The sequence below is a fragment of the Lolium perenne genome, chromosome 1, assembly GCF_019359855.2.
Source record: "Lolium perenne isolate Kyuss_39 chromosome 1, Kyuss_2.0, whole genome shotgun sequence".
Taxonomy (NCBI): Eukaryota; Viridiplantae; Streptophyta; class Magnoliopsida; order Poales; family Poaceae; genus Lolium; species Lolium perenne.
In genome coordinates this window covers 233,112,770-233,184,858 of record NC_067244.2, presented here as the reverse complement: position 1 = coordinate 233,184,858, position 72,089 = coordinate 233,112,770, and positions in this window count along the sequence as shown.

Here is a 72,089-nt window from a genome sequence, read left to right as displayed (position 1 = left end):
CCACGATACGGAAAACCTTCCAGAGACGCCGCCGCCGCCAATCCCATCTCGGGGGATTCAGGAGATCGCCTCCGGCACCCTGCCGGAGAGGGGAATCATCTCCCGGAGGACTCTACACCGCCATGGTCGCCTCCGGAGTGATGTGTGAGTAGTCTACCCCTGGACTATGGGTCCATAGCATTAGGTAGATGGTTCTCTTCTCCTCATTGTGCTTAATTGTCGGGTCTTGTGAGCTGCCGAACATGATCAAGATCATCTATCTGTAATTCTATATGTTGTGTTTGTTGGGATCCGATGAATAGAGAATACTTGTTATGTTGATTATCAATTTATATCTATGTGTTGTTTATGATCTTGCATGCTCTCCGTTGTTAGTAGAGGCTCTGGCCAAGTTTTTGCTAGTAACTCCAAGAGGGGGTATTTATGCTCGATAGTGGGTTCATGTCTCCGTGAATCTGGGGAAGTGACAGAAATCTCTAAGATTATGGATGTGCTGTTGCCACTAGGGATAAAACATTGGTGCTATGTTCGAGGATGTAGTTACCGATTACATTACGCGCAATACTTAATACAATTGTCTGTTGTTAGCAACTTAATACTGGAAGGGGTTCGGATGATAACCTGTAGGTGGACTTTTTAGGCATAGATGCATGCTGGATAGCGGTCTATGTACTTTGTCGTAATGTCCAATTAAATCTCACTATACTCATCATAATATGTATGTGCATGGGCATGCCCTCTTTATTTGTCAATTGCCCAACTGTAATTTGTTCACCCAACATGTTGTTTATCTTATGGGAGAGACACCTCTAGTGAACTGTGGACCCCGGTCCAATTCTCTATACTGAAATACAATCTACTGCAATACTTGTTCTACTGTTTTCTGCAAACAATCATCATCCACACTATACATCTAATCCTTTGTTACAGCAAGCCGGTGAGATTGACAACCTCGCTGTTTCGTTGGGGCAAAGTACTTGGTTTGTGTTGTGCAGGTTCCACGTTGGCGCCGGAATCCCTGGTGTTGCGCCGCACTACATCTCGCCGCCATCAACCTTCAACGTGCTTCTTGACTCCTACTGGTTCGATAAACCTTGGTTTCTAACTGAGGGAAACTTACTGCTGTACGCATCACACCTTCCACTTGGGGTTCCCAACGGTCGCGTGCTGTACGCGTGTCAAGCTAAATTTCTGGCGCTGTTGCCGGGGACCTGAAGAAAAGTTACACCACAAAGATTTCTAACTCCCACGTCAACTACACGCCAGCAGAAACCCAAAACCACTTCTCTTCATGTTGTTGACTTCATAAGATAGAGTTTAGGGGTTAGGGGTATATATAGATACATGATTTGTCTTGTTTGAATATGTGTCTAGACGTTGTTTATCAACTTTAATGCTTACTATATGACATAAGAAAACTATGTGCTTTAATTTGGTTTTTAATTTTCTATTTTTTTTGAATTTTGATGCACATTTTGAATCTTGGTGAAATCCTAGGTTTGACCAAGATTTAAACAAGTATAAAACATGAAAATGAAAAGGGAAGCATGTATCCTTGTTTAGACCGTGTTTATCAACTTTAATGCTTACTATATGACATAAGAATACTATGTGCTTTGGTTTTCATTTTTTTGACCAAGATTTGAACATGTTTCAAACATGAAAATAAAAGGTAAGCATGGATCCTTCTTAGTCACTCTAAAATGAAGCTTTTGGGAGGTTCTTGAAATTTCCATGTTTGAAACCCAAAACCACTTCTCTTCATACTTGACTTCGTAATATAGAGTTTAGGGTTATGGGTAGATACGCGTACATAATTTTTTAAGTATTTTTATGCCCATTTGAATCTTGGTAAAATCCTAGGTTAATTTGACCGAGATTTGAACAAGTTTAAAACATCAAAAGAAAAGGTAAGCCCGCCAGACTGAATCCTTCTTAGTCACTCTATAATGAAGCTTTTGGGGGGTTGTTCAAAATGTAAGCATGTATCCTTCTTAGTACGTCACACCACAATGAAGCTTTTGGGAGGGTTTTTGAAATGTCCATGTTTGAAACCCGAAACGACTTCTCTTCGTGCTTGACTTCATAATTAAGACAAATTTTAGGGTTAGGGGTAGATACATGATTTTTCTGGTTTGAATATGTCTAGACTTTGTTTATCAACTTGAGTTCTTACTATATGACATATATAAGAAGGCTATATGCTTTGTTTTTTCATTTTTTTTGAATTTTTATGCCCATTTGAATCTTGGTCAAATCCTAGGAATGTACGGTTTCACCAAGATTTGAACATGTTTAAAACATGAAAATAAAAGGTAAGCATGGATCCTTCTTAGTCACTCTAAAATGAAGCTTTTGGGAGGTTTTTGAAATTTCCATGTTTAAAACCCAAAACCACTTTTCTTCATGCTTGGCTTCGTAAGATAGAGTTTAGGGTTAGGGGTAGATACGTACATGATTTTTCTAATTATTTTTACGCCCATTTGAATCTTGATCAAATCCTAATATAAGTTTGACCAAGATTTGAACAAGTTTAAAACATGAAAATGAAAAGGGTAAGCCTGGATCCTTCTTAGGGGGTAGATACATGATTTGTCTGGTTTAAATATGTCTAGACCTTGTTTATCAACTAGAATGCCTTACTATATGACATAAGAAGACCATGCGCTTTGGTTTTTCATTTTTTCAATTTTTATGCCCATTTGAATCTCTTGGTCAAATCCTAGCTAGGTTTGACCAAGATTTAAACAAGTTTAACACATGAAAATGAAAAGGTAAGCTTGTATCCTTCTTAGTCACTCCAAAATGAAGCTTCTGGGAGGGTTTTTGAAATGTCAATGTTTGAAACCCAAAACCACTTCTCTTCGTGCTTGACTTCATAAGACAAAGTTTAGGGTTAGGTGGTAGCTAGATACATGATTTTTCTGGTTTGAATATGTCTAGACCTTGTTTATCAACTTCAATTCTTACTATATGACATAAGAAGACCATGTGCTTTGGTTTTTCATTTTTTTGATTTTTTATGAATGTTTATGCCCATTTGAATCTAATGGTGACAGAACACGTTAAAGGTTATTCTAACAAAGGTCATGCTTGGAATCTTACCTATTTATTATTGTACATCACAAATGTGAAATGAAAAATATGTGCATCTCTATAAACCATGAACCCTAACCCTAACTATATAGAAAAAGATGAACAATCCATGCTTTTCGATTGCCTTTTTTGATCCACCTTTGGCTGGATTTCAAATTGGGAGGGGGGTGGTAGGGGAAGAGTGTGCTTCTTTGGATGCCTCTCTCGTATATATTTGCTAGTTTTTGGGGGTCATGAAAATTCAGGGTAGCATCATGCCCACCACCCTCCCTTCACACGCGGGAAAAGTGTTAGGCGAGTAGTAAAATGGCATGAACAACAAGTTTCAAGTAAAATTTCGAATATAACCAGAATGTACCAATTGATAGACGAGTTAACTTGGCTTCATGGAAAAAATAATGTCATGTAAATGAGTTAACTTGGCTTTCCTACCCTTGAATCCATAGGAAACTTTGTACTAATACGGTATAATGATCACCCGGGTTATTACACCAACAGGTCTGTCACTTACGTGTGGTTCCCATGCGTGAGGTCCCACACTGCAGTGAGCACAAGTCATGTGCAGTCGGTAGGCAAACTCCCATCTTCTTTGTCAAGAGAAGACACATCAAAACTCCCTCTCTCTCTCTCTCCAGTTATCCACCTCCGCTGGCTGCTGGTTTTGGCATTGCGTTTCTACCCCAGCTCGGAGGCCATGGTGTGCACGCACTGTAGCCATGGCGATTTGGTCGCGCTAAGTGGTTCGTCCCCGGCTACGACGAGGATCAATCTGGGCGATGGCTGTTAAGGACCCGATCGCATTTCTTGCTTTCAGCGTGGGGTCTTCCATGTAAAAGTTAGGGATTTAGATGAAATTTCCTGTTTATTCTGTGTCTTGTTGTAAACTGTGCTCTGATGCGTATTGGAAGTCTGAGTCCTTCAGGATCCTTCGGTTGTCCCTCTCTCTCAAAAAAAAGAAAAACCATATCTCTCATTATCGGCCTCGCTCGCTCGCTCGCACCTCCTGCGCACTGACAAACCCTGAAAAAGGTCAAACACCATAAATAAGAGGGCCCCCCTCACTTCTCTCCCTTCGTCTCCTTCTGTGTGATCCCTCTTCCTCCGAGTTTCACTGGACGGGCAAACACATGTGCTGCCTACAAATATTCGACCCCTTTGCATGGATAATCATGTCGACCATTTTTACCTGGTTTTGAAATAAATAAATGAAAATGAAGAAAACCTCAAAAATGAAACCCTTCCGCATTGATTGCTTATAGGTGTACTAGTTGACAGGGAAAATAAGAAACCTGTGATAGGGTAGTAAAAAACAAAATGTCTTCACAAAACGGACTATCATGTATGAAGATTCATGGGTTTCAAGCCAACAGATGGCATAGTTATGGCCATATTTGTGGCATAGTTTGTTATAATGTGCCCAAATTGGGCATGGTGGTGCATCTTGCCATTCCCAACAATGTTGCTGACTAGACTTTTCAACTTTTCGGTATAAAAAACTCATTTTTCATTTTCTAGATGACAAAATAGGTTTATTTTGTGAATGGGGTACATAAGATGATACGGCTTAAAATGGCGCCTCTACATTCTTAAGATAAATTAGGCCACATATTAGTGAAAATTCCCAACTCTTTACATTTTTTAGTGCTTTCTAGCTAGTTTCACACATTTAAATGCCTTTATGCTGATTTATTGAAAGTAATTCCAATTTGAAATGTAGGTGTGTTATAACTTCGTCCTATAAATCCCCAAAAATCATTTTTAGATACATATTACTTACTGTATGTCTAGACCGGCCATGTTCATCAAGTTGAATGTTGCTTACTATATATGACATAAGAAGGCTATGTGCTTTGGTTTTTGATTTTTTTTTGATTTTTTTGAATTTTTAAGCCCATTTGAGTCTTATTCAAATCCTTGGTTTGGCCAAGATTTGAGCAAGTTTAAAACATGAAAATGAAAAGGTAAGCATGGATCCTTCTTAGTCACTCTAAAATGAAGCTTTTGGGAGGTTTTTGATATTTCCATGTTTGAAACCCGGAACCACTTCTCTTCATGCTTGACTTCATAAGATAGAGTTTAGGGGTTAGGGGTAGATACATGATTTGTTTGGTTTGAATATGTCTAGACATCGTTTATCAGCTTGAAAGCTTACTATATGACATAAGAAGACTATGTACTTTGGTTTTTCATTTTTTTTGTTTTTTTAATTTTATGCCCATTTGAATCTTGGTCAAATACTAGTGATGACCAAGATGTAAACAAGTTTAAAACATGAAAATGAAAAGGTAAGCATGGATCCTTCTTAGACACTCTAAAATGAATATTTTGGGAGGTTCTTGAAATTTCCAAGATTGAAACCCAAAACCACTTCTCTTCATGCTTGACTACATAAGACAGAGTTTAGGGTTAGGGGTAGATACATGATTTTTCTTGTTTGAATATATCTAGACCTTGTTTATCAACTTTAATGCTTACTATATGACATAAGAAAACTATGTGCTTTCGTTTTTAATTTTTCTGATTTTTTTTAATTTTGATGCACATTTGAATCTTTGTAAAATCCTAGGTTTGACCAAGATTTAAACAAGTATAAAACATGAAAATGAGAAGGGTAAGCCTGTATCCTTCTTAGTCACTCTAAAATGAAGTTTTTGGGATGTTCTTGAAATTTTCAAGTTTGAAACCCAAAACCACTTCTCTTCATGCTTGACTTCATAAGATAGAGTTTAGGGGCTAGGGGGTAGATACATGATTTGCCTAGGTTTGAATATGTCCAAACCTTGTTTATCAACTTGAATGCTTACTATGTGACATAATAAGACTATATTCTTTTGTTTTTAATTTTTCTGATTTTTTTTAATTTTATGCCCATTTGAATCTTTTGGTCAAATCCTAGGTTTAATTTGACACAGGTTTAAACAAGTTTAAAATATGAAAATGAAAAGGTGGTAAGCATGGATCCTTCTTATATATATTAGTCACTCTAAAATGAAGCTTTTGGGAGGTTTTTGAAATTTCCATGTTTGAAACCCAAAACCACTTTTCTTCATGCTGTTGACTTCATAAGATAGAGTTTAGGGGTTAGGGGTATATATAGATACATGATTTGTCTTGTTTGAATATGTGTCTAGACCTTGTTTATCAACTTTAATGCTTACTATATGACATAAGAAAACTATGTGCTTTAATTTGGTTTTTAATTTTTCTTTTTTTTTGAATTTTGATGCACATTTTGAATCTTGGTGAAATCCTAGGTTTGACCAAGATTTAAACAAGTATAAACATGAAAAGGGAAGCATGTATCCTTGTTTAGACTGTGTTTATCAACTTGAATGCTTACTATATGACATAAGAATACTATGTGCTTTGGTTTTCATTTTTTTGACCAAGATTTGAACATGTTTCAAACATGAAAATAAAAGGTAAGCATGGATCCTTCTTAGTCACTCTAAAATGAAGCTTTGGGGGGTTCTTGAAATTTCCATGTTTGAAACCCAAAACCACTTCTCTTCATGCTTGACTTCATAAGACATAGTTAAGGGTTAGGCGTAGATACATGCTTTTTTCTGTTTTGAATATGTCTAGACCTTGTTGATCAACTTGAATGCTTACTATATATGACATAAGAAGGCTTTGTGCTTTGGTATTTCATTTTTCTATTTTTTTTATTTTATGCCCATTTGAATCTAGGTCAAATACAAGCTAGGTTTGACCAAGATTTAAACAATTTTAAAACATGAAAATGAAAAGGCAAGCCTGGATCTTTTTTAGTCACTCTAAAATGAAGCTTTTGGGAGGTTCTTGAAATTACGATGCATGCATGTTTGAAACCAATAAGACTTCTCTCTTCATGCTAGACTACATAAGATCGACCGACTTTATGGTTAGTGGGTAGATACATGCTTTTTCTGTTTTGAATATGCCTAGACCTTGTTCATCAATTTGAAATTTCCATGTTTGAAACCCAAAACCACTTCTCTTCACATGCTTGACTCCATAATACAGAGTTTAAGGTTAGGGCCAGGGTAGATACATGATTTTTCTATTTTGAATATGTCTAGACCATGTTTATCAACTTGAATGCTCATGCATTATAATATGGCATAAAAAGGCTATGTGCATTTTTTATTTTTTTATACCCATTTGAATCTTGGTCAAATCCTAGTTTTGACCAGGATTTAAACAAGTTTAAAACATGAAAATGAAAAGGTAAGCCTGTATCCTTCTTGGTCACTCTAAAATGAAGCTTTTGGGAGGTTTTTAAATTTCCATGTTTGAAACCCAAAACCATTTTTCTTCATGCTAGACTTCTAAGTATTTTTACGCCCATTTGAATCTTGGTCAAATCGTAAGTTTGACCAATATTGAACAAGTTTAAAACATGAAAATGAAAAGGGTAAGCCTGGATCCTTCTCAGTCACTCTAAAATGAAGCTTTTGGGAGGTTTTTGAAATTTCCATGTTTGAAACCCAAACCACTTCTCTTCATGCTTGACTTTACAAGACTAAGTTTATGGTTAGGGGGTAGATACATGATTCGTCTGTTTTAAATATTTCTAGACCTTGTTTATCAACTTGAATGCCTTACTAAATGACATAAGAAGACCATGCGCTTTGGTTTTTTTTGAATTCTTATGCCCATTGAATCTCTTGGTCAAATCCTAGCTAGGTTTGACCAAGATTTAAACAAGTTTAACACATGAAAATGAAAAGGTAAGCTCGTATCATTCTTAGTAACTCCAAAATGAAGCTTTTGGGATTGTTTTTGAAATGTCCATGTTTGAAACCCAAAACAACTTCTCATCGTGCTTGACTTCATAAGACAGAGTTTAGGGTTAGGGGTAGATACATGATTTTTGTGGTTTGAATATGTCAGACCTTGTTTATCACCTTGAATGCTTACTATATGACATAAGAAGACGGCGTGCTTTTGTTTTCCATTTTTTTAATTTTTTTAATTTTTATGCCCATTTGAATCTTGGTCAAGTCATAGGTTTGACCAAGATTTAGTCACTCCAAAATGTACCAATTGATAGATGAGTTAACTTGGATTCATGGAAAAATAATGTCATGTAAATGAGTTAACTTGGCTTTCGTACCCTTGAATCCATAGGAAACTTTGTACAAATGTAGTAGTATAATAATCAATCGAGTTTTTACACCAACAGGTCTGTCACTTACGTGTGGTGCCCATGCGTGAGGTCCCACACTTCAGTGAGCACAAGTCAAGTGCGGTAGGTACGCAAACTCCAAGCCATCTTCTTTGTCAAGAGAAGACGCATCAGGATGCGTATTGGAAGTCTCTGGGCCCTTCAGGATCCTTCGGTTGTCCCTCTCACAAAAAAAATTCTCTCATTCTTGGCCTCGCTCGACTCGCTCGCTCGCTCGCTCGCACCTCCTGCTCACTGACAAAACCTGCAGAACAGTCAACATCATCACCCGAAAAAGGGGAGACACCATAATTCTCTCCCTTCTTCTCTCCTCCCGAGTGATCCCTCTTCCTCCGAGTTTCACTCGACGGGCAAACACACGTGTGCTGCATAGTAATAAAAAAAAGTAGAAAAATCGACCTACGAATCTATGATTAAATAGGTTAATCTAGGGTTTTGCCCACTACTACCGATCAAGTTCAAAAATATCCAACTACTGGTTCGATTTTGGGCTACTAATATAAAATTAAATAAGTTGAACTAGTATTCCTCTAAAAAAATCATTTTGGTATGCATTGTTTTATACTTTTCATAGCTATAGTGCATCACAAATTCATGATTTCATGCTTTGCTTTGCCAATTGCGATTTTTTCTAACCACCTTCTCTTTGATTTCAAATTTAGGTCAAACTATTGGTGCCTGGTATGTGTTCTACTTGAATTGGATGCTGCGTGCGCACATGTTTTGCCATTGTTTTGGGCTTCCACACATCTTTGGGGCATCCAAGTATTTAAGTTACCTTGTGTTTTCTTGAATTGTAATTCATGTACCATTCCTCCCAATTTTTATGCCCATTTGAATCTTGGTCAAATCATAAGTTTGACCAAGATTTGAACAAGTTTAAAACATGAAAATGAAAATGTAAGCCTGGATCCTTCTTAGTCACTCTAAAATGAAGCTTTTGGGAGGTTCTTGAAATTTCCATGCATGCATGTTTGAAACCAATAAGACTTCTCTCTTCATGCTAGACTTCATAAGATCGACCGACTTTATGGTTAGTGGGTAGATACATGCTTTTTCTGTTTTGAATATGCCTAGACCTTGTTCATCAATTTGAAATTTCCATGTTTGAAACCCAAAACCACTTCTCTTCACATGCTTGACTCCATAATACAGAGTTTAAGGTTAGGGCCAGGGTAGATACATGATTTTTCTATTTTGAATATGTCTAGACCATGTTTATCAACTTGAATGCTCATGCATTATAATATGGCGTAAAAAGGCTATGTGCGTTTTTATTTTTTATACCCATTTGAATCTTGGTCAAATCCTAGTTTTGACCAGGATTTAAACAAGTTTAAAACATGAAAATGAAATGGTAAGCCTGTATCCTTCTTGGTCACTCTAAAATGAAGCTTTTGGGAGGTTTTTAAATGTCCATGTTTGAAACCCAAAACCATTTTTCTTCATGCTAGACTTCTAAGTATTTTTACGCCCATTTTAATCTTGGTCAAATCCTAAGTTTGACCAAGATTTGAACAAGTTTAAAACATGAAAATGAAAAGGGTAAGCCTGGATCCTTCTCAGTCACTCTAAAATGAAGCTTTTGGGAGGTTTTTGAAATTTCCATGTTTGAAATCCAAACCACTTCTCTTCATGCTTGACTTTACAAGACAAAGTTTATGGTTAGGGGGTAGATACATGATTCGTCTGTTTTAACTATTTGTAGACCTTGTTTATCAACGTGAATGCCTTACTAAATGACATAAGAAGACCATGCGCTTTGTTTTTTTTTTTGAATTCTTATGCCCATTTGAATCTCTTGGTCAAATCCTAGCTAGGTTTGACCAAGATTTAAACAAGTTTAACACATGAAAATGAAAAGGTAAGCTTGTATCATTCTTAGAAACTCCAAAATGAAGCTTTTGGGATGGTTTTTGAAATGTCCATGTTTGAAACCCAAAACAACTTCTCATCGTGCTTGAATTCATAAGACAGAGTTTAGGGTTAGGGGGTAGATACATGATTTTTGTGGTTTGAATATGTCAGACCTTGTTTATCACCTTGAATGCTTACTATATGACATAAGAAGACGCGTGCTTTTGTTTTTCATTTTTTTGATTTTTTTGAATTTTTATGCCCATTTGAATCTTGGTCAAGTCATAGGTTTGACAGAGATTTAAACATGTTTAAAACATGAAAATGAAAACGTAAGCCTGGATCCTTCTTAGTCACTCCAAAATGTACCAATTGATAGATGAGTTAACTTGGCTTCATGGAAAAATAATGTCATGTAAATGAGTTAACTTGGCTTTCGTACCCTTGAATCCATAGGAAACTTTGTGCCCATTTGAATCTTGGTCAAATCCTAAGTTTGACAAAGATCGATTTGAACAAGTTTAAAACATGAAAATGAAAATGTAAGCCTAGATCCTTCTTAGTCACTCTAAAATGAAGCTTTTGGGGGGTTCTTGAAATCTCAATGTTTGAAACCCAAAACCACTTCTCTTCATGCTTGACTTCATAAGACACAGTTAAGGGTTAGGGGTCGATACATGCTTTTTTTGTTTTGAATATGTCTAGACCTTGTTGATCAACTTGAATGATTACTATATATGACATAAGAAGGCTATGTGCTTTGGTTTTTCATTTTTCTGGTTTTTTTGAATTTTATGCCCATTTGAATCTTGGTCAAATACTAGCCAGGTTTGACCAAGATTTAAACAATTTTAAAACATGAAAATGAAAAGGCAGGCATGGATCTTTTTTAGTCACTCTAAAATGAAGCTTTTGGGAGGTTCTTGAAATTTCCATGCATGTTTGAAATCAATAGGACTTCTCTCTTCATGCTAGACATCATAAGATCGACCGACTTTATGGTTAGGGGTAGATACATGCTTTTTCTGTTTTGAATATGCCTAGACCTTGTTCATCAATTTGAAATTTCCATGTTTGAAACCCAAAACCACTTCTCTTCATGCTTGACTCCATAATACAGAGTTTGAAACAATTTTAAAACATGAAAATGAAAAGGCAAGCATGGATCTTTTTTAGTCACTCTAAAATGAAGCTTTTGGGAGGTTCTTGAAATTTCCATGCATGTTTGAAATCAATAGGACTTCTCTCTTCATGCTAGACTTCATAAGATCGACCGACTTTATGGTTAGGGGGTAGATACATGCTTTTTTCTGTTTTGAATATGCCTAGACCTTGTTCATCAATTTGAAATTTCCATGTTTGAAACCCGAAACCACTTCTCTTCATGCTTGACTCCATAATACGGAGTTTAAGGTTAGGGCCAGGGTAGATACATGATTTTTCTAGTTTGAATATGTCTAGACCATGTTTATCAACTTGAATGCTCATGCATTATAATATGGCATAAAAAGGCAATGTGCGTTTTTTGTACCCATTTGAATCTTGGTCAAATCCTAGTTTTGACCAGGATTTAAACAAGTTTAAAACTTGAAAATGAAAAGGTAAGCCTGTATCCTTCTTGGTCACTCTAAAATGAAGCTTTTGGGAGGATTAACCTAGGGTTTTGCCCACTACTACAGATCAAGTTCAAAAATATCCAACTAGTGGTTTTAAACTTAACCTACATACGCGACCACCCAGTACGCATGCCGCACACCGAATATTTGAAGCAAATTTGGAACCAACCAAATAAGATTTTAAAAAATGTAAAATTGTGAAACAAGCTCATGGAGCCATCACATGCCATCTTGCTAGTATATTGTAAAAACACCAAAGCTTACATATACTCCTGGAATACTGTTTTGGGTGATTTGTCATTCAAAAATTTGGTACTATCATTCGGATCGGAGGAAGTGTAGTTGGAGATGAATGGCCCACCAAGTCTCTGCCTTGAAGTTTGCTCTTTGACCAGATAAGTATTACTACTACTCGCGAGGAGCCGAGGAGACGGGGAGGCCAAATTTAAGGACTAACCTTTGCTCTAGCCGTCTTCCTCAGTTCACCACTTCGTTTACCTCTTGGAATACTACTTCGCCACCATGACCGGGAGCAAGTCTCGCCACAGAAGGGCTCGTGCGGCTGCGGCGAAGCTGAGGGAATCCTAGCAATGGCGTCCCTATGCTGCTGTCGAGGTGCCTTCTGCGCAAGAGTCTTCAAGGGCGTCGCAGCCCGCGACTGCTACCTTCAGGCGATCCTCCGTTCTTGTGCATCTTTCTATGTCTTTCACAACTTATCATCCCCTCCTTTTCTTACCTTCTCTCAATCGTATTTTCAGGTCGGGCGGCCTTAGTTTTCCCGCAGCCCTCCTGCCTGCGGAAACATCTTCAACGGAGCCAACTTCTCAAAGCAGCAAGGTATAGACATTCGTGCAAATTGGGATTCCCATTCTCTCTTTCTTGGTAGTTCTCTGGGTACACTTCTGATTTTGTGCTCCATCTCCATCTGATAGAAGCCCCGCTACGAGATCGGGACCATTTTAGAAATGGTTATGGGCGATTTCTGCGTCGAGACGGCGGACAGAAGCGCCCTCACCGATGAGTACATGAGACTTTATTCTGAGCTCACCACTGAGAAGATCCGGATTCGCATTCTCGACGATATCGCCATGAAATCGTTCACTGAGAGTAACGAGATCCAGCGGCGGAGCCTCGGCCAGGCGAAGACCATGGACAAACTCGCCGGAATGATCCTGAACCTCACGGTTAGGACGGACAAACTAGAGGCCGAGCTGTCACAGGAGAAGGCTCTCAACTCCGAGCTGAAGCGTCAAGCAGGCTTGATACGTCTCCGACGTATCGATAATTTCTTATGTTCCATGCCACATTATTGATGATATCTACATGTTTTATGCATACTTTATGTCATAATTATGCATTTTCCGGCACTAACCTATTAACGAGATGCCGAAGAGCCAGTTGCTGTTTTCTGCTGTTTTTGGTTTCAGAAATCCTAGTAAGGAAATATTCTCGGAATTGGACGAAATCAACGCCCAGGGGCCTATTTTGCCACGAAGCTTCCAAAAGACCGAAGAGGAGACGAAGTGGGGCCACGGGGCGCCGCCACAGTAGGGCGGCGCGGCCCAAGGGGGGCCCGCGCTGCCCTGTTGTGTGGGGCCCCCGTGACGCCTCCTGACCTGCACTTCCACCTACATATAGTCTTCGTCGCGAAACCCCCAGTACCGAGCGCCACGATACGGAAAACCTTCCAGAGACGCCGCCGCCAATCCCATCTCAGGGGATTCAGGAGATCGCCTCCGGCACCCTACCGGAGAGGGGAATCATCTACCGGAGGACTCTTCACCGCCATGGTCGCCTCCGGAGTGATGAGTGAGTAGTTTACCCCTGCACTATGGGTCCATAGCAGTAGCTAGATGGTCGTCTTCTCCTTATGTGCTTCATTGTCGGGTCTTGTGAGCTGCCTAACATGATCAAGATCATCTATCTGTAATGCTATATGTTGTGTTTGTTGGGATCTGATGGATAGAGAATACTATGTTATGTTGATTATCAATCTATTACCTATGTGTTGTTTATGATATTGCATGCTCTCCGTTATTAGTAGAGGCTCTGGCCAAGTTTTTACTCTTAACTCCAAGAGGGAGTATTTATGCTCGATAGTGGGTTCATGCCTCCATTAAATCTGGGACACTGACAGAAAGTTCTAAGGTTGTGGATGTGATGTTGCCACTAGGGATAAAACATTGATGCTATGTCCGAGGATGTAGTTATTGATTACATTACGCACCATACTTAATGCAATTGTCTGTTGTTTGCAACTTAATACTGGAAGGGGTTCGGATGATAACCTGAAGGTGGACTTTTTAGGCATAGATGCATGCTGGATAGCGGTCTATGTACTTGTTCGTAGTGCGCAATTAAATCTCACTATACTCATCATATCATGTATGTGCATGGTCATGCCCTCTCTATTTGTCAATTGCCCAACTGTAATTTGTTCACCCAACATGCTATTTATCTTATGGGAGAGACACCTCTAGTGAACTGTGGACCCCGGTCCATTCTTTACATCGAATACAATCTACTGCAATACTTGTTCTACTGTTTTCTGCAAACAATCATCATCCACACTATACATCTAATCCTTTGTTATAGCAAGCCGGTGAGATTGACAACCTCACTGTTTCGTTGGGGCAAAGTACTTTGGTTGTGTTGTGCAGGTTCCACGTTGGCGCCGGAATCCCTGGTGTTGCGCCGCACTACATCTCGCCGCTATCAACCTTCAACGTGCTTCTTGGCTCCTACTGGTTCGATAAACCTTGGTTTCTTACTGAGGGAAACTTGCTACTGTATGCATCACACCTTCCTCTTGGGGTTCCCAACGGACGCGTGTTGAACGGAAAGACATACGTCAACTACACGCCATCAAAAAAATTCGGGCGCCGTTGCCGGGGATCTGAAGAAAAGTTACATCACAAAGATCTCTGACTCCCACGTCAACTACACGCCATCAAAAAAATTCTGGCGCCGTTGCCGGGGAGATCAAGACAAGCTGCAAGGGGAGTCTCCACAATCCAATCTCTTTACTTTGTTTTTGTCTTGCTTTTATTTTATTTACTACTTTGTTTGCTGCACTAAATCAAAACACAAAATAATTAGTTGCTAGTTTTACTTTATTTACTGTCTTGTTTGCATTCTCTATATCAAAAACACAAAAAAAATAGTTACTTGTATTTACTTTATCTAGTTTGCTTTATTTACTACTGCTAAAATGAGTAATCCTGAAGTTGAAGTTCGTTCGTTTAAGCAACAAGGGGGAGAATGTTTAAGAGATGCTTGGTATAGAATTAGTGATGCCCATAATAGGTGCACTAAGAAACACTCCACCACTATCTTACTCAGGAATTTTTATGTTGGTATCTCTAGCTGGAATAGGTATGTTCTTGATTGTCTCGCGGGAGGTAACTTCCTAGGGACTCCTGCTTTAGAAGCTAGTTGCATTATTGAGAGTCTATTTGGAATACCACCTATTAATGAAGTTAAAATTGAAACCTCTCTTGAAGATGTCATGAAAAAGTTGGAAACCATAGAGCAAAACCTTCCAAGTATTGATACTACTTTGGGAGCATTACTTGATAGCACTGATAAACTTGATAAATCTCTAGGAGGAATTAATGAGAGAGTTGCCATATTAGAATCTTGTGCTATTCATGATAATCAAACCCAAAGGATTAGCGAACTTGAAGAGGCTATGGAAACATTGGGTTCAACCTTTTCATCTATAAAGTTTAGAGAGAAAGCTTATGTGGGTAAGGAGCAAAAGTTCATGTATGTCTCTAAGGGGCCTAAACCAAAAAGCTATTATAGGCCTAAAATTGATAAAGCTCTTAAAACCACTATAGATAAGGGAGCATCTAAGATACCCAATGGGACAAATTGTGAAAATTATGATGTTGACACTTCGTCTCTTGATAATACTTGATATACACTTTCTGCGCCTAGCTGAAAGGCGTTAAAGAAAAGCGCTTATGGGAGACAACCCATGTTTTTACTACAGTAATTTTATTTTATATTTGAGTCTTGGAAGTTGTTACTATTGTAGCAACCTCTCCTTATCTTAGTTTTGTGCATTGTTGTGCCAAGTAAAGTCGTTGATAGTAAGGTTCATACTAGATTTGGATTACTGCGCAGAAACAGATTTCTTTGCTGTCACGAATCTGGGCCTAATTCTCTGTAGGTAACTCAGAAAATTATGCCAAGTGATCCTCAGATATGTACGCAACTTTCATTAAATTTGAGAATTTTCATTTGAGCAAGTCTGGTGCCTCTTAGAAATTCGTCAATACTAACTGTTCTGTTTTGACAGATTCTGCCTTTTATTTCGCATTGCCTATTTTGCTATGCTTGATGGATTTTTCGATTCCATTGACTTTCAGTAGCTTTGTGCAATGTCCAGAAGTGTTAAGAATGATTATGTCACCTCTGAACATGTAAATTTTTATTGTGCACTAACCCTCTAATGAGTTGTTTTGAGTTTGGTGTGGAGGAAGTTTTCAAGGATCAAGAGAGGAGGATGATACAGTATGATCAACGAGAGTGAAAGCTCTAAGCTTGGGGATGCCCCGGTGGTTCACCCCTGCATATTTCAAGAAGACTCAAGCGTCTAATCTTGGGGATGCCCAAGGCATCCCCTTCTTCATCGACAACATTATCAGGTTCCTCCAGTGAAACTATATTTTTATTCCATCACATCTTATGCACTTTGCTTGGAGCGTCGGTTTGTTTTTGTTTTTGTTTTGTTTGAATAAAGTTGGATCCTAGCATTCATTGTGTGGGAGAGAGACACGCTCCGCTGTTGCATATGGACAAATATGTCCTGAGGCTTTACTCATAATGTTCATGGCGAAGGTTGAATCTTCTTCGTTAATTTGTTATATGGTTGGAATCGGGAAATGCTACATGTAGTAATTCTAAAATGTCTTGGATAATGTGATAATGGGCAATTGTTGTGCTCATGTTTAAGCTCCTGCATCATGTACTTTGCACCTATTAATGAAGAAATACATAGAGCTTGCTAAAATTTTGTTTGCATAATTGGTCTCTCTAAGGTCTAGATAATTTCTAGTATTGGGTTGAACAACAAGGAAGACGGTGTAGAGTCTTATAATGTTTACAATATGTCTTTTATGTGAGTTTTGCTGCACCGGTTCATCCTTGTGTTTGTTTCAAATAACCTTGCTAGCCTAAACCTTGTATCGAGAGGGAATACTTCTCATGCATCCAAAATCCTTGAGCCAACCACTATGCCATTTGTGTCCACCATACCTACCTACTACATGGTATTTCTCTGCCATTCTAAAGTAAATTGCTTGAGTGCTACCTTTAAAATTTCTATTCTTCGCCTTTACAATATATAGCTCATGGACAAATAGCCTAAAAACTATTGTGGTATTGAATATGTACTTATGCACTTTATCTCTTATTAAGTTGCTTGTTGTGCGATAACCATGTTCCTGGGGATGCCATCAACTACTCTTTGTTGAATATCATGTGAGTTGCTATGCATGTCCGTCTTGTCTGAAGTAAGGGAGATTTACCACTAAAATGGTTAGAGCATGCATAAGGTTAGAGAAGAACATTGGGCCGCTAACTAAAGCCATGATCCATGGTGGAAGTTTCAGTTTTGGACAAATATCCTCAATCTCATATGAGAAAATCAATTGTTGCTACATGCTTATGCATTAAAGAGGAGTCCATTATCTGTTGTCTATGTTGTCCCGGTATGGATGTCTAAGTTGAGAATAATCAATAGCGAGAAATCCAATGCGAGCTTTCTCCTTAGACCTTTGTACAGGCGGCATAGAGGTACCCCTTTGTGACACTTGGTTAAAACATGTGTATTGCGATGATAATCCAGGTAATCCGAGCTAATTAGGACAAGGTGCTGGCACTATTAGTATACTATGCATGATACTTGCAACTTGTAAGATATAATTTACATGATACATATGCTTTATTACTACCGTTGACAAAATTGTTTCTTGTTTTCAAAACCAAAGCTCTAGCACAAATATAGCAATCAATGCTTCCCTCCGTGAAGGGCCTTTCTTTTACTTTTTTATGTTGAGTCAGTTCACCTATTTCTCTCCACCTCAAGAAGCAAACACTTGTGTGAACTGTGCATTGATTCCTACATACTTGCATATTGCACTTGTTATATTACTTTGCATTGACAATATCCATGAGATATACATGTTATAAGTTGAAAGCAACCGCTGAAACTTAATCTTCCTTTATGTTGCTTCAATACCTTTACTTTGATTTATTGCTTTATGAGTTAACTCTTATGCAAGACTTATTGATGCTTGTCCTTAAGTACTATTCATGAAAAGTCTTTGCTACATGATTCATTTGTTTACTCATGTCATTACCATTGTTTTGATCGCTGCATTCATTACATATGCTTACAATAGTATGATCAAGGTTATGATGGCATGTCACTCCAGAAATTATCTTTGTTATTGTTTACCTGCTCGGGACGAGCAGAAACTAAGCTTGGGGATGCTGATACGTCTCCGACGTATCGATAATTTCTTATGTTCCATGCCACATTATTGATGATATCTACATGTTTTATGCATACTTTATGTCATATTTATGCATTTTCGGGCACTAACCTATTAACGAGATGCCGAAGAGCCAGTTGCTGTTTTCTGCTGTTTTTGGTTTCAGAAATCCTAGTAAGGAAATATTCTCGGAATTGGACGAAATCAACGCCCAGGGCCCTATTTTTGCCACGAAGCTTCTAGAAGACCGAAGAGGAGACGAAGTGGGGACACGGGGCGCCGCCAAAGTAGGGCGGCGTGGCCCAAGGGGGGCCCGCGCGGCCCTGTTGTGTGGGGCCCCCATGACGCCTACTGACCTGCCCTTCCGCCTACATATAGTCTTCGCCGCGAAACCCCCAGTACCGAGAGCCACGATACAGAAAACCTTCCAGAGACGCCACCGCCAATCCCATCTCGGGGGATTCAGGAGATCGCCTCCGGCACCCTGCCGGAGAGGGGAATCATCTCCCGGAGGACTCTTCACCGCCATGGTCGCCTCCGGAGTGATGAGTGAGTAGTTCACCCCTGCACTATGGGTCCATAGCAGTAGCTAGATGGTCGTCTTCTCCTTATGTGCTTCATTGTCGGGTCTTGTGAGCTGCCTAACATGATCAAGATCATCTATCTCTAATGCTATATGTTGTGTTTGTTGGGATCCAATGGATAGAGAATACTATGTTATGTTGATTATCAATCTATTACCTATGTGTTGTTTATGATCTTGCATGCTCTCTGTTATTAGTAGAGGCTCAGGCCAAGTTTTTACTCTTAACTCCAAGAGGGAGTATTTATGCTCGATAGTGGGTTCATGCCTCCATTAAATCTGGGACAGTGACAGAAAGTTCTAAGGTTGTGGATGTGCTGTTGCCACTAGGGATAAAACATTGATGCTATGTCCGACGATGTAGTTATTGATTACATTACGCACCATACTTAATGCAATTGTCTGTTGTTTGCAACTTAATACTGGAAGGGGTTCGGATGATAACCTGAAGGTGGACTTTTTAGGCATAGATGCATGCTGGATAGCGGTCTACGTACTTGTTTGTAATGCCCAATTAAATCTCACTATACTCATCATATCATGTATGTGCATGGCCATGCCCTCTCTATTTGTCAATTGCCCAACTGTAATTTGTTCACCCAACATGCTATTTATCTTATGGGGGAGACACCTCTAGTGAACTGTGGACCCCGGTCCATTCTTTACATCGAATACAATCTACTGCAATACTTGTTCTACTGTTTTCTGCAAACAATCATCATCCACACTATACATCTAATCCTTTGTTACAGCAAGCCCGTGAGATTGACAACCTCACTGTTTCGTTGGGGCAAAGTACTTTGGTTATGTTGTGCAGGTTCCACGTTGGCGCCGGAATCCCTGGTGTTGCGCCGCACTACATCTCGCCGCCATCAACCTTCAACGTGCTTCTTGGCTCCTACTGGTTCGATAAACCTTGGTTTCTTACTGAGAGAAACTTGCTGTTGTACGCATCACACCTTCCTCTTGGGGTTCCCAACGGACGCGTGTTGAACGGAAAGACATACGTCAACTACGCGCATCAAGGCTCAAGGTAGATCTTGACCAGGTCACTGTGTACCGCTAGCTGCATTCCTTGATGACTGCTGTGTCACATGGCTTCCGAATTTCTGAAGGTTAATTTTCGAAATTTTGTTCGTAAAATTGGCCTGTGGAAATTTAAACAAACTAGTACTCTTACTTTATTATATTAGTACTTGTGTCCATGTAGTATTATTATTATTATGGTGGTGTACTTGTGTTCATGTACTTGTTTCAGACAGGTATTGCTGTTTTGGTGAAGGAGACATGCGTCACCCTTTTTTGGTTGGGTTAATTGGTTCTATGTCACTCCCCAATTCACAAGTTGTGTTTATGCCATTAAAAAACTGAAGTTGTGTCTATGCCACTCTCAATTCTCAATACCCCTTTCTATGCCATTTTCAGCAATACAACATCATATACAGCCTATGTATCCAGTATTTGTACCCTATACTACAGTTTGTACATACTCTCAGATAATCTGGACCGTACTTTGCACATATGTTTAATGGATCATATGTGCCCAGAAATGGCTCATATTAGAATAGTAGACTCATATTAGTGTTCTTGACATTCTGTAAATTTTTCATATTTTTCGAAAAAGTTTGATTTTTTGGACAAAATTTTACCAATTTCTAGACAGAACATAAAATGTCAGTTTTTTTATGCAAATCCGCACATAAATGGCTCAACTTAAAACAGTATACTCGTTTAAGTGTTTTTGATTTCCTCTAATCTTTTTTAAGATTTTTCTGAGAAGTTATATTTTTTCCAGAATTTGAAAATTTTGGATTTTTTGTGTGCCCGAAACACCCAAAGGTCGCTCCAAATCTGAACACAGGATTGTTTTGGTCAATACGAAAGTATAAACTGAAAATGGCATAGAAGGGGTTATTGAGAATTGAGAGTGGTATAAACACAACTTCAGTTTTTGTAATGGCATAAACACAACTTGTGAATTGAGTAGTGGCATAGAACCAATTAACCCTTTTTGGTGATGTCGTCCTGTAGCCCTTGTCAAATTAAATTCCTCTGATACTGATGGGAGGGCTTGCTCACCCCACATGCCAGGAAGAAGTGGAGAGAAACTACTCGTCCCTTGTTGGACACGGGACCATTGGAAACTTATTTTTATGCCCTTTTGAATCTTGGTCAAATCCTTGGTCTAACCAAGATTTAAACAAGTTTAAAACATGAAAATGAAAAGGTAAGCCTGCATCCTTCTTAGTCACTCCAAAATGAGGCTTTTGGGAAGGTTTTTGAAATTTCCATGTTTGAAACCCAAAATGACTTCTCGTCGTGCTTGACTTCATAAGACAAAGTTTAGGGTTAGAGGTAGATACATGATTTTTCTGGTTTGAATATGTCTAGACCCTGTTTATCAACTTGAGTGCTTACTATATGACATAGGAAGGCTATGTGCTTTGATTTTTCATTTTTTTTGAATTTTTATGCCCATTTGAATCTTGGTCAAATCCTAGGTACGATTTGACCAAGATTTGAACATGTTTAAAACATCAAAATAAAATGTAAGCATGGATCCTTCTTAGTCACTCTAAACTGAAGCTTTTGGGAGGTTTTTGAAATTTCCATGTTTGAAACCCAAAACCACTTCTCTTCATCTTGACTTCGTAAGATAGAGTTTAGGGTTAGGGGTAGATACGTACATGATTTTTCTAAGTATTTTTATGCCCATTTGAATCTTGGTAAAATCCAAGGTTTGACCAAGATTTGAAAAAGTTTAAAACATGAAAATAAAAGGTAATCCTGGATCCTGCTTAGTCACTCCAAAATGAAGCATTTGGTTGCTGAGGTTTTTGAAATTTCCATGTTTGAAACACAAAACCACTTCTCTTCGTGCTTGACTTCATAAGACAGAATTTAGCGTTAGGGGTAGATACGTACATGATTTTTCTAAGTATTTTTATGCCCTTTTGAATCCTGGTCAAATCCTAAGTTTGACCAAGATTTGAACAAGTTTAAAACATGAAAATGAAAAGGTAAGCCTGGATCCTTCTTAGTCACTCTAAAATGAAGCATTTGGGAGGTTTTTAAAATTTCCATGTTTGAAACCCAAAACAACTTCTCTTCATGCTTGATTGACTTCATAAGACAGAGTTTAGGTTTAGTGGGTAGATACATGATTTGTCTGGTTTGAATATGTTTAGACCTTGTTTATCAACTTGAATGATTACTATATGACATAAGAATACTACGTGCTTTGGTTTTCATTTTTTTTTATTTGTTCTGAATTTTTATGCCCATTTGATCTTGGTCAAATCCTAGGTTTAACCAAGATTTACACAAGTTTAAAATATGAAAATGAAAAGGTAAGCCTGTATCCTTCTTAGTCACTCCAAAATGAGGCTTCTGGGAAGGTTTTTGAAATTTCCATGTTTGAAACCCAAAAGGACTTCTCATCGTGCTTGACTTGATAAGACAAAGTTTAGGGTTAGGGGTAGATACATGATTTTTCTGGTTTGAATATGTCTAGACCTTGTTTATCAACTTGAGTGCTTACTATATGACATAAGAAGGCTATGTGCTATGGTTTTTCATTTTTTTTGAATATTTATGCCCATTTGATTCTTGGTCAAATCCTAGGTACACGGTTTGACCAAGATTTGAACATGTTTAAAACATCAAAATAAAATGTAAGCATGGATCCTTCTTAGTCACTCTAAAATGAAGCTTTTGGGGTTTTTTTAAATCTCCATGTTTGAAACCCAAAACCACTTCTCTTCATGCTTGACTTCGTAAGATAGAGTTTAGGGTTAGGGGTAGATACGTACATGATTTTTCTAAGTATTTTTATGCCCATTTGAATCAAATGAAAAGGTAAGCCTGTATCCTTCTTAGTCGCTCCAAAATGAGGCTTTTGGGAAGGTTTTTGAGATTTCCATGTTTGAAACCCAAAACGACTTCTCGTCGTGCTTGACTTCATAAGACAAAGTTTAGGGTTAGGGGTAGATACATGTTTTTTTTGTTTGAATATGTCTAGACCTTGTTTATCAACTTGAGTGCTTACTATATGACATAAGAAGGCTATGTGCTTTGGTTTTTCATTTTTTTTGAATTTTTATGCCCATTTGATTCTTGGTCAAATCCTAGGTACGGTTTGACCAAAATTTGAACATGTTTAAAACATCAAAAAAATATGTAAGCATGGATCCTTCTCAGTCACTCTAAAATGAAGCTTTTGGGAGGTTTTTGAAATTTCCATGTTTGAAACCCAAAACACTTCTCTTCATGCTTGACTTCGTAAGATAGAGTTTAGGGTTAGGGTAGATACGTGCATGATTTTTCTAAGTATTTTTATGCCCATTTGAATCTTGGTAAAATCCAAGGTTTGACCAAGATTTGAACAAGTTTAAAACATGAAAATAAAAGGTAAGCCTGGATCTTGCTTAGTCACTCTAAAATGAAGCTTTAGGAGCTGAGGTTTTTGAAATTTCCATGTTTGAAACACAAAACCACTTCTCTTCGTGGTTGACTTCATATGACAGAGTTTAGGGTTAGGGGTAGATACGTACATGATTTTTCTAAGTAATTTTATGCCCATTTGAATCTTGGTCAAATCCTAAGTTTGACCAAGATTTGAACAAGTTTAAAACATGAAAATGAAAAGGTAAGCCTGGATCCTTCTTTGTCACTCTAAAATGAAGCTTTTGGGAGGTTCTTGAAATTTCCATGTTTGAAACCCAAAACCACTTCTCTTCATGCTTGATCGACTTCATAAAACAGAGTTTAGGGTTAGGAGGTAGATACATGATTTGTCTGGTTTGAATATGTTTAGACCTTGTTTATCAACTTGAATGCTTACTATATGACATAAGAATACTATGTGCTTTGGTTTTCTTTTTCTGATTTTTTTCAGAATTTTCATGCATTGATCTTGGTCAAATCCTAGGTTTAACCAAGATTTAAACAAGTTTAAAACATGAAAATGAAAAGGTAAGTCTGCATCCTTGTTAGTCACTCCAAAATGAAGCTTATGGGAAGGCTTTTAAAATTTCCATGTTTGAAACCCAAAACGACTTCTCTTCGTGCTTGACTTCGTATGACAAAGTTTAGGGTTAGGGGTAGATACATGATTTTTCTGGTTTGATATGTCTAGACCATGTTTATCAACTTGAGTGCTTACTATATGACATAAGAAGGCTATGTGCTTTGGTTTTTCTTTTTTTTTTGAATTTTATGCCCATTTTAATATTATTCAAATCCTAGGTTTGACCAAGATTTGAACAAGTTTAAAACATGAAAATAAAAGGTAAGCCCGGCGTGGATCCTTTCTAGTCACTCTAAAATGAAGCTTTTGGGGGGTTCTTGAAATTTCCATGTTTGAAACCCAAATTAAACCACTTCTCTTCATGCTTGACTTTACAAGACAGAGTTTAGGGTTAGGGGTAGATACATGATTTGTCTGGTTTAAATATGTCTAGACCTTGTTTATCAACTTCAGTAACTACTATATTAAAGTGTAACCAACATCGTTTTTCTCAAAATCTTGTATTAATTTTCAAACTACGGATGGGTTGACGCTTATGTGGCTGATTACCATGATGTATTTTTGGTGCAGTTTTGCAATTTTCTAAGGGTTTTTTCCCTTTGTTTCAGTGTGTTTTGTTGTCTGGGTGGCTCTAGCTTCTTTTCAAACCGCTTTGACTACTTTTGTCTCACCGGATGGCCTCTGACTGGAGAAATCACGTGCCATACCGTTCTTGGTTTCCTCCCAGCTCTCTCTCTCTCTCTCTTCCTCATTATCTTTCCCACTATCGCGACTCGCGAGCTCCTCCCTGACAATCCCCTACGCTCCCTGCAGGAGCTCCTCTCCTTTCCTAATTCTCTTCCAATGGAGGATAGAGGGACTGGCATTGACAATCGCTTCAGGCGGTACAGTGCGGGGCGGTGGTGCCAGTCCCTGAGGCAGCAGCAGGCGCCGCTGCTTGGACGACGAGGTAGAGGCGGCGGGGAACGGCGGCCGGCAGTGAGTTCGGCCGGAGCCTGACCGGGACAAGCTGCTGGTGAGGTGCAGCCGTCGTGGACGTTCGCGTCGACCTGCTCCAGTGGCGGGAGCGGAGGGGAGGACCGGCGCCGGTGAGGAGGCGGCGACGGCGCAAATAGCGATGTGCCCAGCGTCCGGACGAGCTCCAAATCCTCCACCCGCCAATCCCCTACACATTCACCGGCTTCCGCCGCCGGAGCTTCTCGCCTCGCCTGATCCCTTCAAGCGGAGATAGAGGGACGGGCGCTACGGCCTAGCGTCGAGAGGCGCTTCAGGTAGTTGGCAATCTACGACGCGGGGCGGTGGAGCCAAGCACTGAGGCAGGAGGTAGGCGGCAGCAGGCAACGCTGCTTGGGCGACGAGAGGCAGAGGCGGCGAGGTTGGCCGGGGCTTGGCCGGCACAAGATGCTGGTGAGGTGCATCCTGTGTGGTCGCTGACATCCGCGTCGAGCTGAGGCTATCACGGAAGTGGCGGGGAGGAGCAGCGCCGGCGAGGAGGCTGCCAGCCAAGGTCGACCACGAGCTTTCGATCCCCGTTTTCCAATGTATCGTCCAGTTTCTTTTCTGAATTTTTTTTGTATGTTGGCTGAGTTGCAGATCTAGGAGACCAAGAGCCGTCGCCGCATCGTGGCGGCAACAAGAATTTCTCCCCCGCTACCAGACTACCCTGCCGCAGCGCCTGCTCCACGTACGTCAAATTCAATCAGCCAAACCAAACCAACTCTCTACCTTTTCTCTTGCAAGTTAAACATAAATGGTTTCCTGATGGCATAAGTAGTCTTTTGCTTACCGTAGCCAAGTGATGAGTCTTCTTTTGCAATCAGATCTGGGCTATTTTTTTTAGCTAGGAATAAGATCATCTTTTACGTGCTTAGTTATAGAAATCCTCTTTCATAGCTCTTTCAGATCAGGTATAATTGTTTTTTTACTTGGCTATAACTTTCATGTATATGCGGAGAACAACTAGATTAACAGTTGAAGCTCAACTTGGGAGATCAAGATCAGCTTCGTCGAGCCTTATACTTTGTGCTCTCAAATTCTGTAGGTTCCCTTTTATATGCACTATAAATGGCAGTTAAGTTTCCATGTACCACTGCCGCCATGCCTTTTTCGGATCATCTCGAGCCACCTGTTTAATGGTATTAGTAGGAGTTGTGGACTTTTATCCATATCGCTCTACGAGCTGCCGCTCGCACTGTCCTCCAATACCTCATACCCAAACGCCAGCGTCCCACTCCCAGACCCCCACACCCACTTGACCGCATCCTTCCAATGGCGAGATCGATCAATGAGAGTGGCAGTTCTTGGGTGTTTGCTGATGGCCCCTTTGAAGAAATCGCATCCCGATGCGATGTCATCACCGTCGCGAGCCTCGTCGGTTCATGCAAGTTTTGTCATGATTTAGCAACACAAAGTGTAGCTCTGCCTGCATCTCAGCCGTTTGGCTTGCCCTGTGTTCTTCATACTCACCAAACTCAGGTACCCTCCGCGCACAATCCCTTCTCCCGCGTCGTCAAGTTCAAGCAGTAGGGTGCGCAGAAGGGCGAGCAGCAGGATTCGAAAGAGCGCAAGGGTACATTGTGCCAACTGACGCCGCTGGACAGGATCTCTTCCGATGCCGTGATTCCAGATGTAGGTACGGGCATGTGGGCAGGTGCGAATGGAGATTGGATCATTCTTCTTGGCTTCCCCTGGAATTGGGAGCTTGTCAATGTGTACACTGTTCGCCGGATTCCTCTACCAGCAATACATGAGTTTAAATCCACCCCGGATAAACTTGTGTTCGAGTCTAATGATCAACATCTTCAACTGCTAAAGATAGCCATTTCCCGAGTTCCAACAGCTGCTTCAAATTATACTAGTTTCTCTGTTCTTGCCATCTTCAACGCGGCAATTGCTGTCCTTCACTGTGCTTCTAGCACATGGACAGTTCTTGACAACCAGTTCTTAGCGTTCGGCTACTCCGATGCAATCATCCACAAGGGTATTGTATTTGCTGTAACTCAGACAGGCGAAGTTTATGCATGGAATCAACTTTCTTGGGGTAATTTTTCTCATCTCATATGATGTGTTTTCGCTATTACCTGCTAGTTTCAGATTTAGCTTTAGCCTTTTTCTTTTTGTTGTGCAGTTTTCATGTCATGCATGTACCTTTCCCCCTCTATATTCAATCAAAATCAGCAGCGATATGCCTTTGAGTCAAAATAAAGTACTCCCTCATATCCAAATCAAATTGACTCAGCTTTGTCTAGCGAATGCATCTAGCTAGACAAACTTGAGTCAATTAATTTGTGCATATCTAGCTAGAGACATCCAGTTGAGTCAATTAATTTGGATCGGAGGCAGTATTTTAGCTAGTGTCATTATTCATGTATGTAATGAACTAATCAAGTTTTGCTGAACTGACTTCAAGCTGTGCTTTCCTTTGCAAGGTCCTTTGTTGATCAGCACGTCACCTATTCCGCCAGAACTTGATGAACAAGGTCGGTACAATCTTGGCTCCTGGTGGTTAGCACGATCTCCTGATGGTTCTAGACTTTTTCTGGTCCATACCTGGGGCGTTACTGACGGGCGGGATTATACTGGACTGGTTCGGATTTTACCTGCTGCTGCTACCTCTGAGAGTCGTCATGGTCGCACTATTAGCGGGTATGGTAAGGGTTTACTTGGCTGCGAGGTGTACAGCATGGACACCAGTCAGTTGATGCCACCGAGGCCATGGAGGAGGATTATTTCCCTTGGATCATATTCTCTCTTCCTTGGAGTGAACTATCCGATTATCATTCCAGTAGAAGACGGGGCAGAACATGCAAGATTTGTAATGCAAGATTTGTATTTGTTGAACTATTTCATTTGCATGTTTATCTCTACCTAGGCTACTCCATTTCCGTAGTTGTGTTGTACTATCTGTTGAACTATTTCCTTTCCATGTTATCTCTACCTAGGCTACTCCTCCGTAGTTGTTAAATTGATGTAATACTCCTACAATGCAGGCTACACTGGGCGTGTGGCCTGTAATGTTATCAAACACCTTTTGTACCCGTTCTAGTATGCATTTCACACGATAGTTCACATAATTAAAGTACTCCTACAACGTATTAGTTGAAAGATATCTCTCATAATTAAGTACCCCTCTTTGAGCTTATGCGAAACATAAATGACTATTTTAGAAATATATACTCTCGTCACAAGATTATATTAAAAACAATGGTACGTAGTTCTATTAGAAAAAGAAAGTGTGAATAGTAGAATGATGTAGAAGTATTTTTTGAGGTCTGTGCATAGCTAGTGTTCATTGTGCAAAAGCACTTAGACTAGTCACAATGGGAAGTATCATAGACTAGTATCATACATACTCCCTCCGTCCTCAAATAAGTGGACATCTAGCCTCAAACTTTGTCCATGAAAGAGTGTACTTCTATGTTCCCAATGCACTTTAAATTAGCAAAAGTTATTTCTCTCTCATCGCATGGAAATCAAACCCAATAATATTCAACACATGTTATCTTAATTTTGTACATGCACTTAGCCTATTGGAGATGAAATAATTAAAGAGGAGAGAGATGTTGGTTGCATCTTCCCAATGCAATTTTTCTCTCTTTTTACTAATTTACCTTGAAAATCCCGCACGTCCACTTATTTATGGACGGGGGAGTATGATACTAGTTTATGATACAACACCTACAATGCATAGTATCATGAATTAGTATCATAGTTCCATTCTATTTAATGTTTTGTAGAATCTCAATGCAAATATGTGTACATGATGTGTTTGCCACTAAAATTTCTAGTTTTACGTGCTATGATACCGTATCTACCTATGATACTAATTTCACCTCTCTCATCATTAATTGATGTGTCACATAATATTTATACCTACATGACATGCATGATACTACTACTACCTATGATACTCCCATTGTGGCTAGTCTTAGTTGAAGCAAAACCGAGCCGTGGCCCGCCCAACCTAGAAAAATTAAGCCTATGTTATTTGTAAAATTCAGCGTAATATTAGCTCATTTTACTTTCTCTCAGCTTGTTGTCCCTCCAACCTTTCTTCTCAAGCTCCACCGCTATGCAAAAGGCTAAGAGCATCCACTATGTTGTCCACAAGACCTATCTACAAGGAAAAAGTAGTTGATAAGGTTGTAGTGGAGGTTATCCACAAGTAATATTTCCTTGGGTTGCATGATTCGTAGGAATAGGATAAAACATATGATTAGTATGGCATGCCTAGTCGAATCCCGTAGGAAGATGAGTTCTCTTTGATTCAGCCAAAGGAATTATCAATGAGATATGACCTCATGTTTATTTTCTATAGGATTATTTCCTATAGGATATGTTCCCATGAATCAACCAACTAGCTGGTGTAGGAAAAAATCCCGTAGAATCAAACAACTAGCAATCAAAAATAATTTATCTCTCATTCCTCTGTCGTGCATGTGGGTACACCAATAGCATATACATGTTGGTCCCATCTTAATGCTAAGGTTCAGTTCATCATACATAGTGGGAAACTTCACAAGATAAATGGGACCCAAGTTATGGTAAAAGTTAATATTATTACTATATATATACACACATTGGTGATTCCCCGAGGGAATCCACTATGTTGTTCACAAGGAAAAAGTAGTCCATATGGTTGTCCATTATACATAATGGATGTGTTCCACATGGAAAATTTCTTATGGGTGACCTACAAGCTTGTTGGTTGTCCACAAACAAAAGAAAATAATTTATCTCTCCTTCCTCATACTATTAAGATGCTAAGATTCACTTTCTCATACTATGTGGGTCCCATCTTAATGGTAAGGTTCACATCTCATACTACGTGGGTCCCATCTTAATTAATGTTAAGGTTCATATCTCAAACTTCCAGTAAATCATGCATATTTCGATTTATATTTTGGTGAAGTTTCATTCGATTTGAATTATAGGTTTGTGAGCAAATATATATTTAGTTTAAACTAGTGCTCGAGTACGTAAGAAGCTATTTAATCACAAACTTCATAGATTTTAAAACAAGGCATCTACATATTGCTGGATTTTTTCAAAATTTTCGGAATAGTTTTTCCTTTTTAGCTTCGAAATAAGAGATAGTTTGGAACATTGGATCTCAAATGGATGGTAGATGGTGGCACATAGTCACAATGTATCTTGGAAGCATCAAGTCACTGAAGCTCTGTTCGGTTTCCAAACCAAGCTAGGAAAGGCATTGAAAATGAAGTTCTGCTCTAAAACATCTCTCGTTCCATTTTGGTGCTCGCGCGGTTGCATGCTGCCCACGTGTTAAGGTACGTGTCTCTAGCATGTAGAGAACTACGATTATTGGCGAAAAATATATGGAAATGGAAACTGTAAAAAAAAACCTCTCTGGTCAACCTGATGTGACGAGACATCACTGCACCAAACGTCGTCGCAAATTTATAGATGGGTGGCGTGCTAGTATACCAACAGTCAAATCGGCGCCCAGTCGCAGCAGCAGCCTAGAGTACTACTCTACCTAGTTTTTTCCCCTTGCATGTCTATCATCTTCTTCTTCACCCTCCCAGAATCACGCGCACGCGCGGGATCTCGATCCCACCACGCCGCATCACTAGTACTATACCTTTCTCTCCTTACCCCGGCCGGCCGCGCGCCGCATCGTTCCTTCCATAGCGCTTGCCCTCTCCTCCGAAAACCCCAAGCGCAGTTGCATCCGCCATCCACCTAAATCCATCTTCACGTGATGGATTATTCTAGGCTTTGCCGGGGCGGCGGGGATGGCCACTTGGAGGCTCTCACCGGCGACAACATCGACCTCATCGCTGCGCATCTGGACGTTACCTACACCATCCGACTTGCCGCATGTTCCAGGGAGCTCTACGACCTGATCAGCAAGGATGAAGGTAAGATGCACCATTGGGATGAACCGTGCCTGCTGATGCCTCCGCCTGCTTATTGGTTCGATGAACACTGGGACGTGGCGACAGGATCTCGTCTGCAGGATACCGTGTACAACCTGGTGCCCCTCGACCATCCTCGTCGTTCTGTCGCCCTGCCGTTGATGCACGACAGAAAATGGCTTGGCGCGAACGGCGACTGGATCGCCGCCACCGATTATCATGGGTGGTGCCTCATGAACGTCTACACCGAGCGACATATCCCCCTTCCATCCCTACCTGATTCGAAGATTTGTCCAGGAATTAATTTGTTGAAGGTTGTAATCTGCCAAGTGCCCACAAAAGGTGGGAGGTACGCAGATTACAAGCTCATCGCCTTGTTCGACAAAATGATTTTCTACCTTGAAGGGGGTGGCGACTGGAGAATGCTGGAGGCCCTTACACCTGCATCTGATTATCCAAAGTACTGTGATGCCATTGAACTCGGTGGTCACGTTTTTGCGGTGGACGAAACTGACGTCTCCACGTACTTCTGGGACACCGCAAATGGTATTTTTTCAGTCCTTATGTTGCATTGCATGATACACTGCCTTAATCAATGAAGTTATTCATGAACTACCTTGTTTATATTTTACCTTTCATAAATGATTTAATGATCACACCCCTTTTGCTGAATATGAATGAACCGTTGCTTGCAATGAATTAGTACGAATTAGTCACCAACAAACATAGTATGCTCAGTATGTGATTGCATTCCTGAATTAGTAACTCTACGCCACTGCAGAATACGGATGTAATTAACCAGTATCTCAAAAGATAACGTAGCACTATGAAGGCACCCTTTTTGCTAACCCTTTACACCCATTGTTTCATATATATAACTAATTGATTTTGCCTCCAAAAGGAGGACGGGAGACCCCCGCCATCTGCATCAGAGAGATGCATAAGGATTTTCATAAGTATATGACTTAACGATCACATCCTTTATCTGAATATGAATGAACCGTTGCTTGCAATGAATTAGTACTAGTCAGTCAGCAGCAAACAGAGTATACTCCGTATGTGAATGCATTCCTGAATTAGTAACTCTGTGCAACTGCAGAATATTGATGTAATTAACAAGTATCTCAAATGTTAACGTAGAAACATAAAAATAGAAGAAAATCGTTTGTAATTACATGCTGTAAGGGTATTTTACCCTTATCCATTATTTTGGTAACGATGACACCATGCTAAAGTATTTGGCCTAATATGTTTATAAGGATAATCTCAGGTATTAGGCAATGAGGCGTAAATGGTGTATCAAAGGAACAAGAAGGCTAAAGGAGACCCCCCACTTCGACAACAATCAAAAAAGGTCTACAGGAGAAATCCGGTCTGCAGCCCGGTCCAACCGGGCCAGCAACCGGCCAGTCCGGCGTGCTGGCCGGTCAACCGGGCGCCAACCGGGCTTCAAACGAAGAGCCAGCAGATCCGGTTGCCGCCCGGTCAACCGGGCTACTGACCGGCGGGTCCGGCGCTCCGTCCGATCGATCGGGCGCCAACCGGCCACCAACCGAAGAAGCGCCAGGACGACGCAAAAGGGATCCGGTCGCTGATCCGGTCTGACCGGCCTCACGACCGGGCTGTCCGGTCTGTGGTCCGGTCAACCGGGTTTGTCGAGGAAAATGCTGAGGTGGCAAGTTGCAACGGCCAGATTTTGAAGAACACTATAAATACCCCTTCTCCTACCTTGGAAGGGTCAGGCAACATACTACAAGCTATTCTTGAGCTCTCTCTCTCTTATTCCATTATTAGAAACACCAAAAGCCTCCGATCTCCCTCCTCCTCCACCCAAACTCAAATCCCTCCGGGGAATCACTAGAGGAGGACCCGATCTACTGTTCTACCAAGCCAAATCTCATTCCCCCTTGTATTCATCGAGAAGCTTGCTTCCTAGGGTTCCTTGGAAACCCTAGGTGGGCAAGAGGAGTCCGGAAGCAACCCGGCTGTGGATTTGCTCCGGGCAAGATTGTGAAGGTTTGGAGGCTACCTCAAAGTCTACCACAAGTGAGTGAGCTATTCCTTCGTGGGATAGGCTCCGGAGAATAGGGTGAGCCTTCGTGGCGTGGGGAATCCTTCGTGGGACCTCCACCCCTCCAAACGTGACGTACCTTGTTGCAAAGCAAGGGAACACGGGAATACATCCTCGTCTCCACGTGCTATCGGTTATCTCTAACCGAACTCCTTACTTGTGATTTAAACTGCTTGAGAGAGCCTTCGTGCTCGAGATAGTTGTATCTTCATATAGGTTGCTTCAACTAGTTTGCATTAGGCTCACCTTTATATTCTGCAAAGCCTAATATTGCAAAGAAAGGATTAAAATCTGTAGAAACCTATTCACCCCCCCCCTCTAGGTTTACCATCTCTATACTTTCAATTGGTATCAGAGCCTGGACTCTTATTAAGGGCTTCGCCGCCTTAAGAGTGAGATGGAAAAACTATTCGAGGGTCTAGATGACAACTCCAACCTTTCGGTTAAAGAGATGAAATCTAGATTCTTGGCATATGATGCCGAGAAGAAGAAAAAGGAGGATGAGCTACAAAGCCTAATGGCAGAGATGTCTACCATGCTTAAGAAATTGACTAGTGGGCCTCCTAGCACGGCTTCGGCCTCACTAGAGAGCTATTGCGAAGTCAACCATGACTATCCCAAAAACACTTCACCCATGCCTCATATAAACCATAGTGGGAATGTTCCCCATTTTGATGGAACTCACTTTCCTTTTTGGAAATCTTCTATGGAATCTCATATTCGCAGCTGCAGCGTGGAGTTGTGGGAGATCATTGTTCATGGATACCGGGAGCCACAAGATCCCATTCGGTTGACCTCCACCGAATTCTACAACCGTCAACTCAACGCCTCTGCCCGTGACAAGATTAGGAGTGGCATCAACCGCAAGCTCCTTGATCAAGTCAATGACATAGAGTCCGCTAAAGAGTTGTGGGATCGAATCGTAGTACTCCAAGAGGGAATCGATTTGATCCAATCCGCTCTTTATGAGACCGGAAAGCAAGAGGCTCATCAATTCATGATTCGAGAAGGAGAGTCCGTGGCCGATGCTTATGCATGACTTGGTGCTCTTAGAGTAAGGGTCAAGGGACTCGGTGTTGAGAAGTACAATGACGGCTTCGAGATGAATGAAGCATTTATAAAGTCCAAGGTCATTGCTATGATTGCCGTCAAACAAGAAGACACCAATCTTGCACTCAACTTACAAATCATGACCAAGAGTGCCGACCTCAACTCCGATGATCTAGTCTCCTATGTGGCCGCCAATGAAAACATGGCCAAAGCGGGAAAGAGGCTCATGGCAATGAACCGTGTTGATGAAGCCTCACACAACCATGAAGCGCCACGCAATCTTGCCCTCAAGGCTAGGGCCGATCATGGAGGAGAAGAAGAATATGAATTTGAAGAAGAGGAAGAGATGACCTCAACTAGTGACATTGGTACCGACTTTGCCTTCTTTGCCAAGAAGTACAAGGGAAAGCTTCCAATGCTCTTCAACGACAAGAAGAAGAAGAGAACTTGCTACAACTGTGATGAAGATAGCCACTTTGCAAATGAGTGCCCTTATGAGAAAAGGGTAGACAAGCCAAAGTTCATCAAAGGGGTCAAGCCAAGGTTGAAGCCAAACCCGATCAATGATTGATACAAGAAGAACAAGGGAAGGGCCTTTGTTGGGGCTGAGTACTTGTCCGATGATGAAGAGGAAGATGAGGAGAAGGAGGCCGGGGTGGCCGGTTTGGCTTTCTCTAAGCCCGGGTCACTCTTCACATATGACTACTCCAAGGACTACTCGATGGAGAATGATGTTGGATCCTCTTTCATGGCAAGAATAACTCAAGATGATGACTCCGATGACTCTACCTCATCTACAATCATTGGCTCTTGTCTTATGGCAAGGGAAACCAAGGTAATGGAACCTCCACCTTCCCTATCTAGTGTTCTAGATGATGAGAACGAAAATCAAGATGAATTAATTGCGCTTAAGGAACTCTATGATGTTAGATGCACCCTTCGTGGTGAAGCTCTTGTCAAGTTTGATTTCTTGATGGACTCACTCAAAGAAAAGGATGAGTCCATTGAGGAATTAGAATATCAATTGAATGAGAAGGAACGGAGATTCAATCTCCTAAGACAAGAGCTAAAAACTGAAAGGTGCATATCTCAAGGCCTTAAGCAACAAATTGAAACTTATGAACTTGATAAAGTTAAGGACCTAGAAACTATTGATAGGGCTCAATTATTGACCCAAGAGCTCAATGCCTCAAAGGAGGAGCTTGAAGTTGCTCATGCTTCTCTCACTAGGGATCTTGACCACCTTGAAAGGGCTAACAAGCTTGTCAAGGATGAGCTCAAGAAACTTGGAGAGAACCATGATCTACTTCAAGAATCCTACAAAAAGGCTCTTGGATCAATGAAGGATCCCATTGATGTTGAAAAGCTTGCTTGTTCCTCCATTTCCTTTACTAGTGAGCATGCTAAACTTGTTGAGGAACATGTTCTTTTACAAGAGGAACTTTCTTTGCATGTTGAGACCAATGCATATCTTGAGTCCTTGGTGACCAAATATGGTCTTGACTATCATCCTAATGAATCTTCTTGTGAGCAAGCATCTATTCTTGAGGAAAATGTTAGGCTAACAAAGGAACTTGCAAAGTTCACCACCGCCAAGAACAAGATGGGATTGGATGACCTCTTGAGTAAGCAAAGGTCAAACAATCAAAAGTATGGACTTGGATATGCTCCCAAGTCCCACAAGAAGAACAACTACAAGAAGGAGAAACCCGCTCAACATAAGAACAAGAAGGTCACTAACAATGGCAAAGCCTCAAAGGGCAAAGCCACTAGTGGTGACCGCACGGGGCCAAACGATCACTATGCATTATTTGTTGATTATTATGGTGATGTCTATGCTAACTATGTTGGCCCTCCTAATGGCTATGCTTATAGAGAGTACTCAATTTGGGTACCAAAAGATATTGTTGCCATTGCAAAGGAACCCATTAATCGATGGGTTCCTAAATCCTCTACTTGATTTTGTAGGGGTATTCCTCCGGTGGTCCAAAATGGGTGTTTGATAGTGGATGCACCAATCATATGACCGGAGGAAAAGGTGTTCTTGATCAATTCATTGAAGATATCAACAAGAAGTCAAGCATCACCTTTGGTGACAACTCAAAGGGAAAGGTACTTGGGTATGGCAAGGTAGCATTCTCTAAGGACTTGTGCCTTGAGATGGTTATGCTTGTTGAACACCTTGGCTATAACTTACTTTCTATATATCATCTTGCTGATGCCGGTTACAATTCATATTTCACTAAATATTATGTGCAAGTCGTTAGGAGTGACAATCTCAAATTGGTCCTTGTTGGATATGTGGAGAACAACCTTTATGTGGTTGACCTCTCGAAAGAGAGCCCCTCCTTCTCCACATGTCTAATGGCGGCCAAGCATGACGAAGGTTGGTTGTGGCATCGCCTTGGTCATGTTAACATGAGGAATCTTAAACAACTCCTAAAGGGTGAGCATATTGTGGGACTAACCGGCATTTCTTTTGAGAAAGATCGTGTTTGTAGTGCATGTGTAGCCGGAAAGCAACTCAAGAAGAAGCATCCCATCAAGAGTATTGTTACCACATCTAGGCCTTTGGAGCTCCTTCATTTGGATCTCTTTGGGCCATCACATTATGATACTCTTGGTGGGAGCAAGTATGGACTTGTCATTGTTGATGATTACTCAAGATACTATTGGGTCTTTCTCCTTAAGTCTAAGGACGAGACCCATAAGGAGTTCATCACCTTCGCCAAGAAAGCTCAACGTATGTATGAATCCGAGATCAAGGCAATTAGGACCGACAATGGCACCGAGTTCAAGAACTACACTATGCAAGAGTTTGTTGATGATGAGGGCATCAAGCATGAGTTTTCGGCGCCATACACCCCTCAACAAAACGGTGTTGTTGAAAGGAAGAACCGGACTATCGTTGAGATGGCAAGAACCATGTTGAGTGAATTCAACTCACCCCACAACTTTTGGGGAGAAGCCATCTCTACGGCCGTCCACTACTCCAACCGGCTCTTTCTCCGTCCCCTCCACAACAGAACCCCATACGAGCTCCTTACCGGTAACAAGCCTAACGTCATGTACATTCGTGTTTTTGGATGCAAATGTCTTGTTAAAAACAACAAAGGAAAGCTCGGTAAATTTGAAACTAGAACCATAGAGGGTATATTTGTTGGATATGCGGAGAACTCTCACGCCTATAGATACTACAACCGGTCCACCGGGACTATTGAAGTATCTTGTGACGTGGTGTTCTTGGAGGATAATGGCTCCCAAGTGGAGCAAGTTGTTCCATGTGTTGCCGATAATGATGATGATCCATCTAGTGCCATCAAGCATATGGGCATTGGACACATCCGGCCCATGGAGGTTCATAATGGTGATCAAGATGATGGAGTAGATGTTTCAAGCACGCCACAAGTGGAGCCTATCTCAACTCAAGTCGAACCATCAAGTGCAACTCAAGAACCATCCTCTACTCAAGATGAGTCACAATCCGAAGAACAAGAAGAAGATCCTCATTCCACGGAGCAAGACCATGATGATGATCAAGAAACATCCTCAACTCATGATCAAGCTCAAGTGGTCCCTCATGATCAAGTACTAGCAAGAGATGAATTCATTGATCATGAAGGGACCGTTCGGAAGATCAAGGCCGCTACAAGGGCAAGTGACATGAAAGTGGATCAAGTCCTTGGTAGCATCTCAAGAGGAGTGGTAACTCGTAGACACCATGCATTACTTATCACTTATTGTCAACATCATGCTTTTGTGTCTAGTTTTGAACCACTTAAGGTACATGAAGCCTTGGTCGATCTGGATTGGGTAATTGCCATGCAAGAAGAATTGGAGTGTTTCACTCGTAATGAAGTATGGTCTCTAGTTGAGAGACCCAAGGATCATCGCATCAATGTCATTGGGACCAAATGGGTATTCAAGAAAAAGCAAGATGAGAATGGCATTGTCATACGAAACAAAGCAAGGTTAGTGGCGCAAGGGTTTGCCCAAATAGAAGGTACGGATTTTGAGGATACCTTTGCGCCGGTAGCCCGTCTTGAAGCTATTCGTCTTTTGCTTGCATTTGCATCTTTCCACAATTTCAAATTATATCAAATGGATGTGAAAAGTGCATTTTTGAATGGTCCCCTAAAAGAAACCGCATATGTGGCTCAACCCCCGGGTTTCGAAGACCCATGCCGACCCAACCACGTGTATTTACTCCATAAGGCACTCTACGGTCTCAAGCAAGCTCCACGTGCTTGGTATGAGTTCCTTAGGGATTTCTTACTACATGATGGGTTTTGCATGGGTACGGTCGATTCCACCCTTTTCACCAAGCGGGTTAAAGGGGGTGGCCTCTTTATATGTCAATTATATGTTGATGATATTATCTTTGGTGGAACTAACCCCAATCATAACAAAGCTTTTGAGCTATTGATGACTAGGAAATTTGAGATGTCCATGATGGGAGAGTTGAAGTTCTTTCTAGGCTTTCAAGTGAGGCAACTTGCAAAAGGCACCTTCATCTCTCAAGAAAAGTATGTGAGGGACATGCTCAAGAAATTCAACATGACCAATGCGAGTCCAATGAAGACACCCATGTCCGTAAAGGGGCAACTTGGTTCATGTGACGGTGAGAAGGATGTGGACATAAAGGTATACCGCTCCATGATAGGATCCTTGCTCTACCTTTGTGCCTCTAGGCCGGATATCATGCTAAGTGTAGGGATGTGTGCTCGTTTTCAATCCGCTCCCAAGGAGAGCCATTTAGTGGCGGTCAAAAGGATACTAAGATACCTTGTTCTCACTCCTACTCTCGGGCTATGGTATCCAAAGGGGTCAACCTTTGAACTCATTGGCTATTCGGATTCCGATTGGGCCGGTGATAAGGTTTATCGGAAGTCTACCTCCGGGGCTTGCCAATTTATTGGCCGGTCATTGGTGAGTTAGTCATCCAAGAAACAAAACTCCACTGCCCTATCCATCGCCGAAGCCGAATACATATCCGCGGCATCTTGTTGCACTCAATTGTTATGGATGAAGCAAACCTTGAAAGACTATGGTGTGTCTCTTGGTACGGTGCCTCTTCTTTGTGACAATGAAAGTGCAATAAAGATCGCCAACAACCCGGTTCAACATTGTCGCACCAAACATATTGACATTCGCCATCACTTCCTATGTGATCATGTTGCCAATAAGGATATTGATCTCACTCATGTGGGAACAACCTACCAATTGGCGGATATTTTCACTAAGCCTTTGGATGAAGCCCGCTTTGTTAACTTGAGAGGCGAACTTGGTATTCTTGATCCTAAAAACTTGGATTGATTAACTTCTTGCACTATATTCTTGCATTTATCTTGCTATCTAGCTTAGAGTCATAGCACATATGGGGATAGTCATCCTACCATGTCTTGGTATGATGCATACCTATGTGTGCAACATAAATAGACCCAATGTCATTATATGGACCCAAGCATGTCTCTTCGCGGTCACATGACATTTGCGCTTTCACATAGGGGGAGTAATCCCCCGCCCCTCATTGAGCCTTCATTACAACTTGATTTGACTTTATAAGGCCAAATGATCTTATTGCGAACATCATTTCCAAAATGACTTATGATTCTTGATATATACTTCGAATCATGCCCATTGTTACTATTCACATCTTGTTTGGATTTTCTCTCCAATGGGTATGCCTAGAGAACTTTGTGTTTCCAACCCCATGTCTATGCTCATCTCATCATCATCTATCTATCTATATGTACATGTCGTCATTTGAGCACTCACACACATTTACACAAAGCATAGGGGCAAAAACGAGGCAAAATTAGACAAATCTGGGCTGGCCGGTCCCTGGCCCGGTTGGACCGGGTCCCTGACCGGATGGTCCGGTTGACCGGGCGCCAACCGGGGTCTGGGCCGGGTCAGCCGGCGCCAGGTCCGGTCAACCGGACGCCTGACCGGTCGCGCGACCTACTATATATTGGGGAAGGGATACCCCTTGAGGCCATCTTCCCCATTGTTCCCCAACCTCCACACTCCATGGCCGGTGCCCTGACCATCTCCACCACAGCCTAGGTCCTTCCCACCACTAGTTTCTCCCCAAACTACACCCAACCGTAGATCGGGATCTCTCAAGCTTCTTCACCGAAGGATTTGGTCCTTCTCAAGCTCGTTTGGGAGATCTTGGGGATTTGGCCCTCAAGCCCTCTTCACGTGTTCTTCTTGCTCACTTGGGCAACAAGGACAATGTCATCGGGTAAATCTCCCTTCCATTCCCTCTCCTTCTTGCTTTCCCTCTCCCATTGCCACATGTTGAGGAAAGTTGAGAAAAATTAGGGTTAGGGTTAGGGTTTGTAAGTCCTCATGCCTTTAGAGTGTCTCACACCACAATGCACTTCCTCCACTATATTGCTATAGTCTATATTCAAGTTTATGAGTTTTTGCATGAATTTGTGGTAGAAAATCTGGGCAAAACTTCACACCTCGATAGATCCGGTCACCAGCCCGGTCGACCGGCCGCTCAACCGGCCGGCCCGGCGTACGGCCCGGTCAACCGGGCGCCAACCGGCTTGTCCGGTCTGCTGCCCGGTTGGACCGGCCTGTGCGCCGGCTTGCGCAGTTTTCGCACAATCTCATCACTACACTTGGATATATGCTATGCTCTTTTGGCTTCCCTCTTACTGATGACATGTACACTTACCCCACTGCTATCCTTGCTCTATTTTCTCATTAACAGGTAGTTGGAGTGGTGAGCCACAACGTGGCAATGTTGCCAAGAGAGGAAGGACTGCTGATCCTCCCCGCCGTTCTAGTAGTCGCGCACCACCTCAAGCTCATCAAGGTACTGACATTGGCAGCTCAGCTCGGGGTAGAACCAAGTCTGTTGGTGCCAAGAAAAAGGATAAGCATGTCGCCCAAGAGGATGATGAGATAGTGCCAACCATCAATGTTGGGAATGCAAACCGAGTTGAGTGGCAGGAATGGAGGACAGTGAATCCGTATCGCTTTGAGAAACCGACTTACACTCGTGGGGACAAGGCCTTCAGGACCAAGACACAAGCAGCCCTCTGGGATGGTTACTATGATTCTCATGAGTTTATGAAGCATGGTAATTTTGTATCACCCAAGGCCATCAATCCTGACGAGCTTGCCTTGCATGACGCCACAAAGTACCGCTTTGTGGTTCAAACCTTGAAGGGTATGGGATTGTATGACCTTGTGTGCCTCAAGCCTGATGATACCCAAGACGATCCTACCTTTTGTCCCCTCATTGTCCGTCAGTTTCACTGCACCGTCTTCTTCCATGATGATGCGGACCGCACTCTCACCTGAATGACCGGCAAGGAGAAGTACTCATGCTCCTACTCTTAGTTCCGTGCAGCCATGGGTTGTGGTGATGACAGTGTTCCAGGGTACAAGATTCATTCACGGTCCAAGCTTACTAAGGGTGACATCTCCTTCTGCTATCCTGCGAACCCTACGCCTAGACCTCCCACTATCTCTGGGATGTACTACTCCTATCTGGTACTTGCCAAGATGTTCCGTGAGAGCCTCATCAGCAAGTCTGGCGACTCCAGTGAAGTCCGGAACTATCACCTCAACTTGATGTACTATTGTCATCCTGACAGGGTAAGGAAGATTGATGGCTGTGATCTTATCTACTGTGAACTGAAGAGAGCAATTATGGACCGCATGACTCCCAACTACGCTCAGTATGTTCAGCGGCTCATCAACTACATTGTTCCCGCTCCTCAGAACATTCTTGGTGAAAGAGTCATCATGGACCCATTCAGGTTCCCCATTCAGGAGGCCACTCGTCCAGACGTTCCCTCCATGATGCCCACCACTCAGCGCCGTTCCAAGGCACACCATGATCATGATGCTAGCTCCAGTCACTCTCGGCGCTCCCAGCATGGGGCCGCTCGATTCTTCTCCAGCATGTGGCAAATGTGCAAGAACAGCAATGATGTTGCACATCAGACCCTTACTATGACCCAGGAGACACGGAGGCGCCAGAATGAGTTCATGGCCTCTAGGAACCACACTGTTCCTCCTCCTGGACCTGAGATGGAGCCTATGGTAGCACCTCAGTGGGAGATGCCTCCTCTTACTGATGAGATGATCCAGAACTTCGACTTCTCCGTCTACGCTCATGGTGCTCTCCCTTCTAGGACTGCTCGTGCTCCCACTCCTACTGATGATGATTGTGATGACGATGAGGGTGATGCGGATGCATGCGATGGTGATGGCGAGAGCTCCTCCTCGATCGGACTTGGTCACTACTGATGGGTGCGATAGCATCTCTCCTCTTTTCTTCGCCTTTTTGGTGTTCCGATGCCAAAGGGGGAGAAGAGAGTAGAGTCTAGGACCACGGGGTTCTTTGATTGCCACAAGCCATGGGAGTTGCTTTATTTGGATTTTATATGGCTTGTGCTTGTTTACTTTGAGTTTTTTTCAAGAACCATTTGCTATTTCCAATAATTCGTGTATGGATGTGTATGGACGAGTATTATGTGTGCTACTCTATGTTAGGATAATTATGTGTGCTATGCTTATATATCTTGTTATGCACATCTCCATACCATGCTTGTTTCCTAAAGATATTGGGGGAGCTTCTCATGTTTCACAAATGGTGAACTTTGCATTCAAACGCAAATTCTCCAAGTGCACACATTATGGGGGAGCTGTCGTAATATATTATATGGAATCAAGGTTTAGAGCTTATCATAATATCTATTTGTGACTCTAGCTCGGTTTGTCATCGTATACCAAAAAGGGGGAGATTGTAAGGGTATTTTACCCTTATCCATTATTTTGGTAACGATGACACCGTGCTAAAGTATTTGGCCTAATATGTTTATAAGGATAATCTCAGGTATTAGGCAATGAGGCGTAAATGGTGTATCAAAGGAACAAGAAGGCTAAAGGAGACCCCCCACTTCGACAACAATCAAAAAGGGTCTACAGGAGAAATCCGGTCTGCAGCCCGGTCCAACCGGGCCAGCAACCGGCCAGTCCGGCGTGATGGCCGTCAACCGGGCGCCAACCGGGCTTCAAACGAAGAGCCAGCAGATCCGGTTACCGCCCGGTCAACCGGGCTACTGACCGGCGGGTCCGGCGCTCCGTCCGGTCGACCGGGCGCCAACCGGGCGCCAACCGGCCACCAACCGAAGAAGCGCCAGGACGACGCAAAAGGGATCCGGTCGCTAATCTGGTCTGACCGGCCTCACGACCGGGCTGTCCGGTCTGTGGTCCGGTCAACCGGGTTTGTCGAGGAAAATGCTGAGGTGGCAAGTTGCAACGGCCAGATTTTGAAGAACACTATAAATACCTCTTCTCCTACCTTGGAAGGGTCAGGCAACATACTACAAGCTGTTCTTGAGCTCTCTCTCTCTTACTCCATTATTAGAAACACCAAAAGCCTCCGATCTCCCTCCTCCTCCACCCAAACTCAAATCCCTCCGGGGAATCACTAGAGGAGACCCGATCTACTGTTCTACCAAGCCAAATCTCATTCCCCCTTGTATTCATCGGGAAGCTTGCTTCCTAGGGTTCCTTGGAAACCCTAGGTGGGCAAGAGGAGTCCGGAAGCATCCAGGCTGTGGATTTGCTCCGGGCAAGATTGTGAAGGTTTGGAGGCTACCTCAAAGTCTACCACAAGTGAGTGAGCTATTCCTTCGTGGGATAGGCTCCAGAGAATAGGGTGAGCCTTCGTGGCGTGGGGAATCCTTCGTGGGACCTCCACCCCTCCAAACGTGACGTACCTTGTTGCAAAGCAAGGGAACACGGGAATACATCCTCGTCTCAGCGTGCTATCGGTTATCTCTAACCGAACTCCTTACTTGTGATTTAAACTGCCTGAGAGAGCCTTCGTGCTCGAGATAGTTGTATCTTCATATAGGTTGCTTCACCTAGTTTGCATTAGGCTCACCTTTATATTCCGCAAAGCCTAATATTGCAAAGAAAGGATTAAAATCTATAGAAACCTATTCACCCCCCCTCTAGGTTTACCATCTCTATACTTTCACATGCGTAGCTTATATTTTCTAGAGATCGGGGGAAAAGCCTTGATTGGATGTACCTACATGCAGATCAAATAGTTCTTTGTTTATATCGGTGAATAATCTGCAAAATGGTATAATTAATTTTGTTTTTGATACATTATTTCTCCCATTTTCTTGAATAGATTTCAGTTTCCCACAATTATCTTTGATTAGTGATTGTGACGGCCCCTCATTCAAAATAACTCAGGTTATCTTTTTCCTAATTCAATGCTATTTAAGTTTGAGTAAGTTTACGACTAATATCTACAACCTCATATATATATAAGATTTAGCACCTGCAGGCCTAACAAAGTTAGCTGCCTGTAGTCCCCTGTATAGTTCTTTTTTTTTGCTTTCTCAGTTTTTCGTAGCCTTGCTATAACCCTGTATGCTCTAATATATAATGATGCATGACTAGGCATGTGTTCGAGAAAAGAAAATCTAAATATCTTTTGTAATATATGAACCTATATTGATGTTTTAGATGTTGGTAGTATAATTTTCGATAAACTTGAATAGACTTAAATCAGTTTAACTTAGCACAACCATATAGCGTACCTTTTTTAGAACGCAAAAATGAGGTAAAAAAATACCATGTGTACCCTTTACTATCAATAGTAGAGAAGAGATTATGAACCTTCAACTCTAAAATGCAAATTCTTCTACTGAATGGATAGCTGCATCTGATACCTATTTTGCAAATGTTACCAGACTTGGGGTTAGCTACAAAGAGCATTTCTTTCTTGTCAAGCTTCATGCACTACCAACAGAAACCAAAAGTCCGAACTGATCGCAAGGGTGGCAATCCACTTATACAATTCAACACCCCCCCTCACGTGTGATGGGAGACAAGTCAACACGTGGAAAGACTCGGAGGTATAGCTCAAGAGGCATATACGTGGACTCCGAGGGGGAAACAACAATTTTAGGATAAATTGCGAAAGCCAGGACTCGAACTAGAGACCCTGGCTCTGACACCATGTCAAGCTTCATGGACTAGCCAACGCAACCAAAAGTCCGAACTGATGGAAAGGTCTAGGCAATCAACTTATACAGTTAAACATTTCTTACCCTTCGGGTGGTCACAGGGAAGCTCTATAATAGATCACTTAAGACAAAGGGCATTAACTACAGCACATGACTTAAACTTAAGATGATATATATTTGTCAAAATTTGAATGTATCTATATGCTTTCACTGTCTAGATACATCTGAATTTGGACAAATCTCAGACACTTTCGGTGGGACAGAGGTAGTATATAACTCTATTTTTGGCGAAGTTAAGACTAGTTTCGTGGGATGGATGCAGTATAACTGATATATTGAACACTCGATTTGAGCACATGAATGACCAATGTCCTTAGCTTACATAGTCGTATTTATACTGTGAGCATGAACGATGAACAATGCTGCTGTTTGAATATGGTTGCCAGTAACACCCTATTCGTTTCCATTTCTAATATTGCAGAAAATCTGATGCTCCCGCTTTCAATCCCGCCACCGGTGGTGGATGATCAGCACTACGCGTGGTTCCTCGCTCCATCTGCTGATGGCAAGCGATTGATGATCCTCCTTACAGTAAACAACATTGGGATTGACAATGTTGAAGTACCTCCTGACATTCCCTATGCTGCTAATGGGCTTCAGCTACGGCAGTATCCTCCTGTTGCCACCTACGTCTTTGAGCAGGATCCCTTATCTACTGCACGTGCAGGGGACTTTCTTTGGAGGCAGGTTAATAGCCTCGGCGACCACTCTCTGTTCCTCGGACTCAATTACCCGATCATTGCCAACCTGAAGAAGCGTGAATCCAAAGCTCCTGATGGCACATTGGTTCCATTCATGAGGAAAAACTGCGTCTACACAGCATACCGAAAGATTCTTCATAATCAATACCCTAAAATTTTGCGATGCAACCTCCAACCAAATGAAGCTGAGACTGTGGGAGTTATCAGCCTTCCCAGAGATCATTGGGATAATGTCCGACAAGCGGCTATGTGGTTTAAGCCTGCATTAAACATTTCCCGTTCGGTGTTAGCTTTAAAAAAACACTGACACACTTTTTAATTATGCTTGAAGTGTTGAGAAGTAGTACACTGTTTTTAGTATGTACTAGTTTGAATCAGTTTATTTGAACACTGCCCCGCTTTTGTATTTCATGTTGCCTTCATATTATAACCCATGCATGGCTGTTTTAGGATTGACTTTATTTCAGCACTATAATTACAATGTGTGTACGTCCTTTATAATATAGCCACCTCTTGTTGAGCATACTCATGAGAGGACAATTCCTATTTTTTTGGCCGCTAAAGGGTAAAGTACATCCCTGGGGGCAGTGATTCTTGTTGCAGGCCACAAAACATGCATCAACTACGAGCAAGGAAGTAGATGTGCGACCTAGGTGACTGTGCGGACCCCATATGTGAACCAAAGAAAAACATGTCAATACGGAACTGATGTACATACGACAACTCCTATATGATATGTGTATGTACGATTGAGCATCTGGAGGTGTGCTTCCACCTGCTTCCTCACACGAAGGGTTGGATCTTGTGTTTCGTACACGGATCGGACTGAAATTGTCGTGTGCATAGCAAGGTTCATGTCAATAAGGCTGAGTTTGGCATCTAAGTCTAGGCAACAAATACTTTTGGGTTCCAATGGCCATCTACAAGGTATTTGCTATTGGCCTACTTGCTCCGGCTGTCGAAGCCCAATATCTACAAATTGGCCTTTCTGCTCATGCAATGTTGGCCCTTTTCTAAAGAACCACCGATCATATGATTGGAAAAAAACAAAAACACGCAGATTCTACATAAAAGTTGTTTGTATTTATTTTGAATTATTGGGTTGCAATTTTTGATACTGCTCATGGCCAATATGAAAATCCTTGATTGCTCCATACCCACATGGATCACGGTATTTTCAAAAATTCATAAAGTGGATTTGAAACTTAAAACATATCCTAATAATTCCATGATTTATTCTATTAACTTGCAAGATCTTGGAGCGAAAGAGCTTGTATTAGTCTGCAAAAATAATACAGATAAACCTATCATTAACAAGAAATGAAGGTTTATCGTCCAAAGAGGATGCCATGTGGGACCCATGAGTCAGCAGCGTCCTCAAAATTTCAAATGCGGTAGGATATCCAAAAAAAGAGCAAGTATCCCGAAAATAGGGGTAAAAAATAAATCATAGAAAGGAAACATTTATAGTTCAGAGAGGCTAACATGTGGGACAGATCTGCCAGCAGCATCCTCATCATTTCAAAGTCGGCAGAGGATCAAAAGAAAAAAAAGGCAAATAGCCAGAAATTAGGGGTCAAAAGTAAATCCAACAAAGGAAACTTTTATTCTTCATAGAAGATGACATGTGGGACCGACCTGCCAGCGTCGTCCTCATTGTTTCAAAGGCCGCAGGGGATCAAAAGAAAAAGGCAAATAGCGAGAAATTAGGGGTAAAAAATAAATCCAACAAAGGAAAGGTTTATTGTTCATAGAGGCTGACATGTGGGACCCATGAGCCAGCAGCCTCCTCAATTTCAAAGGCGGCATAGGATCGAAAGAAAAAGGCAAGTGACCAAAAATCAGGGGGTGAAAAAAATCCAAGAAAAGAAACTTTTATAGTACGTAGAGGATGACATGTGGGTCCCATGAGCATGCAGGTTCCTCAACGTTTCAAACGTGGCATGAGATCGAAAGAAAAAGGCAAGTGACCAAATATCAGGAGCCAAAAATAATTCAAGAAAAGAAACTTGATTGTACATAGAGGATGACATGCGAGTCCCATTTAGCAGCAGCGGTATCACCGTTTGAGAGGCTGCACGGGATCGGAAGAAAAAGGCAAGTGACCAAATATGAGGTTCCAAAAAAAATCCTAGAAAAGAAAGTTTTATAGTACATAGAGGATGACATGCGGGTCCCATGATCCTGCAGGTTCCTCAACGTTTCAAACGTGGCATGAGATCGAAAGAAAAAGGCAAGTGACCAAATATGAGGAGCCAAAAATAATTCAAGAAAATAAAGTTTTATAGTACATAGAGGATGGCATGCGGGTCCCATGATCCTGCAGGTTCCTCAACATTGCAAACGTGGCATGAGATAGAAAGAAAAAGGCAAGTGACCAAATATCAGGAGCCAAAAATAATTCAAGAAAAGAAACTTGATTGTACATAGAGGATGACATGCGGGTCACAATTAGCAGCAGCGGTATCACCGTTTGAGAAGCGGCAGGGGATCGAAAGAAAAAGGCAAGTGACCAAATATGAGCTGCCAACAAAATCCAAGAAAATAATGTTTTATAGTACATAGAGGATGACATGCGGGTCCCATTTGGAGCAGCGGTCTCAACGTTTCCAAGGTGGCACAGAACCAAAAGAAAAATGAAGTAGCCAGAAATCAGGGGGTGAAAAAAATCCAAGAAGAAAGATTTCAATTGGGCTGCATCTGGACATCTGGGCCTTCGAACTATCCTGCTTGGCCTTTTGACTCGTACAATTTCAGCCCACTCCAAAACAGGAAAGTTCGGAATTTTCTAAAAAAAAAACAGGAAAGTCCTATGCTTCGCAAAAACAAAAAAACAAGGAGATTCAACATATAAGTTTGTTTATGTAAAAATAAATATTTAATTTATCCGTTTGAAATAGCTCAGAGCGCAATACACTGTTTATTGTCTGTAAAATAATCAAGATATCACATGTTTCTTGTACGGGGAGGCTGACATCGGGGACCCATGAGCCACCAGCGTCGTCAACGTTTTAAAGACGGCAGGGGATGGAAAGAAAAAATAAACCAAAAATATGTTGGTAAACAATCCAAGAAAAGAAACATTTTCGTTCTAAGAGGATGACATGCGGGACCCATGAGGCAGCAGCATCCTCAGCGTTTATTGTTCATAGAGGCTGACATGTGGGACCCGTGAGCTAGCAGCGTCCTCAACGTTTTAAAGGCGGCAGGAGATCGAAAGAAAAAATAAGCCAAAAATCATTTGGTAAACAAAATCCAAGAAAAGAAACATTTACCATTCTGAGAGGATGACATGCGGGACCCATGAGGCAGCAGCATCCTCAACGATTCCAAGGCGGCATGGGATCAAAGAAGAAAAAAAGGAAATATCCCAAAATTAATTAGGGGTTCAAAATAAATTCATCAAAGGAAACTTTTATTGTTCACAGAGGATGACATATGGGACCGACCTGCCAACAGCGTCCTCATCGTTTCAAAGGGGCAGGAGATCAATAGAAAAAGGCAAATAGCTAGAAATTAGGGGTCAAAAATAACTCCAAGAAAGGAAACTTTTATTGTTCATAGAGGATGACATGCGGGACCCATGAGCCAGCAGCTTCCTCAACGTTTCAAAGGCGGCATGAGAACGAAAGAAAAAGGCAAGTGACCAAATATCAGGAGCCAAAAATAATCCAAGAAAAGAAACTTTATTTTACATAGAGGATGACATGCGGGTCCCAATTAGCAGCAGCGGTCTCAACGTTTCAAATGCGGCTTGAGATCAAAAGAAAAAGAAAGTTGATTGTACATAGAGGATGACATGCGGGTCCCATGAGTTAGCAGCTTACTCAACGTTTCCAAGGCGGCTGCGGATCAAAAGAAAAAGGAAATAGCCAAAAATCAGATGGTGAAAAAATTCAAGAAAATAAACTTTTATAGCACATAGAAGATGACATGTGGGTCCCATGAGCCAGCAGGTTCCTCAACGTTTCAAACGTGGCATGAGATCGAAAGAAAAAGGCAAGTGACCAAATATGAGGAGCCAAAAATAATTCAAGAAAAGAAAGTTTTATAGTACATAGAGGATGACATGCGGGTCCCATGATCCTGCAGGTTCCTCAACGTTTCAAACGTGGCATGAGATCGAAAGAAAAAGACAAGTGACCAAATATCAGGAGCCAAAAATAATTCAAGAAAAGTAACTTAATTGTACATATAGGATGACATGCGGGTCCATTTAGCAGCAGCGGTATCACCGTTTGAGAGGCTGCACGGGATCGAAAGAAAAAGGCAAGTGACCAAATATCAGGAGCCAAAAATAATCCAAGAAAAGAAATTTTATTGTACATAGAGGATGAAATGCGGGTCCCATTTTGCAGCAGCGGTCTCAACGTTTCCAAGGCGTCACAGGACCAAAAGAAAAATGAAGTAGCCAGAAATCAGGGGGTGAAAAAAAATCCAAGAAGAAAGATTTCAATTGGGCTGCATCTGGACATCTGGGCCTTCGAACTATCCTGCTTGGCCTTTTGACTCGTACAATTTCAGCCCACTCCAAAACAGGAAAGTTCGGAATTTTCTAAAAAAAACAGGAAAGTCCTATGCTTCGCAAAAAAAAAAGGACATTCAACATATAAGTTTGTTTATGTAAAAATAAAGATTTAATTTATCCATTTGCAATAGCTCAGAGCGCAATACACTGTTTATTGTCTGCAAAATAATCAAGATATCACATGTTTCTTGTACGGAGAGGCTGACATCGGGGACCCATGAGCCAGCAGCATCGTCAACGTTTTAAAGGCGGCAGGGGATGGAAAGAAAAAATAAACCAAAAATATGTTGGTACAAAATCCAAGAAAAGAAACATTTTCGTTCTAAGAGGATGACATGCGGGACCCATGAGGCAGCAGCATCCTCAGCGTTTATTGTTCATAGAGGCTGACATGTGGGACCCGTGAGCTAGCAGCGTCCTCAACGTTTTAAAGGCGGCAGGAGATCGAAACAAAAAATAAGCCAAAAATCGTTTGGTAAACAAAATCCAAGAAAATAAACATTTACCGTTCTGAGAGGATGACATGCGGGACCCATCAAGCAGCAGCATCCTCAACGATTCCAAGGCGGCAGGGGATCAAAGGAAAAAAAGGAAATATCTAGAAATTAATTAGGGGTTCAAAATAAATCCATCAAAGGAAACTTTTATTGTTCACAGAGGATGACATGTGGGACCAACCTGCCAACAGCGTCCTCATCATTTCAAAGGGGGCAGGAGATCAAAAGAAAAAGGCAAATAGCCAGAAATTAGGGGTCAAAAATAACTCCAAGAAAGGAAACTTTTATTGTCCGTAGAGGATGACATGCGGAACCCATGAGCCAGCAGCTTAGTCAAAGTTTCAAAGGCGGCATGAGATCGAAAGAAAAAGGCAAGTGACAAAATATCAGGAGCTAAAGATAATCCAAGAAAAAAACTTTATTGTACATAGAGGATGACATGCGGGTCTCAATTAGCAGCAGCGGTCTCAACGTTTCAAATGCGGCTTGAGATCAAAAGAAAAATAAAGTTGATTGTACATAGAGGATGACATGCGGGTCCCATGAGTCAGCAGCTTACTCAACGTTTCCAAGGCGGCAGGGGATCAAAAGAAAAAATCCAAGAAAAAACTTTTAGAGTACATAGAGGATGACATGCGGGTCACATGAGCCAGCAGGTTCCTGAACGTTTTCAAAGGCGGCATGAGATCGAAAGAAAAAGGCAAGTGACCAAAAATCGGAGGGTGGAAAATAATCCAAGAAAAGAAACTTTTATTGTACATACAGGATGACATGCGGGTCCCATTTTGCAGCAGCGGTCCCAACGTTTCAAATGCGACTTGAGATCAAAAGAAAAATAAAGTAGCCAGAAATTAGGGGGTCAAAAAAAATCCAAGAAAAGAAAGTTGATGGACATAGAGGCGACATGCGGGTCCCATGAGCCAGCAGGTTCCTCAACGTTTCAAACGTGGCATGAGATCGAAAGAAAAAGGCAAGTGACCAAATATCAGGATCCAAAAATAATTCAAGAAAAGAAACTTGATTGTACATAGAGGCTGACATGTGGGACCTATGAGCCAGCAGAGTCCTCAACGTTTCAAAGGCGGCAGGGGATCAAAAGAAAAAGGAAATAGCCAAAAATCAGAGGGTGAAAAAAAACCAAGAAAATGAACTTTTATAGTACATAGAGGATGACATGCGGGTCCCATGAGCCTGCAGGTTCCTCAACGTTTCAAACGTGGCATGAGATCGAAAGAAAAAGGCAAGTGACCAAATATCAGGAGCCAAAAATAATTCAAGAAAATAAACTTGATTGTACATAGAGGATGACATGCGGGTCCCAATTAGCAGCAGCGGTATCACCGTTTGAGAAGCGGCAGGGGATAGAAAGAAAAAGGCAAGTTACCAAATATGAGGTGCCAAAAAAATCCAAGAAAAGAATGTTTTATAGTACATAGAGGATGACATGCGGGTCCCATTTAGCAGCAGCAGTCTCACCGTTTGAGAGGCGGCAGGGGATCGAAAGAAAAAGGTAAGTGACCAAATATGAGGTACCAAAAAAATCCAAGAAAAGAAAGTTTTATAGTACATAGAGGATGACATGCGGGTCCCATTTAGCAGCAGCGGTATCACCGTTTGAGAGGCGGCAGGGGATCGAAAGAAAAAGGCAAGTGACCAAATTTGAGGTGCCAAACAAAACTCCAATAAAAGAAAGTTGATTGCTCATAGAGGATGACATGCGGGTCCAAATTAGCAGCAGCGGTCTCAACGTTTCCAAGGCGGCAAGGGATCAAAAGAAAAAGGAAGTAGCCAGAAATCAGGGGGTCAAAAAATCCAAGAATAGAAAGAATTTTGGTTCATAGAGGATGACATGCGGGACCCATGATCCTGCATCGTAAACGGCTCGATCGGAGAGCGTTGAACGAGATGGCGCGATCGAGAAAAAAACAATGCCAGAGAGGCTGCCATCTGGGCCCTACATCCCTCGGCGGTGCGGATTTGCGTTGACTCGGCCGGCGAACCCGAGAATTCGAGATGCACCACGTCCCGGGCCACCATACGCAACTTTTTAGCCGTTTTCGTCGGGCTAGGTGGCCTCAAAAACGAGAAAAAAAAACGTTTTGACATGCACAACGGACAGACCCAAAATCGTCGGCCATGGTACACCAGCAACCACGGCGCGACTTCAACTTCGTCGGCCATGGCAACTTTTCTTGTAGTGAAGGAAGCACTGTGGGCTTATAGAACTGCTTATAAATATCCCATGGGTATGTCACCTTATAAAATGGTTTATGGGAAAGCTTGTCATTTACCTTTAGAACTAGAGAACAAAGCTTATTGGGATGTAAGAGAACTAAATAAAGATCCTAAACTTGCCGGTAAGAAGAGATTCCTACAATTGAGTTCTCTAGATGAATGGAGAAGTGAAGCTTATGAAAATGCTAAACTCTTTAAAGAGAAAGTTAAGAAATGGCATGATAGAAGAATTATCAAAAGAGAATTTAATGTTGGGGATAAAGTCCTATTGTATCGGTCTCGTCTCAGATTTTTTGCAGGGAAATTACTCTCAAAATGGGAAGGACCATATGTCATTGTGGAGGTATATCGTTCAGGAGCAATTAAAATTAGTTCTCTGCAAGGCGATGCCACACAAGTGGTGAATGGACAAAGACTCAAGCATTATATCTCTGGTGATTCTTATAATGAAGATGTTGATGTTATTTGAGTGGTGATTCTGGAAGCTTTCATCAAAGGTCAAATTGACAGTCCGGCAGAGTTCGACTTTGAATAGGTAATAGTACTGGTAATAAAAAGTCCGCGTTTAACTTTCCGAACAATGTTTTTGTTGTTTTTGGAAAATATGAAAAATTACGAGATCAAAACGGAGTGGAGGAGACGCACGAGGGCGTGCCCCCATAGGCCGGCGCGGGCCCCAGCCTGGCCGCTCCGCCCTATGAGGAGGGCCCCTCGTTGCTCCTCTCCGACTCTGGTTCGACCTGATACTTTCCTTTTGTCGCGAAAAATTCCTGCTATATAATCCCCCGGACCACTGGAGGTCCGTATATCGTTTTCTCGACGTGTTTTGTTTCGAGCTATTTTCTGCCAGGATCTGCTTCGGATCTAGAGCCACAATGTCTTCGTCACGAACTCCGAAGGACAGCTTCTTTGAGGACGTCGTCAACCCGTACACACTAGTAGGAAAACCCTTATAGGCGAACCTTAGTTCTGTGGCGCACCACAAAAAATGCGCCACAGAAACTTTTTTTGTGGCGCACCAGACAAGGTGCGCCACAAAAATAGCTTAATTTTGTGGCGCACCAAAGAACCGTGCGCCACAAAAACTTGGTGGGCCCCACCAGCTGACACCCCCAATCATTGGTTTTACTATTTCTATGGCGCACGTACCACAGTGCGCCACAAAAATAAGATATTCTGTGGCGCACGGCCACAGTGCGCCACAAAAATAAGCTATTACGTGGCGCACCGCAATGATGCGCCACAAAAATAAGCTATTACGTGGCGCAGCTTGGCTCGTGCGCCACGTAAATAAGGTATTACGTGGCGCATTTTTTCAGGTGCGCCACAGAATTAGCGAACCAGATATACAAAAGTGAGCCAACCTCCCACCTACCACACTACACAAGCCATTCTTCTTCCTCCATCTAGCTCGTCCCCCCCTTCTCTCTCATACCATTTTGACTCTACTTTTCACTTGCTTGGGTATTTATTGCACTTACTTTGGTTGATACTTAATTGGAGTTGAGGAGAAGGCTCTCCATACTCTCTCCTCCTCTCGAACTCATCGATCGCGGTCTCGTCTCGGTATCGAATCTAGAAGGTGAGTAGTTGGAGGAGACATACATATGCTTGGAGGAGACATGCATATGCTTGTAGATCTTGTGTGGCCGTCGTGTGTATGGATGCTTGTTGCAGGTGAAGCGCTTGTGTGTGTGCCGGTGTGGTGCATGGATGTTTGCCGAAATGTTGATTCATTTCCGTTTCGGCAAGTTTTGCACTACCCATATGTCCTACTTTGAGGAGAGGTCATGCTGAATTTTTCCGCTCCATGTAATACCTTGAGGAGAGGTACGGCCCATGCATGTGTGTGCATTTGGTGCGGTTCTAATTTCCTGTTCTATGTATACCATTTGCAGGCAAGCATGGTCCTCTCGATGAGTTCCACTCGAATCTCTAGATACAAGATAGACGCGAAGGAGGACATGATTCGGAACAATAGGCGCCAGATAAGATGTTCGTTTCGATCATGCAAACTCGAGCGCTGGATCAACCCTGATTCCGGACAACTGGAGGAGCACCTGCTGAGGCGCGGTTTCATGCAAGACAACCAGGCGCGGCCGGCCCCATCAAATGGTGCGCATGAAGACCATGTCGAGCGAGATGACTATCATCATGAAGAAGACTATCATCATGCCGACGGGGACTATCATCATGAAGGAGAAGTCGGCGGAGAAGATCATCATGAAGAAGAAGATGCCGGCGGAGAACATCATCATGATGAAGAAGAAGATTCCGGCGCGACCCCGCTAATTTCGGCCTTGCGGGACTCTCATGTTCAAGATCTTCTCCTCCAGGAGACGAGCAACGATAGAGTTGCAGCTAGAGAGAGAGCCAAGCTGTCGCAAATGGAGAAAGACGGGATGACTCCGATCTTTCCTGGGTGTCGTCCGCAGGATACGCGCTTGCATGTAACGCTTGATTACCTGCAGATGAAGACGCAGAACAAGTGGACCGATTCCAGCTTCAGCAAGAACTTAAAATTCTGGCACGATCGTCTCCCGGAGGGGAACACATTGCCAAGTAGTACCGAGGAGGCCAAGAAAGTCGTGTGTCCCCTTGACCTACCGCACGAAAAATACCATGCCTGCATTAATGATTGTGTTATTTATAGGTGCGAGTACAAGGACAGAACCACATGTCCGGTGTGTGGCCACGGACGGTACAAGGTTGGGAACAAGAAGGTACCTCAAAAGGTGGTATGGTACTTTCCTATCACTCCCCGTCTGCAGCGGTATTTCGTGGACCCTAAGGAAGCAAAGCTCATGCAATGGCACGCGGAAAGGCAGAAGCCCGAAGAAGATCCGGAGATGGGCTATATGCTGACACACCCTTCGTACGCCGGGACGCTGGCAAGCATTGGACATCACCTTCCCTAGGTTCGGGGCGACGCAAGGAACATCAGGCTGGGTATGAGCACCGATGGACTCAATCCGTTCGGCAACCAGAGTAGCACGCATAGCACCCGGCTTTGTGTTTGTATGGCCTTACAACCTACCCCCGTGGCTGTGCACCAAGCAAAGGTATATACACCTGAGTATTCTCATTCAGGGGCCGAAACAACCAGGTGTCGACATGCATTTGTATCTCGGGCTGCTGAAAGAGGAGTTAGACACGTTGTGGAAGACGCCACCCCGTACGTGGGACGCCTACACTAGAACTTATTTCGATATGAGAGCCGCGTTGATCACGATGGTCACGGACTATCCTGGTTACGCATATGTATCTGCCCAGGTGGGCCACGGATTCAACGGCTGTGTGAAGTGCATGGACGATACCCCGCATCTACAACTACCAAGGGATCCCGGGTCCTCGAAAACCGTCTACCCAGGTGCTCGAAGGTGGCTTCGCTTGGATCACCCATGGAGAAAACGCGGTGATCTGTTCAATGGTAAAGATGAGCCCGATGGACCCCCACGCCCGAGGAGCGGCGCAGAAATCGATGATCTTCTGAAAAATTGGAAGGAGTGCCCAGCGCCGGGAAAGAAGTGACCGAAGCCAGAGCCGCTGCTCGGTGTATGGAAAGCGAGGTCTGTTTTCCACGACTTGGAGTACTGGAAGGTCCTCCACACGCCCCACAGCCTCGATGTCATGCACATTACGAAGAATGTTACCGAGAGTCTGCTTGGCACTCTTTGCAACTCAGAAAAGTCCAAGGATGGACCGAAAGCAAGATACGATCTTAAACATTTTGGCATCAGGAAAGATCTTCAAGCCCCCGATACTGACGATGATGATGATGATGATGATCAGACGGAAGGGACTCAACGTCTCCGTAAAAGGGCTAAGAAGAACGCGGTGCAGCTTCCCGCTGCCTGCTTCACAACGAGTCCGGAGGAGCTCGAGCAGTTTTTCAGGTGCCTCCTAGGAGTGAAAGTTCCTCACGGTTACTCGGGGAATATAAGCAGATATCTGGACGTAGCGAAGAAGAGGTTCACCGGGATGAAGTCTCACGATTGCCACGTGCTAATGACGCAGATACTTCCCGTTGCGATCCGAGGCATAATGGACGAGCACGTCCGTGATACGCTGTTTGGCCTATGCAACTTTTTTGACGTTATCACCAGGAAGTCGATCGGCGTGAGGCAGCTCAAGATGCTACAGGATGAGATCGTGGTGATACTATGTGAGCTCGAGATTTACTTCCGCTTTGCATTCTGTGATATATGCGTCCATCTCCTTCTCCATGTCGTTGAAGACATCAAGCAGCTCGGCCCAACGTTCCTCCACAACATGATGCCTTTCGAAAGGCAGAACGGTATCATGAAAGGATACGTTCGCAATAGGGCCCATCCAGACGCAAGCATGGCCAAGGGGTTTCTAACCTACGAGTGCATCTCCTTCTGCCAGAATTATCTAAGCACCGAGGACGACGAGGATCATGTTGGTCTACCCCCCAGGACGCACCTCGGGAGGCTCGCTGGAGTCGGTCACCGCGAGGGCTACCGCTCAGTCCATGTCGGCATTGAAAATCGACGCGACGACTTTGACAGGGCTCACCGGGTCGCGCTACAACACTTAAAACTGACCGAACCTTTCGTGCAAGAGCACAAAAGCATGGTCGAGCAGAATTACATTGATATGGGCCGGCCGAGGAAGATGGGAGACGTAACCAAAAAGCACAACTCCAGCTTCACGCGTTGGTTCAAGCAAACTCAACTGGTTGAAGCACAGAGAAATACGCCTTCTACCGAAGATGAAAAACTCATATACACCTTATCACAGGGACCCGCGCATAACGTAAGGACCTATCAGGGGTACGACATCAACGGTTCTGAGATTCTACACCGAGGAAAAGGACAGAAATAGTGAAAATCAAAACTCAGGAGTAACTATTCATCATACGCCGATGACGAGACTAATGTCAAGGAAAGATTTTTTGGAAGGATCGAGGAGATATGGGAGCTCAATTACTGTGGAGAGACGGTGCCAATGTTTCGTGTGAGATGGGCCAAGAAGGTCGAAAAAGAAGGCCGGTATTTCACAACCATGGTTATACCCGATGCAAAATCGAAGAACGCATCCGCGAAAAATGAGCCATGGGTACTCGGTAGCCAAGTTGACCAATGCTTCTTCATCACCGATCCGTCGAGGCCTAGCCGTGTTGTCGTGAGGAGGGGCAAGAGGAGCATCATAGGAATGCAAGGAGACGCCAACGAGGAAGACTTGGACAAGAACGGTGACCCGAAGATGGAGGAGGAATTCGACAGGCACTTCGACATGCCTACTACTAGTAAAGTAAGAAGGAAGACCTCCCTACCCTCTAAAGGTTGTCCATTCACGCGAAGAAATCTCAAGGTGGCCGGCATAAAGTATTCAACCGCCAACAACCGAAAGGGCAAGAAGATTGCGAAGAGACGCTAGAGCTCGTTGCCAGGACGAAGAAGATCTTTTTTTGGTCTATCACATGTGTGTGAGTGTGTGTGTTAGACAAGTACATGCATGTGTGTGTGAGAGAAACAAGAACATGTTTGTATGAGACAAGTAATTTATAATTCTCTCTACTAATTACTAAATAATGTTGTGTTATTTATTGAAATGTAACTAAAATATGAAAAAAAGGAAGAAAAATTGTGTGGCAGCCAGGGTTCGAACCTGGCTACTAATGGCCTAACATTGGCCTTAACCACTAGACTAGTACTATGTATCTGTCAGGACACAGCAGTAACCCGTTTTGTTTTGCTAAGTGTCTAAATTCTGTGGCGCATGCCCCTTTAGGTGCGCCACAGAATTAAGGAATTCCCGTGGCGCATGAAAGAGCGGATGCGCCCACGAGAATGCTTAATTCCCGTGGCGCACTTAGAGGGGTGCGCCACAGAATTAAGACACTTGGTGAAATAACTTGAACCTTTCTTCCCCACTCCCCACACTAGCAGTTTCTTCCCCGACAACGAGCCAACCCTAGCGCAACCACCGCCACCGCCAAGCGCCACCACCAAGCGCCGCGGCCGCCGAGGAGGAGGAGGAAGGGGACCGCCACGCCGCCGCCGAGCAGGACGCCCAACCCCGAGCCGCCGCCGCAGATCAAGGAGGAGGAGGACCGCCACGCCGCCGCCGAGGACGTACCCGAGAAGGAGGCCGCCGCACATCGAGGAGGAGGAGGCCGCTGCACCTCGAGGAGGAAGAGGAGAGGCCACCGTCGTCGCTACCGTCACCATCGGTGAGCTTCCCTCTCTCCTTCCCTCCACCTTCCCCCTCCCCTCTTCCCTCCCCTCTCCCCTTCCCTCCACCTTCCCCCCTCCCGGCTAGGGTTCCTGCTAGTTAGGGTTCATTGGAGTTCATAGTCTCTGTTTGCAAATTGAAATGCTTTAGGGTTCCTGCTAGTTAGGGCGAATTCTCATGCTCATGCTCATGCTCACTAGAGATTTTGAAATGCTACTGGTTGCAAATAAAGATTTTGAAATAAAGATTCTGCAATATTGTGGTCAAATGGAATGAAACAAGGGACAAAGCAACATGATTGATCCATCTATCAAATGCCTAATGCAAATGCAAATGAAAATGCCTAATGCTACTTGCAAATGAAGTAGGTACTGGTTGATATAGCAATAAGTAGTATTTTTTAAATGAACAACCATATTGCAATTATCAAGTGCATGATTATGCCAATACTATTTAGTGTGTTACAGTAATTAAACCAGTGCATGCTTGCCATAAACTCTTTGCTTATTGGTGCTGCTGTGGGCATGCTGATGCTCATAACAATAATGAAATGAAAAAATGCTTGCTCATGCTCATGCTTGCCATAAATTGCTACTGGTTCAAATTGCTTGTGATAGCAGCTTTTGTTTTCTTTATTCATTGCTTGGTGTTTGATTTTTGGGTGAGCTGGATGCTGCTTTATGAGTGACTAGTAATAAGTAAATGACTTATGTTGCTCATGTTGCTCTCTGGTTAATAAAATGAAATTGCATCATGCTGCTCTCTGGTTTGAAACTAATTTTTTGGTTGAAAATGAATGCAGTAGGAAATGCAAAATGAAATGGTAAGCAATTTATATAGTTGGTTTAGTTGGTTTAGATGAAATGCAAAATGAAGTAGCTAGCTAGGTTCATTTAGTTGATTTATGTTGGTTTAGATGAAATGGAAAATGCAGTAGCTTGGTTCATATATAGTTGCTGCTATATTAACTTTACTTCGCTTCCTTTTGGTCAAATGCATGCTACTGATCCAGGGTACATAAAAAATAGGAATGCTATTTAATTATATCTGGAATAATAGCATTTTCATTTGAAGTCACATGTTGGCAGTAGCTACTGGTTGGCTTGCTCTATAAGCTTGTATGCTTGTTTATGCTCTATAATGCTACTAGTACATGAAATGCTACTATTTGAATTCATTTATGAAATGATCATGCTCATGCTCATGCTCATTATCTTGTATATACTTTTGTGCAGTGTTCGCTATATGCTGTACCAATGGTACTGCCCATATATCTTTGTGAAGTGCTAGCTTTAATGTACTCTGGTTTTTGTAGTGCTCCAGGTTGTGTAGTGCTCCAGATTTGTAGTGCTCCAGGTGGTAGTGCTCCAGATTTGTAGTGCTCCAGGTGGTAGTGCTCCAGGTGGTAGATGCTCCAGGTTAAGAAAGTCATTGTTGTTGTACTGCTCCAGCTAGGTTAAAAAATATGCTGAAATAGATGCTCCAGGTTTATGTTGGCTTTTGTTTGATGTATTGTAGATGGGCAAGTTTGTATGGTCGATATATGGTGGATATTTTTGCAGGGATTTCATTGAGTTGCCCATTTCTCCCGAAGCGTTGATTAACTTCCGTTTCGGTTGAGAAATGGGCACTCCTACGTAGAAAAATTAGCAAAAGTCATGCCGAATTTTCTGGTTGACTTTTGTACTAACTTGTTGCCTCTTTTTAATGAAGTGCAAATAAACATGTCGGGCAACACTTCTAAGCCCAGGAGCCAGAACGAAGAAGTGAGAGAGGCCAACAAGGACTTCTGGGAGGGCTACGAGCAGCCCCGGAAGGCCGCCGCCGAGTCGCCCGACGATGAGGAAGAGGGCTGGGACGCCGCCTCCGAGGGAGAGGGCCGGGACACTGCCTCCGAGGGAGAGGGCCGGGGGGCCGCCGCCGACACCGGCGACGATGACGATACCTGGGACGACGCCGCCCAGACCGGTGAAGAGAACGCGGCCTACCGCACGGAAGGTGATAGCGGCGGCAACCCTCAGGAGGGTAAGAAGAAGAGGACGGCGAGGAGGCCAAGGAGGGATCGGAGGCCGCAAGTGCTCGCCAACGTCACCGATGCTGTCATGGTAGTCTCCGAAAGTGGCCTACCGATGGAGCCTTCGTGGGTTGCCAAAGGGTACGGCATGCAACTAGGGTGCATCGTCCGTGAAACCGTGCCGATCCTAACTCAGGACCTCAGAAGCAAGGAGAACGAGGCTATCGCCCAATCCCTCCTCCAGAAGCTTCACCAACGATACACGTTCCTGGAGCCGTTCAATAAGAAGGTGGACTCTTTAGCTCTCACGAAGATGAGCACCGCCTTGAGCAGCTGGAAGAACCGGCTGAAGAGAAAGATCGAGGCCGGTGAAAGCTGGGAGAGGATAAGTAGCAAAGACCCGTCGCTCTCCTTAGAAGACTTTAATGCATTCAAGTCTTACTTAGAGAGTGACGCTGTTAAGAAATGGACCGCCTGGGGGAAGAAAATGCGGGATTTGAACTTAGGGACCCACCATTGCGGAAGCGGCGGTTACCGAGGAAAACAGCCCACTTGGGACAAGGAGGATGCCGAGATGGTACGTCTGGGGAAAGAAAACCCCTGGCACAAAATCCAGGATGAACAGGCTAGGAACTTTGTCCGGTCCCGCTACTACTTAGACTGGAAGTCGGGGGAATTTATTACGGATCACGAAGACGTGAGGGATTTCGAGAAGTACCTGGTAAGGATAGTTCTATATTATTTCGCTCATCTTATTAGGCAATGAAGCCAAATGGGCTAACCTTAAGTTCCTTTGTCTGAAGGATGAAGAGTTGATGAAGGCTGGCCCGTCGTCCCAGGGGTCGACGGAACCGTGGGACACGCCTTTCAACAGGGCGATGAACAAATACAAGGAGAGGGAGCTAGACAAGCCACCGACGTCGGGTGGCCGTGTGTCCGGCTTTGGCACAAGTATGAAGCTATTCGAGTACTACGGATCGGATGCCAAGACGAGAAAGCTGGAGAGGAGGTCATCGGCTAAGGATAAATCCGAGGTTCAGGAGCTGAAGAAGAAGGTGGAGTCACTAGAGAAGCTGGTGGCCGAAAAGCCTCTGGAGAACACGGAGATGATGAACAAGTTATTCGACGAGAAGATCCGGCAGATCATCCCCCCTGGGTTGATGGAGGGGTTAGCTGCTTGGAATGCGGGAGGTCAAGTGGGGCCGATACATGTGCCCAGCATTAGCGGCAGCAACTCAAGCTTCCACGTGTCGCCGACGGTGCCGCTCCACCCGACGCCAGCGTCGGGGCTCCACCAGACGCCGCCGCAGCTCCAACCGCCGCCGCAGCTCCAACTGGTCGCATCGACGCCCCCAACCGCCGCCCTTGTATCGACAGTAGCCGAGATCGACGCCATCAAGGAGGTAAACTCATTAGTTACTCCTTCGCGTCATCTTCTTTAACTATATATGCCTTTCGTGACTGCCATCTCACGATGCCCAACATGGTGCCCCTGACTCAGGATGAACAATGCATACTTCTGCAAATGGTGGAGCCCGGCGGCAAGTTGGTGGAAGTTGCTAGCGGCTATGTCATGGCTTCCCGCGTTATGCACGGCGCTACATTGGCGGAAGACGTGGCGAAGGTCAAGTTGGTAATGGTAGTGCCGGAGTACCGCTACACCATCCCCCCTTTCAACCTCCGGGCACAGACGAAGGCGACGTTTTGCCCCTTGGGGATTGCACCTCATGGCTTATGACATGGCCGAAGAACCAGATTCGTCTGGGGGGGGGTCTTCCGAGTGGTAAGAAAAGCACCGGCGCCACCTCCCCTATCATCCGGCCCAAGATCGCCAGCGCCGACGACACCCTTAAGGAAACGGCGGTCGCCGCCCCCACTACCCTGAAGGAACCGGCGGTCGCCGCCGCCACCCGGAAGGAACCGACGATCGCCGTCACCACCAGACGCCACAAACAGTTGTTGGGAACGCTACCGCAACGACCGTCTACTAGACGCATGGTACGCCAAGCGGCGGCATCGCAACCGCCACCACCTAAGGTCCAGGACATGGCGCCACTTGATGGCAACGATGTAGATGATGATGATGACATCGATGCCTACATCAACACTAGCGCATGCAGCCAAGATATGTACATGCCTCCTATGGATGAACAAGCCTTCCGCACACACGGCGATCAACTTAGTCGTCCCCCTACAGTCACGAAGCAGCGCCTGGTCTTCACGGGTCTTTCTCAAGACACTCCTCCGGAGGATGGCAATCCAGCTCAAGTCAAGCCTGCTACCGTTTTCAGCCCTAACACGCTGCGTAAGATGATCATCGGGGAGCCACCCAAATCAACCCCAGCAACCTCAGAAGCACCACCAGCACCCGAAGCACCACCATCAGCACCACAAGCACCCCCCAGTAGGTCAGGTGAAGAAGGGAAGGAAGAGAGGAGCCAAGAAGGGCGCATCTTCGAGCCAGCCTGCTCCTAAGAGGATCCGGGCCGACGACATGGTACCACCTACACCGGATGGCTTGCCCCGGTGTCATGAAGCTGGTAAACCTATACTGCCTCCGGACATGGAACACCTCGCAAGTGGACAAATGCTCCATTTGCAGCACTCTATTCATTATCAACAGAGCGTCCTTCTTAAAGAAAAGGATCCAAATTACCCGGTGTTCTCGGTCAAGGTGCCGTCCGACCATAAATTCGTCAATGAAGACCCCGCGGATATCTTCTTCATAGCGTTCGAGGACGTCTTCAATCTATTTCACTCGAAACGGCTCGACTATAACTTGGTCCGCCTATACGCGATCAATCTTCAGATGAAGATCACCAGAGAGAGACCCCGCCACATCGCGGTAGCGGATCCCTACTACATGCGCGATAGCCAGCTCCAGGATGGCTCAAGGACACGGACCAAGGCGGTGTGGTACCTCCAGAACTTCATGCTCATGCACAAAGAGAGCAACACCATTCTTCTGCCTGTCTTTCCCGAGTAAGTACATATCCGCTCACGGCCGTCGTAACTTATGCTTTCTTATATATTTCTTCCATTGCCGATCATTTCCAACATTCCATTTCAATTGCATGTGTTGAGCAGGGACAAATACTGCACACTCATCATCCTAGATCCAAAGTGGTCACTAGCCCAGTATTTCGACTCGTCGAGTACGACGACGAAGAAAGACTACACGAGAATAAGGGGTGTTCTCGATGAGGCTATCCTTGGCTACTCCAAAAGTGGAGGCACCTTCGACAAGAATGGGCAATATATCAGGCCGGACACTAAAAAGATCGGGTTCAAGCACGTGATCAACTTCCCTTGTATCAAGCAGCCAGCTGGCAGCATTAAGGAGGCCTTCTATGTCCTCCATCACCTTAAAGGGTTTGTCGAGGATGCAGAGATGATGTCTCTGCCACCTAGTAAGCGAGACCCCATTAAAATGTCGGGGGAAATCAGTGATGATGATCTTAGAGAAGACTTCCATCGCATCCAAGTAAAGCTCTCGGAAATTATCTTACAAGATGTATCCAACGGATCGGGGCTCTTACACGCAGCCAGAGCGTTGCCTAAGAGGGATATCGAAGAACGCCTACATAGGCAGGGTGATGGAAGGACGTGGACGACGAAGGACTTGTACAAGCCGTTCCCGGAGCCGCTCAAGAAGACGTCTCGTTGACCGAGGCCGGTGTGCCTAGCATTACTTTGAATCGATAGACAATTTGTACCGTGTTTAAACTAAACTTGCTTAATTTGCTCGAAACGGTGGTCGTCGTTGTTGGACTTCAATTTCTATTGTAGTCGTTATCGTTGAACCATATTACTTATGTGATACCGATGCTATATTTCTTTTAGGTTTATTATTATTTCCTTGCTTTAATTCTTGTGAATATGTATGCATGTGAACCCTCTAACTCTTTCCATTGCGTTATATACTAATATGCCTTGTGTCCATAGAGATGACGTACTACGTCGTGTTCGAGGGGTGGGTTCCAGGAGTGTACGAGGAGTGGGAGGAGAGCAAGAAACAGGTGCACAAGTTCAGCGGCAACTGCTACAAAGGGTACCCGACTAGACACGAGGCGATTGCCAAGTGGAGGGCGCACCAAGCGAACAAGAGCAAGATGAAGACCTTCCTTGTGCTCTCGCTCTTGCTCACCATCGTCGCGGCGGTACTCTATTTCATCCTAGTTTAGGCGGCGGCCGGTGTCACTTCGTTTGTATCTAGAGATGATGAGAACTTTCTTAATTTGCATGGATTATGAGTTGTATGGAGCTATATGTATAACTCGATCGGGCTCTAAGTAATGTGATGATGATGTGATGATTATATATGTCCATATTATATCTGTCTATATTATATCAGTATATAACCTGTATACGGTGTATAAAACCAGTATAAAACCTGTATAATACACCAGGGAGCACAAAATCGAGTATACCTGTAGATAGTTCTGTGGCGCACCAAAAAATAATTCTGTGGCGCACCTATTTCTGTGGCGCAGCTATATCACATGCGCCACAGAACTACTTATTTCTGTGGCGCACCGGCCCAAGTGCGCCACAAAAACCTTAATTCTGTGGCGCACGGCCAGATGCGCCACAGAAAGCTTATTTTTGTGGCGACGTTTCTGTGGCGCACCTCCCATGCGCCACAGAATCAAATTTTCGTGCGCCACTGATGAGGCTTTTCCTACTAGTGACGAGCTGAAGATGCACCCCAAGGAATTGTTGCTCGTAGATGGAGAGTTGCAGATCAAAGATGTCCAGGGTCCTAAAGGAGAAGGAAGCTTGGAAGACAGGATGGAGAAACTAGAACAAGAGGTCTTTAACTACAAGAAGATGGCTGAGCGTGAAGTGGACATCTTCCACAAGATTGTGTCTGAACTTATTGATGGACACAAGAAGGAGACTGCAAGGCTGTGGGACGACATCCTCTCGCTTCACGACACCACCAACAAACTCCAAGCTCAACTCTATGATGTTCAGAATCAAAACTGTGAGTATGAAAACAGGCTTAAACACATAAGCTATGCTGCTAGTTTCAGGATTCCTGAGACCAAGATGTCGTTTGTTGATGGAGAGCCTTTTCCCTGGAAGTCTGATGATGGGAAGAATTCATCACCACCACCGCCGAAGGAGTAATTCATCATCGGTATTGGCACCCCCTTGGTTTGTTCCAAGCTTGGGGGAGTGTCGCGGTATCATATCATCACTATCTTTTACTTTTCACTGTCAAGTAGTGTCATATCATGAGTAGGGAAGTTATCATATAAGATGGGTTGCAGTGTGAAAGTATCTCTCCTTAGTTGGTTGTCTATGTATCCCTTGGTGTGAGTTATCGTTATGGAATATTAATGAGAAGTCTTATCATTTACATATTGCACATCTTATTTTAGTTTGCAATCTCTATTATATGATTGATCTTGTTGTTAGTATTGGTATCACTTTGGGAGCATTGAGTAAATCTATTTGGTTTTGGCAAACTTAGCATTGGTCAATAGCAACAACACTTTGAGGTTTAAGTAGAAAAGAGAAATACATGTAGATATGTTATTTCATTGTCTTTCTTGTTAGCTCTTAGCTTATTATTCCGAAGTTAAAATTGTTTGTGCTTACAAGGAAGATGCATGATTGTTTCCATCACATGTATATTTGTTTGTTTCCCTCAACTCTTATGCTTGCTAATCAACCTTGCTAGCCAAAGACCTGTACTGAGAGGGAATGCTTCTCGTGCATCCAAACCTGAACCCAAACCTATGCCATCAGTGTCCACCATAACTACCTACTATGTGGTATTTCTTGCCATTCCAAGTAAATACTTCATGTGCTACCTTTAAACAATTCAAAATTTATCATCCCTTATTTGTGTCAATGTTTTATAGCTCATGAGGAAGTATGTGGTGTTCTATCTTTCAATCTTGTTAGGCAGACTTTCACCGATGGACTAGTGGCTTCATCCACTTATCCAATAATTTTGCAAAAAGAGCTGGCATCGGGGTTCCCAGCCCCAAATTAATTAACCTTCATTAATAATTCTCTAGACACTCCTCCATGGTATGAGATTGTTGGAACGCACCCGAGGATTCGGTTAGTCATGGTTTGAGAAACCAAAGGTTGGGAGGAGTGTCATCTCTAAATAAAACTGAATAAATAGACACTCCTTCATGGTATGTGAATGATTGGGAGGCACCCGAGGATTCGGTTAGCCATGGCTTGTGAAAGCAAAGGTTGGAAGGAGTGTCACCCAAAAATAAAAATCATGGGAGCCGCTCTTCGAAAGTCTGTTTGGCAAGGGGGTTAGAGTACCCGCTACCATTCGTTGACAACAACAAACACCTCTCAAAAAATTTACTTTTAATGCTCTCTATATGATTTCAAAACTGAAAAAGCTCTAGCACATGATTTAATCCCTGCTTCCCTCATCGAAGAGCCTGTCTTTTACTTTATGTTGAGTCAGTAAACCTATTTCCCTCCATCTTAAGCAAGCAATTGAGTTGTTGTGATCAAACCATTTATATTGTGAACTGCTTAATCATGCCTTTTACTCTTCCTTGCTTAGTACAAGTTTTATCTGAATGAATATAGCTTTGAAAGTTATCAATGATTATGAGGAGATTATTGTGATTGAGTATGCAAGTTGTGCCTTATAAGTTTTAACATAAGAGCGTTGCTCGACAGATAAGTACAATCTGTTAATTGTTCTCTGACCAAGAACGAAGTTTGCCATCACCAATTATGATTTCTTATGCACCTTTATTTGTGATTACTTTCTACTTGTTTCAAGTTGAATTATATGAGGAAGTTGTTCACTAGAATGTCTTGTGTGAATTAATATGATGCTTCTTGTCCGTATTTGGTTTATCGACTCTTCACTCCATAAACATGTGGTCTTGTTTACCGAGTTCAGTTTCGCTTAGGGACAAGCAAAGTCTAAGCTTGGGGGGAGTTGATACGTCCATTTGGCATCACTATTTTATATCATAATTTACTATTATTCATTGATATATTTCATATTTAGAGATGATACTTATGTTATTTCATCTATTTTGCATGTTTCATGATTATTGGAGAATTGCGCACCGGAGTCAGGATTCTGCTGGAAAAAGCACCGTCAGAATGCAATATTTCGGAAGATCAACAATTGACGGAAATTACACGGAAAATCTTATTTTTCCAGAAGACGGAGATAGCCAAAAGGAGGAGCTTAGGAGGGCCGCCATGGGCCCCCCATAGGCCGGCGTGGGCCCAGGCCTGGCCGCGCCGCCTTGTGGGGAGGGGGCCCACAACCCCCTCTGGCCTCCTCTCCTTCGAGTACTTCTTCGTCCCGAAAACCTAAGCTCCAGAGGATAGTCGCGAAGAGTCACAGCCGCCTCTGCGGGGCGGAAAACACCAGAGAGAAAAGAGCTCTCCGGCAGGCTGAAATCTGCCGGGGAAATTCCCTCCCGGAGGGGGAAATCGACGCCATCGTCACCTTCATCGAGCTGGACATCATTGGGATCATCATCACCATCATCTCCATCATCATCACCGCCATCTCCACCGCTGCACCTCATCACCGCTGTAACAATTAGGGTTGAATCTTGATTGTTTGATAGGGGAAACTCTCCCGGTATTGATTTCTACTTGTTATTGATGCTATTGAGTGAAACCATTGAACCAAGGTTTATGTTCAGATTATTATTCATCATCATATCACCTCTGATCATGTTCCATATGATGTCTCGTGAGTAGTTCGTTTAGTTCTTGAGGACATGGGTGAAGTCTAAATGTTAGTAGTGAATTATGTTGGGTAATATTCAATGGTTTGATATTTAAGTTGTGGTGTTATTCTTCTAGTGGTGTCATGTGAACGTCGACTACATGATACTTCACCTTTATGGGCCTAGGGGAATACATCTTGTACTCGTTTTCCAATTGCGGGGTTGCCGGAGTGACAGAAACCTGAACCCCCGTTGGTATATCGATGCAGGAGGGATAGCAGGATCTCAGAGTTTAAGGCTGTGGTTAGATTTATCTTAATTACTTTCTTGTAGTTGTGGATGCTTGCAAGGGGTATAATCACAAGTATGTATTAGTCCTAGGAAGGGCGGTGCATTAGCATAGGTTCACCCACACAACACTTATCAAAACAATGAAGATTAATCAGTTATATGAAGCGAAAGCACTAGACTAAATTCCCGTGTGTCCTCAAGAACGTTTGGTCATTATAAGTAAACAAACCGGCTTGTCCTTTGTGCTAAAAAGGATTGGGCCACTCGCTGCAATTATTTCTCTCGCATTTTACTTAATTGTACTTTATTTATCTGCTATATCAAAACCCCCTGAATACTTGTTTGTGAGCATTTACAGTGAATCCTTCATCGAAACTGCTTGTCAACACCTTCTGCTCCTCGTTGGGTTCGACACTCTTATTTATCGAAAATACTACGATACACCCCCTATACTTGTGGGTCATCAACCTTGTGAAAGATGCCTACGTCCAGTGGACGAGCAACCAGACGGCGGTAAGTTTCAATCTCTATGGTTGCAAAACATCATAAGTCCCCATGTTTGAATCTGAGCTATCTCTCCCATTTCTTGCAGAGTTTCACTCGGTTCATGATGACTGGAGTGCGAGAGGAATCACTCCCAGAGCCACCTCATCCGGGGCCGACGCCAGTGTTCCCGTCAAAGGAGGAGTTCTATTGCATGTACAAGCGTCAGCGTCAGTTGACCCCGGTAAGTTGCTAACTTGGCTAAGTTGCTAACTTGGTGTTACATGGCTAAGTTTCTAACTCCCTCCAACATGTAGGGATTGGGAGAATCCGGGAACGACGCTCCTGATGGTACGCCGATGCAACCCGGTCGCTGTTCTCCTGGTGCTTCTGCCGAACCTCGGCATGGTTCTACTTCCGGTGGCTCTCGTCGTGGTTCTACCTCCCCGAGCACCGTCGAAGTAGTGCGGCCTCGCTTCACCCACTCGGAGCTAGATCAGTACTACCCTCCGGGTCGTACACCACCATAGTTGCTACATTGTACTAACATGATGACACATTCCATCTTTGTAGTGGATCTCGTGTATGTACGATGGTCTTGTATGCTATATTTGTGCTATTTGTGGGATTTGATGCTATATTTATGAGATTTGGTGCTATACGGTGATATCTTTGTGCTCTATGGTGCTATATATGTTACTGGACATTCAATGTTATAATATGTGCATTTTGTGCGATTTTCTGAGCTAATTGAGCCGAAATGGCGAAAATCTGGAAAAAAAACTGGGCCGGCTGTGCCGACGGTGTCACCGTCGGCGCAGGCCCATAGCTGTGCCAAATGGCAGGGTCTGTGCCGACGGTGACACCGTCGGCACAGCCGTGCCGCTTCGCGTGTTTTTTTCCAGATCAAATTGTCACGGTTTCCCGCCGGTTCTGGGAAAAAAAAGGTGAAACCGTAACCGTCGGCACAGGTGGGCACGTTGACGGCAGCCGGCATGACGGCGAGTTGGGTGTGCCGACGATGGAGCGGCCGACGGCCACCGTCCAGCCGTCGGCGTACGCCTGTGCCGACGGTGTCCTGCTACGCTGACGGTGCCTGCGCAAACCCCGACGCCAGCTGTGCCGACGATGATACGCCGACGGTCACCGTCGGCAGAGCCTATGCCGACGGTGAAGTGTACTGTGCCGACGGTGCGGGGCCATCGGCGTAGAACGTTGTTCCCGTAGTGAGGTAGGCCATCCATTGAGGAAGTAGTGCATTTTTATAGGCAACTATTATATTTGTTGGCTACAAGTTAGCTATAGATGACATGATATCTTGCTTATAGCCAACAACCTGTTATATTATTAGAGTTGCTCTTAAACGTTGATTGTTCTACCAGATTGATCTGTAATGATGTTTTTGAAATCCAGTTTTGAAATTAATATGCTCGGCTGGTGGTAGTTGTTATCTAACTAAATATATGATTTTTGTGACATTATTTGCTTTTCAATCATACCAACATTTTAGTTCGTACTCCACCACCGCGTACGAGCACAGTTTGGCTTGCTACGCACTAGATGCAGTATGGTTTGATTCATCTATAGACTGATAATGACGATAAGCAAACGGAAAAGAATGCAAAGTTCGACATCACAAAAGAGCGCTCATTGCTTGATGAGGGACACACCCAAAAAGAATAAACTTGAATGTGAATTCAAACCACGGAAGGATTTCAAGGGCAATGCCCCTGCTGTTACCGCTGAAACAACAAAATGGGATTTGTGGTCTAGTAGTTCCTCTCCAGGAATTGTTTTTGCGGAAGGAACAACTCAATTAACAAGAAACATACGGAGTAGTAGATTAAACTTAACTAATTAACCATCACCTTTAGTGAGTTTGTATCAGGGATAATAGAACTTCTTAAGTGGCCCATATTTTAATTTTCGCCCCGGGCCCCATAAATCACAGGACCGGCCCCGATACCTTCAGGTTTTCTATGAACTGGTTAGTGCATTACACTCCTTATGATGTCAGAGCAGGAGGTTATGAGTTTTGACAGGCAGCAGTTGATTTTACTTCATTCTTTTTTTTTTTGAGAATTTTTTACTTCATTCTAAAATAAGAAAGGTACTGCCGTATAAAAATAATGGGGATTAGCCTATGTAGCTATGTATTGTTGGCCGAATCCGCTGGAACCGGTACCAAAAACCACGCATGCAGGCAGGTTTGCAGGGGCTCCTATTCACCGAGCTGGTCGGTGGCAGCGAACTCACCGCACACCCCTCGGGCGTATATGGGCTCGGGCCATTAAACTGATCGTCCGCACACCCCAGGTGGGAGGCACTGGGCCGGCCCAATAACTTTTCTCTCCTTTCGGTCTTTTTTCTTCTGCTATTTCATTTATGTTTTGCTGAATATGAAAAAAAATTGAATATAAACTTTCTGAAAATTTGAACAAATTTAGAATCTGAAATTTTTTCGAATTTCAATATTTTCGCATTTGAATTTTTTTGAACATATTT